Source organism: Fringilla coelebs (assembly GCF_963513975.1).
Source record: "Fringilla coelebs genome assembly, chromosome: 1".
In the NCBI taxonomy this organism is placed as follows: domain Eukaryota; kingdom Metazoa; phylum Chordata; class Aves; order Passeriformes; family Fringillidae; genus Fringilla; species Fringilla coelebs.
The window spans coordinates 49,852,564-49,914,716 of NC_140028.1; the positions used below are offsets into that span (position 1 = coordinate 49,852,564).

Sequence of the window (62,153 nt, forward strand, 5' to 3'; positions counted from 1 at the left end):
TATTACTTCATCTATCTGAGGGGTAGTGCATTAGTTTGTGTACACCATAATGTGGTGCTTGCTTTAGCACAACACCGTGACTCATGTTCATCTTGTGAACCTTTGTAACTAATAACCTCCTCTGCAGTGTTCCTGCATTGCTCTTACTCTACATTCTGCACCTGTATATGACTATCCTGACCTACATTTGCATTTCTCTTTGCTAAATTGCATTCTACTTCTTTCTAAATCATTGCTCTTTAAGGAAAAAAAAAAAAAAGAAAAAACTCTACTCCTATCCTTCAACAAGTTTGAAATCTTTAGGAACTCTAGCTTTAGTAACTTCTGTGATTAAGGACTTTTCCTCCAAAGATAAAGCTTTGCAATCCTTCCAGATCTTAGTCTCATATTCCAAAGAGTCCTCCTTCAAAAAATCTGAGAAGGAGGAAAAAATCCCAAACTGATGAAGTTGCATGTGTGTATCAGATGACATTCAAATCATATGAAGAACAAAATTAAATATTCAGGCATGCTAGAGCAATACTTTTTAATTCAGTCCTGAGAATGAAACTAAAAGCAGATTTTGTAGACAAAGCTGTATTTTGTTCCACCCACAAACTACATATAAAGTCTTTCCTGGCATTCTTCAATCAAATGATCCATCCCTTGAAGACAATCAGAAAATGGTTATTTTTAAGCAGTGAATATGCTAATGTAGTATTTGTTTGAATGCATAAGGAAAATAAAAATTCCAATTATAAAACTATGGAATGGACCTTTCCAATTCTTATGATGATTTGTCTTATTTTGTTAGAGCAATCTCATCCAATTTAAGAGTGATGTTTTTCTTAAGATGCGAAAAGGAATGTGAGCACTGAGTATAACCTCCCTTTCAAACAGGGGAGGGAGGCCAGAAAAGCTGATTATGAGCATTGAACAAAGCATGATCCACTTAGGGTAAAATTCTAGATAAAAATGGCTTTTTTCCTTTCATTAAAATTTATTCAAAGAACAGATGGGTATGGGGTTTTTTAGCATTTAAAAGGGTCTCTTAGGTGTTTAGAAGCAATGATACATGGAAGCTTGTCAACAAATGGCCTAGGGGGTAAAGAAGCTTGACAGTAACAGAGGACCAAATATTCTTTTAAATACTTTCAGAAACAAGCAAAACATTTTTTAGACACACAGGACACAAAAGCAAACTCTACATTGTATTTTTCAATAATTTAAATGTGTGTCTTCCTTAACAGTGAGGAAAAGTGGTTTCTTCTTGGATTCTACTACTGGTTTTCTCTACAGATAACTTCTATTTGTGCTATTCTTCCACAATTCCTTTTCAGATATTAGCAACATGAATAGAAAGAAGACCTAATGAGCTGAAATATTTGTTCTTCAGGCTGCAAGTAGAGGAGTCCTGCATTCAGTGCAGACCAAACACCTGTGCCCCTGTGTATGAATGGAATACACTCCAGAATAAAGTCTCACAAATTGACTCCAGAAGTATCCTAGCCATGGCTAGTTTATTTAAAGCTTCTCATGATTTCTCTTTAGTATAGTCTGTCCCATCCAAAGGAATAAAATTTTCCTGGTCAACAACAGCAGTGGGATGGGCTGTTTAAGTGGATAACTTGGATGTGTTGAGGGCAACCAGGTCTAAAAGAAGCCATAAGAGTGAAATCCTTAGATATTTCTGCTTCATACATGAGTGGTGACAAATGCGAGTTATGTGTGAATGCAATTCCTGTTGTCTCTCCACTAAAGACAAAAATATTTTTTCTTTCAGAAAAAAGTCTCTGCACTCCTGCAGTATCATCAGGACTTCTGCTGAGCAGTGGTCTTGAGCATGTGCCCATGCTGGCAGGCTGAAGTGAAGAATAAACCTCAAATCAAATCAAATCTTTCCAGCAGGGATATCTAGGAAAGTCAAAAGGATCACTGAAGTTCCATTTCTTCCTGAACTTCTCAGAAGACACCCAAAAAGCTATTACCTTCAACATTAGCAGCAAATTGCTGCAACACCAATATTAATTTTGGGAACACCTAGGAATCCTTCCAGCACTTTGGCTACACTTAAGATTGTCACACTGTGAGAAACATACCTGTTTAAAAAATAGTATAAAGTAATCACAGTGGGTGTGGGAAAAGCAATATTCTTGAGGCACAATGAAAGTCGTTATTCATTTGATGTATGCACCTTCTTAAAGATCCCTTTTTTTACATACTCAAGAAAAATATGCAGATGTTACTACAGAGCCATGAAAATATTTCACTATTTTAAGGGGTTAATGGAAGGTAAAACAAAGCAGCTGCAACTTTAAATCCTGATAATTTAAAAGATGTTGCTCTGTCATTATTACAACTCATAAAAAATGTATTGTTGCCATAACAACCGCCTCATCACATGTGAGACTGCCTGAAAAACTCAAGCTTTCTTTAATCAGACAGACACATGGGCCCAAACCTGAAAATATTTCACCGATACATTCATGACATTTACTCTCTTGTAAAATGAACTTTAATGCACACAATAATTTTTTAACAATCATTATTATTATAAGGAAAAAAAAAAAAACCCACACACTATTACCAGAAGACTCTAACAGATTCTGCTTCTCCTCCTAGGCACAAAATTTGTGTCAGGGAATGATTGCATTTCTTCGGATAGAATAGGGTCGATGGATGCATTCAGTGTACATTCTCCTCACTGCCATCATTTTCCTGGGGCTGCACCATGCATCATTTGAGTAACGCTGCACATAAATCCCAGATGGTGGCAGGACTTGCAAATGATCTAATGTGGCAGTCCCTGCCTACATGCAAGGATTCATTGAAGAGAATTGCATTTTAATGGCAGCAGAACGTGCACCACCTGGCTCCATCTGATAAAAAGCCTTCACAAAAGAGCAACAACATTTCCCATCCTATGGGCCTGAGACCGGTGGCTGAGTACAGGACCTGCTGCTAAGGTTGCATAGTTCAGGCAGAAACATGGGGCTGGCTGGAAGGATGGTCATTCAGAGGGATGGGCAGCATGTCCCCATGCCCTGTGGCAGGCCATTCCACAGCTGCTGCACGGCACAGGTGTCTGGTGAGACGGAGAGCAGTGCAGTCACACTGCTCTTGGCTGCCCAAAAGTCATCTCTGCAGCAGTGCTCACCTCATTCCTGTCCCAGACCTCCACAGGAGCAGATTCCTCAGATGCTCCCACACTTGGGCTGAAGCCCTCAGCCTGAATGAGCCAGCATCAGGGGACTTACACCTGAAGTCCCATTCCCAGGGGAGCCTAATCTCCAAATTAATAGGTATCTTGGGACATTGGCTGGGCTTAGAACAAAAATTTTGGCTTTGATGAAGCAGGGCTTAAGTTACACCCTCCAAATTTTAGTTTCCACAAACTGAAGTTTTCCAACAAAATCTTATTTTCTTGGATTTTTGTCAGTCAGTTCTCCTCTGCCACATAAGTGATGTTTGGTGTGCTACATTTGAAAAAATATTTAATGTCTCCTTTCTTTCCATATGGGCATTTTCTTCAAGCTTTGCTAATTTTCAATCTTGATTCTTCTTAAGTCTTGTTCAACAAGTAAATGCATTCCTTTCTAACATATCCTCTTGTTTAATCATGGTTTAATCTGATTTTCTGCTTTGGACTTTAGGGTCAAAGTGCTTGGCTCAAATCATAGAGCAAACTTGCTTTCTGTGCTTCCTTTGCTTTGTGTTTTCTGATTTTTTTTTTCCAGGATGTCCCAAAAAATGCTCAGTGTGCTCATACAGTCACTGGTGCTAAGTGCCCAAACTAGCTGTATAAGTGGAAAGAGTGTTGTGCACTTGTCATTGTAGCATTCAGGCTTCAGCAAATATCCCTCATGAAAAAGGAATGGCCCAGAAATATGTTTCTCCTTCAACTGAAATCCTATTGTATTCTGCTACTGCCTCTTTTTTTTCCCCCATACTTCCACAGACTACGCTAAATTTACCTCTAAAAAGGAGAAGGAAACAAAAACACAGCACAGAGAATTTATATGGTTCAGAGGAACATGTGTCTAATGTCAGAGAATGGTGGATTAGAGAAAGCAGAGGTCTGACTCACTCTGGCAGTTCCTGACTTTGCTCTGTTTTTCTAGAGAAATGCACAAACACTTGGTGAAACGCCAGTCCTTGGCATGCACCTGCCCCACTGATAGCTCCCACACACACAGGGGAGGCGGGGATTACTTTGGGAAAGATTTAAGGGAAAAGAGGAAGAGAAAAAATAGGATGATAGGACAAAACCATGAGTGAATTCAACCCACAGGTTCAGGGAATGGTTAAAGGCAGAGTAAGGAGGAAAGATGCAATCCTCAGCCACCAATAAACCATTTCTCTCACAAGTCACCGCTAGAAAACACACGCTGAGTCACAGGCTCTATAAGCAGTAATTTTAGGAGAGATGATTGGACAGTGGGAATGGTCCCTTAAAACACTAATCTGCTTTGGAAATATTTTAGGTCATTCAAGGAATACAAAAAAAAATCTTCCCTGAAACCCATCTGTCTGTCCAGACAGTTTTGGATCACAAAGAATTAGCTGTTTATTTTGCTCATATTTCTATTAAAAGGTTATATGTTAAACTTAGTACTAATGAGAGGAAAAATAATGGCACTCAGCCTCCATCCACAAATGAGTCCCTCCTAGAAGTGTTTCATGTTAAATGTCGAGATTGTTATGCGATTATATTTCAAATTCACACACAGACGTACTGTGCTTGCATATTTAACTATGTTTTCCTATACAAGACCTGCTTTCTCTCTTTCACACTGAATCACTGGCTGAAATGTCCCTTCCGGCCACATTTAAAATCTTGATTATAATCCTTGATGAAACAGGAAAGTGAACAATCCTTGTATTTAATCATAATAAATTAAAATAATGAGCTTTCCTGGCAGATTTATTACTTTTCCTATGGATGAAATTCCACTGGCTGATCATATGCAAGCCAAAGAAAGTCTTATATAAGGGGAGGGGGTGGGGGAAGGGGTGCATAATATTTTACTTGAAAACAGAACGTTCCCTATATGTTCCTAAGAACAACTAGTTTGTGATTTTTCCTTCACACTTGCATGAGAACCAGAGAGGAATAGTCAAAGGCAAAGTTCAGAGACTCAGCAATGGGGTGGAGAGGTGCAGGATAGTGCCAGGAATGGTTTTAGCCAATAGCAGTCCCATCTGACACAAGGAGATAGGTTTTAGTTCCTTGCCTTTGCATTCACACAGTACAATACTGTGACTCTTTCGGCAGCACTCTAAAATATATACTCCAAAACTGCATGTACTTATCTAAGACTATACATAAGAAAAAAGGTCATATTTTCCACTTAAATCCAAGAAGCCGTTGAAGCACTTTTCCTTTTTCATCAGGAAAAGCATCTTAGGATGGGGTCTTGTCTTTACCCTGCAGAGATTTTTCTCTGTAATATGAAGACAAAGTCTGGATCCTAAGCTGAAAGTAGAATCAGATAGGAGAGCTTTCCTCCTTGAGTTTCCTGGTCCCTTTCAAAAGTAGGCACAAGACAAGAAGTCTCCCTCTCTTCACATTTGTCCCAGGGCTGCACTAATGTTGGCTGATAGCAAAGCAGAAGGAGGCACACCCCAGACTGAGGAGACACACTGTCCAAGAGAGCTGTGACCACACATGAACTTCGATGGGTGAGCAACAGGATTGCTGATGGTGTAGCAATAAACAAAGTTCAGTGCATGAAAGAGCACAAAAATCTCCCTATCCAAGTAATAGTAATTTGCCCTTGCAATCCTTTCCCTTCTTTTTCTCCTGGCAATCAGATGAAGTGTGGGAGGCCATCTGTCTGCAAGAAGAAGACAATCACTGCTCTGCCGTCCCCAGCAGGGTGAACTTAGTCACTGCTTAAGGAGAATCACAGGTCTGAGTCAATTACTGCAGACTTTCTACACACAACATGCTTGCTTCTTTACTCCACTCAGACAGAAAACTATTTTTAAATGCAATCCTCTGACTTTGTTTTCAGACCTTTTGTAATAAAACAGGAAGTGCTTAATGTTTCTACTTCTGAAACTTTGGTCATTCGTACACCGTCACTTTAGACCACGCAGTGCTGGTCCAAGGACATGGCTAAAACTTGTTGACGTGCCTTTCAAAGACCAGTCAATTTGAAAGCACCTTGTTAAAAGAAATGAATAATGTTGTTTTTTGTTGCAGATAAAACTTGTTCCAGACACCAGCAGCAAACTTGGGCATCAAAGAATTTCTGGTCCAGTGGAGCCCTCACAAGCCTAATCGATACTTCAACTGGATACTGCCTGACAGGGCACTATCTCTGCAATAATTTTCTTTTGACTTTCTTCCTACCCCATGGAATATCAGGTGAGAAATATTTCCAATCCAGAAACAAACCAAGACACAGAGATATATAGCAAAAGCGATAGTGGGAGAGCTGGGCAGCTGCTTCATTGCGGGGTTACAGGCTACTGGCATTTGACTGACATTCCTACAGCAAAAGACAAACAAGCTCTGGCTACTAACATTCATTTTTCTCTCTCCTGCATACCTCTCTCAGACATGGCAAGCCTCTGATAATTGCTGCTGGATTCTCCCCTAAGAAATGGGTGAGATGGTGCTCCAAGCACACTGTGTAAATGCAAACACAACAGAAAGAGAAGAAATTATATTAAATTCCAGTGTTCTTACTTTCTTCTTGTCTAGGTTTGCTGCTTCTGGGTGAGTATGGATTCAGCATGGTATACATGGAGAATTTATTTAAGGAGGGCCAACGAAAGCAAACCTTTCCCTGCTCAGCACGCGTACTGTGATTTCAGTTTTAGAAGCTTGCGTGATTACTGCAGGAAGCAGTTATACAGAAAAGTAAATTTTGATTGTTCTTCATTCTTAAACTCTGTTTGATTACATCTGGTAAATATTGTGCCCTGAAGTCATTTAATTATTCAGCTTTTCTACTTTTAAATAATATTAGTGCTGTATGAAAGGTTACCTGGAGGGCCAATTTTAATGGCTGAATACATCCTGAATAAAAATATTCAAAATTATATCCAAATGTTTACCAACCCCAGCTTTAATAATATTCTTTCACAAGTGTAGTTAAATTTCAATGCGTCCATCAAACATCATTTTTCTTATTTAACTGCTGGGCTACTCCAGTTGTGGATTTCTGGATATTTTGGAAACAGGTGGCTGTTAAACTAAGTTCTGGTTGAGAGGATAGTATTAATCAGTATATTGCAATTTGCAAGACACTTAAGACTTGGATCCCCCATTAAATCCAAATCTACCCTCACAAGACACTAATTATGGAAATGCATTCAAATATTTCAGTGATATTAGTTACACATCGACATCTGTCTCAGACAGACAAATTAAAAATACTGCTGCAAGTTAAACATGGGGCCCTTAGACACATGAGAAGGGAGATGCAGCACCAGACTACCACCCATTGCAACAGAATTTAATTTCTATGCACTTATAATTGTTTCAAAGATGATAGATAATTTCAAAATACAATCACGGAATAAAAAACAGATGAAAATCAGAAGTTAGCTGAAACCTTTTAGTATAAAAACCTCATATTTTTACATTGATTAAAGTCCCAGACTGAGCAAATATTCATTTGGAGTCACTACACTACACTCTCCATCATTTTACATGCTGCTATGTTGTGCAATAAAAAGTATAGGAAGCACAGCAGTATCTGTCAAATGTATTGGCAAAAATAAGGCACTCAATTTCAACAATTTTGCTAGTTATAGTATAAAAAATGGTTCTATTACCCTGCCTATAATAAATAATAATCTTCACAAGGGTTTGAAAAAATGATATTACAGTCATGTGAATTCATAACTCTCAGGGTATATAAATGGGGGAATAATATCTAAGGTAAGCAAAGCCTTCTGGAGCTTTCCCTACAAACCACAGTCATACACTAAAGACAGTGCAAAGTTCAGCAAAGCCAGCTGGAAGGCTTCTGTGAGCCTCAAGAAGGATTGATCAAACCATGACAGAAGCATTTCAGTCAAACATAAATAGAACTCACATTCATTCAATAATGATATATCACTGGTTTAAAAGACAAAGAGCTTTTCTGTCTTCTAAAAAAAGAACATCTGAGTTGAGAGTGTGATGTAAAATCCCTTACAAGTAGATGAATCAAAATGGATTTTCACCATCTATTGGGTCACACATCTGTAACCCAAGCCCCTTGGTTCCTGATAGATTTAGTGTCTGTCCCAAATCATGAGGCACTTTCTTGTTTAAATTGATAAGGCTTTACTTTTAGCACTGCAACAATATGGGTGGTTTAGGCAGAGGTAAATTTCTTCACAGGAAAGAAGATCTGGTACAGCTTGAACCCATTGAAAAAGAAAAAAAGAAAAAGAAAAAGAAAAAGAAAAAGAAAAAGAAAAAGAAAAAGAAAAAGAAAAAGAAAAAGAAAAAGAAAAAGAAAAAGAAAAAGAAAAAGAAAAAGAAAAAGAAAAAGAAAAAGAAAAAGAAAAAGAAAAAGAAAAAGAAAAAGAAAAAGACTGACAACAGCCATGTAATTTTTCAAAGTGAAGGGCAAATACTTGACAAGGTTATAATAGACTCAGATAGACTTCTCCAAAGGAATAACACGTGCACCCTTACTGGCAGCAGGTCTCTGTGATGAATATATCTGTTTCTTCAGACCTCATGGGAATGTGGGCCTGGGGTTGGGGGTGCTGGTCTCAAGCCAAGATCTCACCTGGGCTGGAGATCTGGTTTACAACCACACAAAACCAATCAACCAAAACCCACCCAGACAAAAGGGACATGTCTATATTTTTTTGTCTCTGAATTCAAATTCTCTGAAGTGATTTGATGTTGTTGAGCTTCCTGGTCAAAGAATGGACTTCCCTTGAGGTATCCCTAGTGCCCCTTCTGAACACCACAAGAGATGCTAGAGTTCTCTAAGCAAATGTTTGCAGAAACCCCAAGTGATCAGAACACAATGTGAAATATTCACAGCCACTTCTTCCTCAGCACACCTTCTCATACCACCCTCTTCAAAGTAAGGGGGAGAGAAGGAGGAAAAACCTCAGCCACCAGAACTTTTGATGGAAAATGCATCTGGTTTTGCACCATGAGAGAAGGCAAAACCTGGATCTCCTGAGGCTAATCATGGTTTGGAAACTAGTCTTCACTGTGTTAACACTTCATTTCAGGAAATAAAAAATAATAGGGAATGAGGATGAATGCTGTACTTCACTAGATGAGCAGTCTTGGAAAAGATTCCAAGAACTCCTTCATATATTCGAGAGTGCTGCTGGCACCAAAATCATCTTGTTTTACTGTGATGTTGCTTTCACCTAGGTGGATAAATGTTCAGCTTCCAGTTTCCAAACAAATATCATCTCACTTGTGAGGTTCTTTGTCTTCCAAACAAAGCTTTAGTGTTTTGGGTTTTTCCTGAAGAATTTCAGCCTGATGGATATTGGCAGTGGAAGGCATGTTAAATAATGCATGAAGAAAAGGATGGACACAAGAAGTGTCAGTTTTCCATTTTATATCCTTTTCCCCTGCAGCCTTTGAAACATATTTTATGCAGTTTCTTTATAATTCATACAAATACATAAAGGCTAACCCTTCACATTAGGCTGTCATGAATATATCATACAAATTCATATGCAAATCAGATGTAACCCTCCGGCCATTGCCACATGCCCAGCTGTAAAAGAGGTACCACTGTGTCAGGCAGCATTTTGTTGTTTCTGGCAATCCCTCTGAATTAAAGTCAGTAATGAAACAAAATGGAACAGACAAAGGCAGTATATTTTACACTCCTTTACACTGGAAGTGCAAGTACAGATCAACACACTGTCTCTAACCTTGTGGGATTTTTAGCTGACTCCAGGGTAAATACTCAGCCTCTACTTTTGTTCCTTCTCTTAAAAATGCCCACAGTACTGCCACTGATTTGAAAGTAGTGGTGTAGTAAGATATTATCTCAAAAACTGATTCCATTTGTACAACAAACATCCTTTATTTCAAACACACACATATTTGCATTGCTTGCTCATAGCTAGACTGTGACAAAACAAATGGATGATCTTTTTCAAGAAAATCTTCTTTCTGATGATACATGTTGGCATCATATATTTTGATAAAGAAAATACCTTATCTTACTAAGAACCGCTCATTACATGAGTGTCAATATGGAACTGGAGAGAAGTACCTGAAAATGTTTGCTTCAGCATGATTCAAAACCAACTGAAACCACTGGAAAGACTTCCACAGTCTTTTCTGAACTTCGTCTTTATCTCTTCCAGGCATCACACGCTATCCTGCATTGATACTCCCACCTAAATAAAGATGAAATATTTGTGCATCAAAGAACAATTAGTCTGAGAAAAGCAAGAACAAAAAATACTTTCAAAGAACAGTTTCTACTAAAAATTTAATATCAGTATTTTACCACTAGGCTAAAACTGCATAATACAACCATGGATGTTGACATAAGACACCCATTAAAATCTTAATTAAAGTGCATTCTGCATAACAGCAAGTCTTGGCAGTGCAAGTCATCTACAAAACACTACGAATTGCATTTGAAATTTGAAAAGAGTATGTACAATTCTTTTTCAAAAATACATCATATATCTCAAGAGAGAAGGAAGTTTAATAGCATTCAAATTACCCAGCACTTCAGGTTTGCCTGAAATTACACATACATCATATAATTTGGTCCTTATAAATGTTATTATTTATCCTACCCAAATCTACCATGCTATCTAGGCTGAGGTCCCAGTAAACTGGTGTTTTTACAGAAGGGCTTAACACTAGTAGCTCTGATCCAATAAATTCTCTCACCATAATCTCTTTGGAATTAATAATTTATTATACTTAATGAGACTTCTAACATGCAGAAAATTAGACAAGTCATTATGTCTTCAAAGGATCACTTCCTGCCAGGCAAAAGTAAGAAAGCGGCAGACACTCAGTAGAGGGATGATCTCTCCAGCTCAGACAAACAGCTCACTTTTTTTTTTTTTTAAGATATGAATTAATCATCTCCTCTTATGAAGCCATTACTGCTTAGTTTTTGTATATAAGTGTACATCTCAAATCTTTATATTCAAGTGTTGCACATCTGTCATTGTATCACATTAGCATTAATGTGATACAAGGCTCTCTATTTTAGGTTTTATGAGAGCTTAAAGTAGTTAATTTCCTCTCAGGTTGCTCCTAAGCATTGAGCTTAACTTCAAAACAGTAAAATCTCACTTTCCTCTCTTCAAACATCCTTCCTTTGTCAGCAGAAATTCTATCTCTTTCAAACAAATACTCTTGTGTTGATGCCATGACAACCAATTTGCGCAGCAGTGAAAATATGATCCTTGTCCTCCACTGCTTTTTCCCTTCCTTTGGCTCTCACATGCACAAGGCTGGATCAAGACTTAAAAGGTATTCACCAAAAGAGATTACCCCAGACATCTTTCCTGGGGAAGGTCAGCTGGCTCAGATTAAAACCTCAGATTCAGACTGACACTAAGAAAACTGCTCTTGCTTGAGCCAAGTCAAGTCCGTAACACATGGTCAGAGGAGGAAGTGGCCCTTGCCATGTAAGAAGGGCTATTGCACCTGTGTGAGGAAACCACTGTGCTGTCTGTGTTTGGTTATGGTTTTATTTTAGAGTGAAGCACACTCAGTAAACCTGGTAAAAGGAAGCTATGAGAAAAATGGGAAGATGCTAAACTGGGGTTGAGGTCAGCAAAAGCAGATGCCAGTGTAAGAAGGTGGGCCATATTTAGGAATAATAGGATATGGGTTTATACTAGGGAATCCAAGTCTAGTAGGATTCAAATCACAGGTGGGGATAAAATTCTGGTATGAGAATCTTTGATTTTCAGTCCTTTTCTTTCTCCAGAAGAGATTAATTTTTAGGGTCTGATCTGATTTCCACTTTTCCATTCATATATGACAGATCTTGGTTTCACTTCCTTAGGCTGTGGGACCAATCAATGTGAAAGGAGAAAAGTGGGAGATGAAAATGCTATTTACCCACTGTAAACAACATTTACAACTAAATATTTGCTCAGAACTGCCCATTCTTTCCTTAGGGGACTTTGGAGGAAGAGACTGGAATTAAAATACAAGACTCACCTTGTGTGTTTCAGCCTCTTACACTGCTCCAAGACCAGAAAAGCATGTGCAGAATTAGGGAAGACCTATTGAGTCACCCACTCTCATGACCATCATGAAATCAGTGTTAGCTGTTTTTTTCTTTGGGGCTGAAGGATGGGATTTAGCATCTGGAATTATTTTTTTGTGCTATGGTTTCTTTAACTGCTGCCTTTGCAATGTACCAAAAAAACCCGCGAGTTCCAATGCCTCTTGAGGTTTCCTCTGCATTTACCTTTTCTCATTATTTTAATAATCACACATTACTCCAGAGCAGCAAAAACGTGCCCTTGTTTCTGTCAGAAATATTGCACTTGGTATGCAAAGTTGTTTTTAATCTTCGTATTGGTCTGCATACGTATAGATAGCGCCTTACAGCATTGTTTTTGCAGCCTTAATGGGGAAAATGTACGTACTGGGGCAAAGTAATTGGATTTCGGCTGAGAAGCAGCATTTGAATGAAATCAATAAAGATTCTGTCATCTAATATTTTAAGTTTGGTACAATGTGTATACTGCAGGTCAGTGTAAATTCATTAAAAAGATCAATGCGATGAAATTTGTCTTGGGTGCCTTGAAATATCCTAGGGTGACTTGAGAGGAAGTTGCCAAGGAAACAAGAGATGCAACTCAGAGAAACATTTAGGTGCTTTAACTTGATGTCTGAGTTCTACTGAGTTTCTGTGATAGTATAATATAGGAAGTTGTCATGGAAACAAAATTCAACAAATGGTTAATGAAGAGCCAGGCCAGGCAATTACTGCAGGTGGCTGTGTCAAACAGTTTGGACCAGAACACTCTTAAAAAATGAGAACTCTCCACAGGTCCTTGGTTGTTGTTTTTTACGCCAAATAAAATGAGGAAATTATGCTTAGGCACCAAAATGGTAGATGCATTCTCAAAACTGCTAACAGGTGGACATCTTTATAGCTGTGTTAATTTTTGATAAAATAAATCATAACTCCTTAACCAGCCTGTAGAAGCTCTCCTACAGGTAATCAACCTGCTTTGCAGTTCAGATATAATTCTCTTGTATTATTGTCCATACTAAATGAAACATTTTAATTAAAAATACTTTTTAAACTCAGTTTGTATCTTGATTGGTGTCTCTTCTCTTCCAAAGGCTTTTTGTTTGACATGACGTTTTGGTTTTGCTCTTCTACCCTGTGTTTAGTCCCATGTGTACTTTTCTTCAATAGTAAATCCTTGCCAAACTTATTTTAATTTCTGTAATAGAACATAACAGTCAATTTCCAGGATCATGCAAGCATAAATATTTTTCTTCCTTTATTATTCCTTTTCAGCTTCTCAATTTCCTGTCCCATTAGGTCTGAGGCATTTGTTAGCATGTGTACAATGCTTTAGAGTCTCAGCACTGATGTGAAAACCCATAACTTTCTATCAAATTCAAAGGAGAAATCTAAGAACACATACAATAGCATGCAATGTATATTCTTTTTTAATGCATTGAGGAAACCATGGCATTGGCAGTCTCAAGGAGATTAGCTGACACAGGCTCCATAACTGAATATGCAGAAGGCATTTCCTTCTGTTATATACAGAAATGAATATATATACATTCTGCTCTATGCAGACAGACCACACCTATTGAATAGATGGATAAGTAATCTAAATACTTCTGCATGGAAATTCCTCTCACAAAGCAACTTAAAATTCACAATAATTTTACCTCCCCAATGGAATACCCTCCAACAGTTGTTCCTGGGAAGTATTTCTTATCTAACACTCATACTAAGAACATAATACTATTTAATTTGCTAAAACGCTCATGGCCATTATGTTCTAGCTTCACCCTGTCACTTGTTAAAAATAAGGCTATTTGAGACATTTCACAAACATTTTTGTCTGCCTTAAATAGCAAGGGATTAAGATGCCAAGTACTGGATGACAATATTTGTAGCTACCTCACCATTTTCAGTTATAACTACAACTGTGAAAATTACATTACATCATTTCTGCCAGCTACACACACACACACACAAATGGGACATTTAGAAGCATATCTGTGCTTGCACAGGAATGAAGATAAAGAAAGCTTGTGTCATGTGCTTGAAATGCCATGTGCTTTTAATGTGGTTTAGCTTTTGCATGAACACAGAAAAACCTTCCCTTTGATCCCTTCACCTCCTCCTCACCACTGTACCACAAGGGTGACAGAGGCTGATGGAGTATCCACACACCTGTGGTCCTGTCTCCCTCTTCCTGCTGCCCCAGGTTGTTCCTCATTTAGAGCAGCTGCACTGATGGTGAAAAAATAAGAAATCCAACCGAAAAGTACAATATTTCTAGCTCAGCAAGACCCCTCCAATTTGTTGTGGGATTTTTGTGGGGTTTTGTGACTTAAAGAAAGGGAACGTAAGATGTAGTGTTACTTTCAAATCTGTCTTCATATGATCTTCACAAGGCCCAGACAGAAGAAAAAAGAGAATCAAACTTTCACAATCTCATTAAAATTCTGGAAATATCAGCACTTCCCCATTCCTCTGAATAAAAATTTCAAGGAAAATTTCAGCTTTTATGTAAGTTTCTGGACTTCATGGTCCAGATAGGACAGATAGGCTAAGCTCTGTATGGGATTCTTGTATGCCTTTTTTAACATCTGCACATTATTGAGAGGCTGAAAGCATGATACGTGAATGATTGGGACTGGTCAATTATCAAGACTCCAAATGTAAACCATATTTAACATGAATGCATGCCCTTGGAAACCATACACAATCTCTTTTACCTTCAGTTCTCCCAGCAGAAAATCTAAATAGAAGTAGGATTTTACCAAGCACAAGATGACATCCCTGAGCTGTGAAGGGTATAGTAAGATAAAGAGAGGAAAAATAATTCATTGTCATTCCCAACATAGTAGTTAAGCCTACCTTGCCCTTAAACGTATTTTGCAACCTGTATGATTCTGTAATTGCACAGCTTTGTGCTAAAGATAATACAATAACCTTGAATTGTGCTTCATAGCAACACAATCAATTAACTACTTACATATGGACAAACACTTGAATATATTGTATTGTGTCTGGATGCCACATTACACTTCTCTTGTAGGCTGCATTCAATTAACTCAAGGTTGCTGTGAGTTCCTGAGCATGCTGCAGAATAAAGTCCTTCAGTGAAAGGGGGTTTGTCTCTTGTGTGTCAAGATATTCAAACTTTAAACTTGAATGAGTCCTCTGAAAGTTTAATTGCAACACTATTAGTGCTAGAAAGTCTCTTTTTAAGGCCTGTTGCAGCTTAAGGCAGCTGAGGAAGCAAATCAGACTCTGGCTTGCTGCTCATGCCCAAAGATGGTGTAGTCAGCTGGATAAAGGCAAAAATGCACCTTTGTTTGCTATATAGTCAAATACCATATGTTGTCTGGATTTTTTTTAATAGCATTTATCAGAATTTAGCAACTTCTTGAAATCCTAAGGAAAGGGGTATGGGAATAAGAAACCTTAAAGTTAGGGTTTCTTTCTCTACTATTTGTATTAGCTAACAAGAAAAAAAGGTGCTCCACTGCAACAGCAGTATTTTCCCAGCAACACATTTTGCTTGGTGTTCTGAAAATACAAGCTGAAGATATATTGAAGCTATGGGAATCCTGGGATACAAAGTTATGCTATCTTATTAATCATCTGTCCTTCTTAAATGCTCACATAGGTTAGCATTTATGTAAGAATCATTGGCATCACTGGGTTTCTTGCATACTTTGAAATGACCAGCGGCTACTATGTTCAGTCAGGGGTAACAAATTATACTTTACCCAACAAATACAATTATCGTTTCACATTTTGACTACTCACAAAAAGCAATTTGCATCCCATACACAAATTTAATGCTTGTACCTGTGAAATTGGCAGCAGTTCTATAAAGAAAACTGATTCCTTATGAATGATTTTTCAAACTGTAAATGTGAAAACTCAACCTTAAAAAAATTCAACAGTCCTTTTTCCATTAATATAGCTTTCAAAACAAATAGGTCTGTGAGCTTTTTGTTCTTGAAAAACATAGTGGAGAGAGACCAGAACTGTCTTCCCGGGAGAAGTCTGTTAAATAATAAATATAAACCCCAATAACTTTCAGGCACTTCAAACCAGGCACAAAATACAGAAAACTCACAGCAGTTAGTCAGTAGATCAGAACCAGGGATTCAAGTAATTTTTATTCCCTTGCACAACTCAGGGCAGTTAGTCTCTCACTGAACTGCTGTTTACACGAAGCATCCACAGCAGAAGAACATTTTAAACATCTTGTGTATGGAACTTCCCACTAGGAAACAAAGCTGGTGATATGGCAATTTAGCAAAAAATAAATTAAATCTATACGTGACCCTCTCAAAGGCAGAGCAGTTTGCCAGTGTTTTGGGGAAAATTCTCCTGTTGCTTACATCCTCTTTCACAAATTGTCAGGTCTCTTCTGGTCTGCAGACCCTCCCTGCATCTTCACAGTATGGACTCATGGGTAAATTTAAGCCTATGGCCAAAAGAGCTAGCAGGGGTACTGAGCAAGAAAATCCACATCAAAGGGTACAGGCTGGGACAGGGAGTCCAGTCAGCCCCTTGTTCAGCATCAAGGCAACAGCTGTGCACTGTAGGATGTGAGTGCACACCCAGGAGCCAAGCCTCTTGCAAAGTTGGTGTGGTCTGCTCTTGGTGAACAGTCACAGGATGGGGCACAGACATAAGGCTGCTAAATGCCAGCTGTCCCTTGCTGGAGGGCTGCAGCAACTGGGGTGGACACCTCCAGCAGCGACACCTGCTTCTCCTCCATCTGAGAAACTAGACCCCCTGCTATCAAACACATCTGGTGCAGGGTCTGCCAACCCTGGCTGTGGCATCCTTCATTCCAGTTGGAGAAATCCTGACCTCTTTCTTTCTTTCTTTCTTTCTTGCCCAGCACTTTCCAGCCATTCCCTGCACTGGACAGGCTGCATTGCTGAGTTGGGCCACCCTTCAGCAGCGACCTTGACTTTAGACTGTGCCAGCAAAGACCTGTTCCAAGCTCATATAAGCACAGGTGAAAAGTTTACATGTGCTGCTGACAGATTTTTACTCAAATGTAGGTGGGAGCCTGAGTTAAGCCTGTGGGGAAGACATGGTCTCAGTCTAGATACTCCATCACAAGAATGACAGATCCAAAGTGAACCAATGCACTGTCCTAAATCACACTGTTGCTAGTGTCAGGAAAGGAAAGCCAATAAAGGAAAGGACAAAACATGATGAGTGAAAATATGTATATGTATCCATAAGTATGTGTGCCCACCCTACACACAAACACTGCATAATGTAATTGCATTTCCCATGAAAATACCTTCAGGAAGGCAGTTCAATTTCAGCCATGAAACATAGCTTCATTTTTTTGGGTATGTGATAGATTTCAACTGGCAGTTTACCAGTTGATAGTTTGAGGCTGAAGGAACCACTTTCATTCATTTCACTGAGGGTAATTGTGGTGTGCAAAGGCACTGATTAAAATGATAAACTGAAAGAGGGTCAGAAGTGAGAGAAAACCTCTCTGCTCCCTCCTGCCTCTACTCGCTTCCCACTCCTCAGCGCTGGATTCCTCAACCTTTGCCATAACTTGCTGGTAAATAGTCTGGGCTAAAATTAGGTATACAGCAAAGGGTAGGTGTTACCATCTGCTGCATGTTGTTAATTCTTGATGGCCTGATAACATCTATTTTTGATGTTCTTTATTAGCTTTCTGGGGAGGAGAACACAGGGATAGGGCTCTAGTGCCACCATCAGTGGTTTGCAGTATTTGCTGCTTTTATTCAGTTAACAGCCACCTCTGCCACACCAAAGGAGTTTAAGAAGAACATGCTCGGTAAGACAAGTGACCATGACAATATTTGAGATATTATCCTTCATTTCAGTGCTTTTTCTCATTCTGGTTCTGAACTCTCCATTTTCATTTTCCGCCTACAGTCATGCTCCCAAAGATGGAGTAAACAAGCCAGACAAGTGACTTAGCACACATGACTCTCAGCCTCTTACTAAGTAGTAAGCATGTAAATGACGGTTCTTTAAAGACAACAGCTGAAGGCCTGAGCTGCCTTTCTGATCTTATACATGGCTAAGTATTTTGCATCATGCTCAGCTAAGCATACTGCAAACAAAAACTGGAAAGAGAAAATAACTCAGAAATTAGCTCAGGCCTCTCAAACTAAAGAGAATCTTCATCATAGGTCAAATTTTCAAGTGAAAAGTTCATGAAATATTTTAAAGGTTAGTCTGGAGGCTACCTTTTTAATACAAGCTTGGCATGCATTACAAGTTTTCACTTGGAATCCTAAGCTTTGTACTGACCCGTTATTTTGGAATTCCGACTTTATGTAGACTTCTTACTCTTATCTTGCACATCCTCATAAAAGCTCCTTCATTGCATGCTACCGGTAACTCTTCTTAGAGCCCATGTTGGTCATACTCAATAATTCCTTCTTCTCCAAGGTGCCAGAGATTCACTAGGACACCAACTGGGACAATTAAGTGCTTCATCCTCTAATGAACCAGATGATGCAGCAGTCCAGCTCTCAATCCCATTGAGCTGCCATCCTGGCTGGGTGCCTCTGCCATCTTGACCTGTCTGCCCAAAGCCCTTCCTGAGAAAGCTTGGCTGTGTTCTTCCAACTGCATGAAAAAGCCAACAAGCCAAGCACCGCTTTCAGGACTGGCAAGTATATTTGTTTTCAGCATCTCTGCAGTGAGTCAGTGAGACAGATGTACTCTGGAGGGCTAGCAAAGTCACATTGCCTTTTTATGAATAGCTGAGATATTCAAAACTGCAAAACAACTTCCCAGAGGAGGCAAATGCGCCCCAGCCTGAGACGGCTTAGGCCCTCCTGGAAGGCTCAGTGTCTGGAAACATTAAGAGGTAAGAAATATCAACAGCAACTGTAAATGTCAGCAAAGAGAGTTACTACTCACAAGTGACACATTAAAGATCTCCATCCAGAGGGAAAACTGTATCTGATATTAAGCTCTCCCCAGACATAGTGCTCTGCTACAGAGAGATGGAATACTTGTAACTGAAATAGATAAATGCTCTGGCTGCTTTTAGAAAGCCCCCTGCATTATTTGCCTTTTTCAGTCTAAAGAGATTTATATCTCAACATGAGCAGGCTCTACTAGAAAGAAAGCAGAAAAAAAGGGAATGTCTGCAGGTGACAGTGTTACTGAACTCCAACACACCAAGTGACCTAGATGCAAGAGTTGTTAGATACTTAGCTTAATATTTCTAAAATTGTGGTCCATGATGTTTCTAAGGGTCAATAAAAGATACAAAAGAAGTTTAAAATGTTAGATATCAGGAGCAGCTTTAGTTCATTTCTAAAGGAAGTGGGTTTTGGATGTGGATTATAACACGAGGCTGCAACGTTCACAAGATGAGGAACTCAGGCACCCTCAGCTGCTACCAGCAGCTCAGTTCCTTCAAGGTAAAGCATTAATTAAAATCACATGTAGCTGGCAATTATAGTTTTGTTTGATACCCCTGTAAGACATGGAAGGAGCTATGTCTGATGCAGTGAGTAAAAATGTTGGGATTACATGGAAAAAATGAGTCAAAAAATAGTCACAGATGGTTTAGAAAATACTACGCCTGCCTTAGGGAGCTGTCTGTTGTTTTCTAGTCTGAATAAGCTGAGAAATTCACAGAAGGGATGATCAGTGACGAGAAAAGTGGACACCAGAAGCTATCAGGCAAAGGCTTTGTTTGTGTAATCTAGCAGCATTCCATCAGCTTTCAAGAAAATTCACAAGTTCATTCCAGTTGAGGACCATCACATGTGCTGCTGCTATGAAGAAATGGAAGAAAGAATAAAGGTCTTGCAAATATGAATTATCACCTATAGTACCCACTCAGAGAAAGAAAACTAAATAGTTGTATCCCAAAATCTTATTCACATACTCCCTTCTCTCACAAACACACAGACACGCAGAGGATGCAGAAGGATAAGGACTGCTTGCTAATCCCTGGCTGTTGCAAAGGAAGATCAGTAATCTTCTGTAATCAAATCTGTGTGAAGCCTTCGTTTCTTCATAATAAAGCATTCATGTTACAGATGCCCTGCCAGATTTTGCCATCTTGCCTTTATATTGATTCTTAAATAGGAAAGCTATCATACTTCTGACTGCTTCTCATGAGGAGACTAATTAGATTATTTCATCATCTGGTTCATCAAAGCAGGAAATACTTAAGTGTCACAGCTGGTCTCGAACTAAATATCTAGTACCAAGATTTTAAGTGAAAATTATTACATCTTCAGTGGGTAAGCATTTCATAAATGGCTAGACAGTAAAAAATTATGAAGATAACAGATATAATCTCACATCTTTGGGCTGCAAAGGGAGTCAACCCTCTCTTGCTTTTGCTAGTACTATCATCAAAGAGGTTTTGTATAATGAACAGATCTGGAAAACTGAGAGAGCTATTTAGATTTCTGGCAAAGATTTATGACTGAGAATTAAAAACTCTGAGGCAACATCTTCATTTTAAGTGAATCTCCTGTTATTGATGCCGGCTTTCCAATCAGAGTACTCACCACTGTGGAGAGATCAACCACAAGGAAGCACATCTCCCTTGCAAAGGAACTATCCCACTGCCCAGTCACTATTCACTATTCATTTGTAAAAGATCTTCCTCTTTTGCACACACTGAGTACATTCAGCAAATCTTCCTGTAAAGAAACATGTGTGACAAAGCCACAACTTTGTTGTGCTTCACCTTCTATATATACACAGAAGAAAAGAGAAACTACTCATGTGAAAGAAGAATTTGTTATCACAGTGATTTGGAGTGAAATGGCCACCTATCACCAGCAGACACTTAGGAAAATGCCTAGGCTTTGCAGGTCTACTTAAGACATCAAAAAGAGCAGTGTGATAGTAGGTAAATAATTTCCTTTAAAGAGTGTTCTCATGAAAATCATATGTAAAAGTAGAGTCTTCATATTATATCAAAACCTCAGTAACTTTGTTATGGGATAATGTAATCCTATTTCTCTTACAGACCTATAATGTCATTATGTAAATGGCTATACAAAGCCATGATTGTATCAACTAAATGAAATTGTTGTGTAAGACAGTTGCCAGCCTCTGCAAATGAGGCTTTTCAGCACTATAATACCAGAAAGTTTCCTCCTATAATGCTAGAGGTAACGTTAACATTGTTGATTCCTGTGGCATTTTTTACTTTGAGGTTTATCACAATTAACCCTGAAGAGCACAGGACCAAAAAAATAATACATATGTGGAAGTTGCATCATGCAGTGAAAATTGTAATGCTATTGAGACTCCTCTTCTGTTCCACACTTCCGTGACTTTATTAGAAATTTAGAAATCCTCATAAATTTGCTGGCCAGTTTACTCAGTCAAAAATAGCTCCTCGTAATCTAAACTCTCTTGGGTACTTTTAAACAATTAGACTGTACGCCTCATAAAAATTTTCAGCTGAAGTTTTGACTGGGTCACTTTGATATGGAAAAATGTAATTCTTATGTCATAACTATCTTTTTGAAGTTATATGAACCAGTAGATGAACCATGAACCTCAGAAAAGGACACATACTTTCTTTCTGAACTCAGCCTAATTTTTGGAGTGCAGAATAACAGAAGATGCAAATCCTTTAAAACACACATGCAATAGTTTGAGGGCAGTAACAATGCCATAAGAATATTTCCAATAAGCTGTCTCCTGAATTAAGAGCATAAAGCTGTTACAAGATAGTGCTATTAAATAAACTGGTAAAATTTTGCTACAAATTTCAGTTAATGATCGTGTAAAATCATGACCCATGATGCAGGTAATTTTAGCCTATTACTTCATTAGCTATTCTTAAATTTCTAACTTATCTCTGCCTTTGTGCTGGTTTTACCTCTAATGCATTTCATTTTCTACACAGTAGTCAATATGTAGCCATACTTCATGCTGAAAAAGGGCCAGAAATGAAATTCAGATTTTTGTACAATTCTGCAGCTGACCTGTAACCAGCAGTGTGCAATGTCTGCTGCACTAAAAATGCTGGCCAGGGGACTGCACGCACCCTCCTGTGTTGAAAAATGTCCCCATCTCCAAAAAGGCAAAGAGATGGACCTTTACAGATCTTTACAATAAAGTCTCAAACATGTGAATGAGCCTGTCCACAGTAATGGTTTAGAGAACCATGAGCACTGCAGTGGCACTAGCTGTGAAGTGTACAATCCTCATTATTCCACTGCTTTTTGGGCACTGTTTTCCACTTTGTTTTCTCCTCTTTACAGACCCTCATTTTCTCATACATAACTCATTTTCTGATCTCAAAACTGTATGTTACAGAAATACCCTTTAAGGAAGGACACGGAAGGGAAAAAAGAGCTCTAAGACATCCCAAAGTGAGTGTTCCACCAATCCCAAGCACTTAAAGGACTGTAGCTCCACAATCTGAGGCAAATGGAGGCAATATTACAGACAAAATGAGAATGTTTGACCTCCTTCTCCCTCAGCAGAAGTTATTGTTTGGGTTTTACACAAGAAAAGGAAAACTGAATACGGGTGTCCGACATTCCAACTAGTGATAAGCAAAACTGCTGTTTTACTTTAACACAATTTACTTACTGACATGGGAAAAAGGAAAACATGCCACTGCATATTAAACAATAGCGGGGAAAAATCTTACTCAAATATTTGCGTTCACAGCATTTAGCAGTATCATTTTGTGGTAATCACATATCCTCTGAACAGAGAGAGAGACGTAATTCTCTCCCAGGATTTTCCTGGGAAGCTGTGAGAAGGGTCAGAGAAAACAATTCTTATCGCTACTTGCTGCACCTGCTGTTGTGCACATGTGGAATGTGTTATGGAGATTGGTTACCAAAGGAAAAAAAAAAACTGGTAACATCAGGACACTGACAAGTAAAAATATGGTGATTTTAAATTTCTAGCAATGCACATATTGCTGTTATTCAAAGTACTGTATACCAGTGATTCACAATACTCCAACGGGTCAGCTTCGCCTGCACACACACATGCACGTACACAATTCTCTCCACAAGAAACTGGCAGACCCAGCCATGGAAACACTGAAGGTCAGGTAGGGGCTGGGTACAGGGCTCTTGGTAACCTGATCCAGACAAAGATATCCCTGCTCATTGCAGAGAAGTTGGACTAGATGACCTGTAAAGGTCCTTTCCAAATCAAACTCTTCTATGATTCTATGAAAAAACCTGACAGCTTGGACACCACAAGACTTCTTTCAGCAACTGGAACATACCTCATATCCCTTGGCTATTCTCCAGCCACCTTCCATTCTCTTCCTCTTATGTCCAATCCAAAATAAGCAGTAGGCAAGTCTTTATTGGTGCGTTGAGGCTAATGAATGCAATTATCAAGGCAGAGTAGCATTTATCTCCTGTAATTTATAGTTGTTTATGTAATTTGGAAATCTATTTTTAAAAGTCAACCCTTTGCTGCTGCTGACACCTATCCAAGCTGAATGCTATGAAGAGGTACAACCTCCTCACTTATCTCACTTCTTTAATAATGTTTAATCTTGTAAAAGAAGTTTTGCTGTTTCCACAGGAGTACATGCCTAGCAATCATTATTCCAAAAACATATCTTACTGGTATAATTCTTCTTACTTCACAGAAGTTTAAAAATACAAGTAAAGGTCATATGCTAATTTGACATTTCAAAATCACACTCAAACCTGAAGATTCATAAAAGTTTGATTATGACACTTGATGTACTCTTCGTATAGAAAAAGTTTAAAATTACTTCTTTTTGTAATGCAACTGAGGTTTTTTTGCAATAAGACTTTAAAGGCTTTAAATAGCAGAGAATACCTAGCCAAAGAAACTTTTACCATTGTCCTGCTAAAACAACAACAGATGTACCAAACAACATACTTTCTGAAAATTCTTGAGTAATCACAGTTGTCACTTCTCCAAGTTGCCACAAGAAGAATTTATAGCTTAAAAAACCCTTTTAATTTGTTAATGTTGTAAGTAAAATACACACTCCACCAACTTTCTATTTGAATGTGTGATCCAAGAATACAAAAGAAGAAAATTCTATTTAAAATAGGGGAAACAACCTTACAATTCCTTAGGAACACTGAAGATGTGCATAATACCTAGGCTGATACTTATTAAATCCACCTTTAACATCTCATTACCATCTTGTATTCCTCCATCCTTACCTTCTCCCTTTTTCTTTCATTTCTTACCAACTTTCAGAGCAAGTTTTCTTTTTTATACAAGGTTTGACATAACAGAGAGCATTTTTCCCTCTGAGCAATTGACATATATAACATGAAAGGAAACCAGATCTTAAATTGTCCTGTTATATTAGCTGGTTTCACTCCACTGATCTTTCAGTATGCTGCAGATTATGCCTCAGAAGAATCTTTTGACAAAAACTGAACAATCTGATGGCTGGTTAGGAACAGCTGGGTCTTGGAGAGCTGGAAAAGTGTAAGGGGTTATTTAAATTATGAATTCAGCATAACAGGCAAATAATTATGTTTAAAAGATGACCCTATCAACTCAAACTATCAACTGCTAATACCACCATGAGATTTCCAAGTTAGCAACAGACGTTCTCCCCCCGAGAAAATGCAATGGTTTCGGGTTGGCTGCAGATGTGGAACGCTGTCCTGACCTCCTGCTGGGCAGGTTTGCCCCAGAGCAGGCAGCACGGGCTGGATAGCTCAGTCCTTCGGGGACAGACTGCCCAAAACCCAAGCCACTCTCAGCCACTGGCCACCTTTAGCAAGCATAAGGATTATCAGCTCCTTTTGGAGATTATCAGCTCTTGTGAGTTCAGCTCTTCTGCTAGCTAAGGCACCGCTGCAGGCCGGCCGACAGGCAGGCGCGAGAGAGAAGACTCGTCCTGGTGTTCCACAGCGATGGTAGCGATGGTTTTATTGGGGGTCTGTGAAGGGTTCCAGCGGCAGCTCTTCTGGCCAGAATGGGCTAAAGTAGCCCCTTATATAGAGCAAGGGGGGATCAGAAATTGTCCAATAGCAGGGGTTGAGGAGAAGTGACCTATGGGGTCACAGAGAGATAAGCTGGGGTCCGAAAGGAGGAAGAGAGGGGCTTCTTTGTTATTTCACCGTGACTTGACATTTTCCTATCTTTAAGCCTCTGCCCTCCATGGAGCCCTAGCAAGCCCGGAGCTTGTTACAACTCCACTTTCTGTTTTTAGAAAAAAGGCATTCCCTATAGTTCTCTTGAAACAGTGAACAAGGCATGAGAACATAGCTAATACAAGCTAATAACAACTACAAGGAGAATGCACAACACTCCCTTAACCAAAGACACAACCCAGCCTGTTAATCCCCACTGACCAAAAAGGTCATTGACCCAGAACACCACTTCTGTCCTATTCTTCATGGCCAGAGCAGTGGAAAAGCAGCAAACAGCAAACAGGCGTCCAAGGCACAATTTTGTAACTATTTAGGAAAGAATCAGGTATGACACAAGTTCCAATCTTCAATTTGACTTAGCCTGAGAAGTTTAGAGCCTGCCTGCACAGTCCTCTACATACAAGCCATACTTTGGAGGCTGGATTCCCAGGTGCTGGAAGTAGCTGCTCAGCTGCTTTTGTTTAGTGGTGAACACTGAGAGTAGGTTAACAGCTGAGCTTGATCTTAGAGGTCTTTTCCAATCTTAATTATTCTAGGATTCTAGAAAGCCACTATTTGCAAAGGGATTCCACAGAAAAGACAAATTAATAAAGTCATCAGTTCTTAAACAGCCTAAAGAAGGTTATTCCCTTAGAAGGGCTCTGCTGCTTAGCTCAAAGGAGAAAGGTGGTTTCTTGATCTCTAATATTGTTCATCTTTCTTTTAGTTGGAATTAAAAAGATAATGTGGAGTTGTTCATAGCAGCGGATGTGGAACAGACAACATTGTCATTTCTTGAGCTGTTTTGTAGAGTACAAAGGGAAAACAAGATAAGTGCAGCAGTTATCATTTATTACCTGCTTGAGTCCCATACATCACTTAGTACTGTACGAGAGCATCTTGGGAGGGTAGGGGAATTCTGACTGGGAAAGCAGAAGCTCTAGGTAGGGAATGTCTTCTTAAACTAAAACCAAATAAAGAACTATCCCTTGTAGCTGTAGGTAAGACTGCTTATATACTGACAGTTTAAAATGCAGACTAAATAAAATCATGCAGCAAGAAACGTTTTCCTGGGTAACTACTTCCATTGTTACATTATTGACTTATTTTGAGGATATGTTTAACTGTTGGGGGAGGGAGAAAAAAGCATTTTCCTTGTTTTATTAACTCCACTGCTCCAATAGGCAAAACATGGAATTGAACAGTAATACAGAAACCAGGTCAACAAATAAGACACAAGTTTTCATTTTCATCTTTATTACAAAATTACCAAAAAATACTCTGCTAACATTTGAAGTTTAACTTAAAAAAAATCTTCACAGCTCACCAGGCTAACAAAATGGAAATGAAGGTAAAGTTAGGCAATGTATTTTGTTTGTCATTACAAACAGCCAGAACTCAGGAACCTGCCACCAGGATAATCAGTTTGTCCAGCACCTCTGCCTCTACTGCTATAAATAAGTAAGTGGCAGAGGCCTCATTACATCTTCTTTGTATTTTTCAAAGTAAATCTAAACACAACAAAGGATACACAAAGCCTACAATTCTTTAGTATTTTTTTTAAGGGATCATTTTTTTGTTAGCTGAAAAATACAGCTCACTAGCATGGCTTTATAATGTTCCAGAACACAAGGAAAGACTCTTTTAAAAAATACATATAATCTGTTAAAATTTCAGAATTTTTAAGATGTTGAGACTTATCATGTACAATGTAGTCAAAAAATTAACACCATATACAAAAAGACAGAATTATCAATTGTTTTAAAGTATAATTTTACATAGAACATGGTCAGTCAAGAATTCATGTGCCAGTACATATAAGCACCGCTCCTTTTATTTTCTCTGAGGCAGACAGACACATACAAGTATGTAGGAAGATACACTGCCTTCCTAACTATTTTAGTTCAAAATCAATTGTTTTGCAAAAAAAAACTTTAACAAAACATGCATCATTCAGAATTGTTTACTTCCACTGACTCTTGAAAAACAAGACAATATAATTCTTTATTATAATTCTTTAAAAATAGCAATAGCTATTTTTTTAGCTATTACAGCTAATACTGCAGCAAGAGCTACAGCACAGCAGTAGCAATGTGCTATCAGCTCAGATTTGAAAGCTGCAGATACTTTAAAATATCTTACTTTTTTTGAGGTTTGAAAAAGAATAGGGATGAACTTACACTTTAACACTGTTGTCAGATTAAAAATTGTTTTAACTCACCATATTAACCTGATGGGTTAATATGATTATTCCTCAAAAACCACAAGCTTATAGAACCACAAAATGCTTATTCTCTAGGGTCATGTTAAACATTGACCAAGAAGGAAAACTGCAGAGAAACCAGCTCAGTTATGCCAACTTTTCACCAGTTCACTGGATGGTCAAATATGATTTTGGGATGGCTGACCACCAGGAACCACCAAGGAAACCCCTGGTAAAGAAGAACACATGTGCGAAGGGGAGGTAACATATGTTAATGATTTTGGGGAAATTATTATAATCGATGTCAATGAATATGTACATAAAATACAGAATATAAACAGGAGCTTTCTCTGTTATCAGCATACACAATATTTCAGAGAAGATACTCCCTCATTCACCTGGCCAAATAAAGAATGCCTGCTTCTTAATGCTTCACTGCTGTTAAGGAGTTTTATCTTCACTGATTTTTGGTAACAACATCAGTATCTAAACATGTTCAGATCATCAAAATAAGGGACCACTTTGCACAGAGGGGAGATAGCATTAAACAGATATCTTGTCACTTAAAGAATTCTAACTAAAATGCAATTGGTTTTATTTCTGTTACCTTTAGGTGCACCATCAGTAAGAAAGCTAAGTTCAAGAGCCCCCTGGGAAGATGTGGAATTTCAGAAGATATAGATGTCTAAGACCCAGCTCAGTTTCCATTCTGGAGAAGAGTGAAATAATCAATGTGCTGAAACTTCAAGACCTCATTTCCCCAGCTGGTCCAACCAGGCTGTAGATTGCGAGCAAACAACTCCAAGCATTCCACATCTGGCTTGATAAACTCTGCCAGAACTGCTGTGCAAAAGAAAAAAAAAATACAACAACAATGACAATGGTACAAATAACAATAGCAAAAAAGTAAAACCTCCCCTGTGATGCTGGCAGATGAAAAAATGAAAGTTTCATTAAAAAAGGGAGAGACAGCAAATTAATTTCAGAGGTTTCATCAAACAGCTGGACTATTTATATAGTGAGAATGTAATCTTAAATTAATGCCCTTGAGATTCTGAAAAATACTGTCAAGGCCTTCAGTAGCCTTGATTTATTGGTTTTCATTTACAGAAGGGGAAGACGGATTTATTTCAGCCTCTACATAGATGAGTTCTGAATTTTTTTTTTACTAATATCAACCAAACACCTCCTAAAGCCTCACTTAACTCCAATAATATGGGGGCAATACTTATATATATAAATAAATAAATACATAAACCCTTTCCTTAATTAAGAGCACACTCTCTTTTCCTCTGTACCTTAAAGGTGATAAAAGTATTTTTGTAATAACTGTTAAAAGTAATACCAGTTAAATAAGTATAGCACTAAAAGGGCTATAAAAATGCAGGAACTATTTTTTTCCCTAGCATCAACTTGGCAGCTGAAGAGATATTTCTATAACTGTTACTGCTATTCAGTAACATAAATCTCAAATTTCTTTTACACTTAGGCATTTTTGCTGCCTAAATCCAAATATAAAGATGCCTGTCATTAACATCAACTGTGTAACTGATCATGACTGGTGTTCTTGGAGTGATAGAAAAAGATCTTGCATCTTGCTTGAAAAGTATTATTGCATAGAGTTTATTGTTAAATGTGTTATTTGTCATATAGAGCCACTTAGTCTGTGGCTGGTTTGAGCAACTCCTTAACTAGGTTTCATGAAATGGCTACAAAAACATTGTGTACAAAAACATGAGAAAAACAAAGGGTTAAGGAGCACCCAACACAGAGAAGGCAGAAAGACTGAAAAATTTATCTATACTAAAAATTGCATGTTAAGTTGTTTTGGTTTTTTTTGCTGCTGAAGATAAAAGAAGAAAAATTATGGAAACACGTCTCTTTCCAAAGGATACTTTGGTCATTTTCAGATCAGATCTGCCAGAGATTTCTGAATCTCTGTCACTTAAAAATACACCTCATAAGGCCAACATTTTGCTGCTTCATTCAGTCTCTTCGGATATGATCATTGCAAAAACATACCCAGTCAACATACACCAAAGTAAGAGAGGAAATGTTTTTGGGTTTTTTTTTTTTTTTTTGGTGCAATTCAAGTACTGAGTTTTTGCATCAAGTTTGCCAGTCACAGATGCCCTGTGTGAGACTCCAGCTGATCAGGTCATGGATTGCTCCTGCTGCAGAAGATGAGCACCCACTTCACTTTCTAGTGTTAGCCAACCCAAGATGCATTTCCTACCTATGTGATTACCTCTTCCAAAAGCTCCAATATATTAAAAACTTTTCTGTAAATATTTTTAATGGGTGTTTCCAGGCTTTATTGTATTTTGGCAGGGCATAAAAATCTATTCGCCTTCTCCCAATCTTTAACAAATGTTACATGAATGTCTCAGATGGGTTATCATCAAGGCAGCTTTTAATCTAAAAAATATTGCTACCAGAAGGAATCTTATTCCAAAAAGTGGCTTCTTTTAGAGGCAAGATAAATGTTTAAATAAATCTAGCATTTACAGAGAAGCGTCTGGGAAGTTTAATGGAAAATGTACGTTCTGACAGAAAACTCACACACTGCTTGGTGTCGTGGGTGTTCATCTAATTAGACACCACTTATGAGTTGTTGCTTAATATCAATTTGCAAACACATCAGAATAAAAAAAGTGGTAAAATTTATTGTTCTTTTCACAGCTCCATTAAGATAAGTATTCCTTGTGCATAATTTGCTGACAATTTGATCAGAGGGCCAAAGCACCTCTCCTAGGAGGGCAAGCTGACCGTTGGTGTTGTTCATCTTGAAGATGAAAAGGCTCCAGGGAGACCTTATTGTGGCTTTTCAATGCTTAAATGGGGCCTGTCAGAAAGAAGGCAACAAGCTTATTTTAGCAGAGTTTACAGCAATAGGACAGGGGATTAAGGTTTTAAACTAAAATAGGATCAATTCAGACTAGATATAAGGAAACAATTGTTTACAATGAGGGTGCTGAAACACTGAACAGATTGCCCAGAGAGGTGGTAGATCTTAAAATTCCTAAGTTAAAAAAAGTCATCATAGCATTAGGTTCAGTAATCCAAAGCAGGTTTTATAGCCACCAAAAACTTCCATGCCTAAAAGAAAAAATTTGAAAAGCCTACTTCAGAGATTCAACCAACCTCAAAGACTGGTTCACCAGAAAGCAAAAAAGGGGTAGCCAAGAAACCAATTGGTTCAGCAGAAGCACAAAACCTGTGCCAGTCTTTCAATTTGGCTCTAGAATTTAAAAAGGAAGTCACAGGAATCTCCCCCTCTCCTTCTGGCAGAGACAGCATCTTTTAAAACTTAGAGGGCTTTTTAAAAAAACAGCCATATTACATATAATTTGAGATCACATTATAGTATGATTGTTCATTGCTAGGTTGTAGGCATTTACATAATCACATCAGGCAGTAACTTGCACTGCAACAAAATTACCATATCAAAAGAGCTGAATTTTGTTGGCTTAAAATCTCATTACATTGGTTTCCTTCAAAAAAGAAAAATCAGTGTTCAAGTCACAATTATGTCTTCTTTGTTAGAGCTTTACATCACCAGTAGGCTATCTCAACACACATGGATCTGATCTGTAGCCCTCAAGCAAAACCCTTGGGGTTTTTTCCTCTGAAAACAGCTTAGAGGACTTCCATCAGTAGAAAAATTAAGTATTGAGTTTTTCTACCACAGGAATAGATTGAAAAACAAAACCCAGAACCCAATTACTTCTGTCCACTTACAGATACCACTGACAGGAAACAGGTTAAATAGATGATAAACAGCCTATTCTTTATCACTTACTAGTGTCACAAACACTATGACAGCAACTCTGCTACTTATACTTGAACCCCTAATGCCCTAGGACATGTGAAGCAAGCACAAAGCCAGCTGGCAGACACAACAGCTCCAGAAAACCCATTTCATTCTGAAGCACGATCCAGTGGCCAGGCAGGAGAGTTGACACACCTGCATACTCCTAATCCCAGACACGTATTTAAGATGCATGCACCTAAAAATGTTTCAATGAGCTATCTTTGAAACAAGCAACAGTTTCTCCTTATTTTTTGAACTTCCACTGCCTAAAAAGCAGTTTCTGCATTGACAAATTGGATACATAAGTGAAAATAACTGTCCGCTTTTTCACTGTCTGATCAGTGAGCCATGCAAAGCACAAAGCACAAGTTATCTCAGTTTAAAATACCCCTTCAAAGAGTTTGCAACTTAGAGGTCCTTATTGCCCAATTTGTCGAAACCCTGGACCAGAAAACGATCTGAAATCCAGCTCAAAGATGGCTTTACAGCACTGCATCTTTCCTGAACTTCAAGTTAAACCTAGATGCTGATGGAACAATCAGTCTTACAGCAAGGGCTCACAAGGCCCATAAGGAAACAAAAAGCATTTACTTTTCTTAGTTCCAAGCAAACCTTTATAACATGGCCTAATAAACCATCATTGCTACGGGAGGAGGGACCTCCCATGAGTCCTCATTGCACAGTTCTGCTGAATATATGCAAATTGGTTAGAACACAGCCAAGAATTAATTCCACTGCTTTTAGGCAAACTCCTACACAACAGCATTATTTTCTGACAATAAATGCATATACTTAAAAACTGGAAGAGCAATGGCTGTAACAAGAACAATCTATAATACAGGAAAAGGAGAAAAGGTGATGTGAAGTTATGTAGAACTTCATACATATCTGTAACGGAGTATCTTTTGTGCTCTCTAAGAGCACCATTGAATTGAATTAGGAAGAAAACCTGCTGTTATTTGAATCAAAACCTGGAGTAATAAAATTTGATTTTAACACATTTGCATAAAGCAGCTTAAGTACATTTACAATGACATATTAGAGCTCTAAGCATTGAACACAGCACATGCATCACCAAAAACCCCTACAGTTGCAATTTCATGGTTAAATGCACTGTAGGAACAAAAACATCTCTTTTTGATGGCTTACTTTAATTTACATCTTTCTCTTCCCCCAGAGAGATAAACTCTTATAATCAGTCATTAAATGGCTACATATGTACCAACATACAACCTTTATTGTTGTAATAAGAAACAAAGTGCCAGACAGCATCAGTAAATACTAATATTTTTGGCTTTGTTACTACTTAAACAAAGCATAAAGAATGTGTGTGACTCATCAAGTGTCCTTCTCCCCCCTTGCCAAATCTCTGCGTCTGTTCAAATTTCTTCTGAACTCCTCTAGGATGCAGCTCAGCTGCTCTCTAGTGGCTGCTTGAGAATATTGCCTGGTCATGAAAGCAACACCTTGTACAGCACAGCAGTCAAAGCATCAGCCATCAGCTTTTGCTTTATTGTCTACATTTTCATTACATAACCATATTCTGCACAGACCTGCCAAAAAACCTGTAGGAATTACATGGATTTTCACAAAAACTTTTTAAATCATTCATATTGCTCCAAGCAAGTTCATTTTTTCAAAGAGAAACACAAATGCTGCACAATGTTATCAAATCCCATTACTCAACTGAAGACTCAAGGAATACACACAAGAAATTAGGAAGGACAGTTTCTTTCAAAGTCCACTCAGGGCTGTAATTTATAAAGTATTCTCCAATATGGTTTCTAGATTCTGCCCTACAAAATAATTGTTCCAAGGAACCATTGTTGCACTAAAATTTTCCAGAATACATCCAAACTTCTGTTTTGCACCCTTGGATGCCTCACAAGTTTCCTGCTTGTGTCCAAGTTTGCTGATAAGTATTGGCTTGCTAAAGAGACCCTAGGTGACAGCCTCATAAATAACCACCCCACTGTTCATTAACTTAAATCAACACATATGCCCCCTGCTGTAGCCCTAATTCTTGAAGATGTGGCTTCAGGATGGCACAAAGATCCTCCTAGAACTGCCCTTCTTTTTCTCCTATTTTTAGCTAACCAAAGTATGTCCTTTCTACTAGTTTTTTAACAGGTGGGTATGTATACATATATATATATATATATATATATCTGTTAATTGAATAAATGCAAGCCCCCAAACACAGATTTTAGAGCATCCCTGGAGGTACAACAATTGTTCAGATCAAAATTAGTTCTACCCCTTGGGAATAGAAAAAGGAAAGCATATCAGTGAAGCAAAGCGTGACACCTCTCCTCTCCAAGAGCATTAAACATTTCTTCTACCTGCCTTTTCTGATGTGAATACAAAACACCTGGAATATTCAGACTCATCATATGCTTCCCCCCTTGGTGGACTATGAAATTGATTTTTTGGGAGATATTAAATATATTTCTTACCACAGCCTTCTAAAATTCTAAGGTGCTGTAATGATGAAAGAAGTACCACTTTCTATTGATGAAATTAATAGAAGTGCTCCAGAACAATTCTTTGGACTAGCTCTAAAAAGCTGAATTTATACTCACGCTAACTGGCTGGCTGGAATTACTGCATCAACTTCAGTGAGTGAAATACAACTTCAGTGAGTGAAATACAACTCCTCAGAAACAAGCAGGGCATGCCTTAATTTTTGCCTCTTGTTAGCAGTCTTAAAATAGTTACGTTTTTGGATTTAAAGGCATAATTGTACTGCAGGCATATAATCAATTCATGCAGATATGTAAACATTTCTTTCAGGATGACATTTTAAAGAACGGTTTCTGCTTTCCTATTTGATGCATTCCCAAAGTTCTCTCTCTCACAAGGTACTTTAGGTCATTTGTCACAACTTCATATATGAAGTATCTGTAAAACTGCTTTTGAAGCATTTAAAAGATAAATTTTGAAAAAGGCAACGTTTTTTCTATGTCTACCCAAAATGTTGACACAGTACTATTTGAAGTTCTAGTTTTCACATTAATTTTCTGAGACCAGGACTGAGGTGCTTCAAAACACTTTTAGAGGAACCACAAGTTCTGTTGAGTAAAATTGCTTGACAGATGGGAAATTAGGGCATTTCTAGGTACATCCCATAATGAGGCAGTCAAGTCCACCATGCTACAGAAACATTAGGCATAAAAACCAAAACATACCAGCAAGAGGAGGCTTATGTGAATGCAGACTGCAGGGTATGCTGACAATTAACTGATGCTCTGGAATTGGAAGAACACCTTCAGATTTCCTGTCATATAAATCAAAAAAGAAAAGAAATATGAGAATGAATGTTACCCAATGCGATGCTACAGCTCTTGCAGAGTTATTTCAGATGGGAGATAACACAAAGAATGCTCATTCACAAACTTCAGGGAAGTCCAAGTGAAGTTAAAGGCTCCTCAGACGTAATATATAAAATGACAGTTTATGAAATCATTGAGGCTTTGGCCAAAACACGGTTTACAACAGCCATGCAAAGCCACTGAGAACAAACAATGCAGTCCTGCACATTGCCATGTTGGAACAGCAGCACCCCCAAAATGGCATCAGCCTGTGCCAAGGACTCGTGGTCCAAGAGAACCTGTCAGCAAAGGAAGCCCTGTCCACAAGGCTTTTGTCCAAGACAGCTTCCCAAGAGAGCAGATGCAGGAACAGACAGGGGGTTCCATTCTTTAGTCTCACTAAGGCACTACCTTACTCCGAAGCTAATAAGGCTATCTTTAGGTCCACAATCAGCCAAGAGGTTGTGGGACATTATATCGCATTATGAGTAAGTGATACATAAAAAGGGAATCCTAGCAGCCACAAAAAAAAAAAGGCATTTACCATAAATATCCTGACATACCTTAAGGCTTCCTTTACATCTCCTTGAACTCTACCCAATATAAGAACTTCATATGGTTTTTTGTGCAAAGAATCCAAAGGCAACACAAATTCTCCAGCTGTAGTAATCTAACACAAGAGAGTTAAAAATATACAGTAGAAAATTTTAATATCTCATATTTTTCCAAGACCTTTTTCTTTATAAAAAGGATACTGATGATATGACAAAGCAAATGGTAGTAAACAGACAAATTAGAAGAACACAAAGTGTCATAGTGCAAGTCTTCTCAGTCTCCAAGAAAGCAACAAAATAAATTAAGAACTTACTTTTACCCAGTGCCACTCAGCAAGTGTTTTCACTGACCAGTGAGGATAAAGTTCATCCTTAACAAAACGTAAGTGCTTCTGTCTATTAGTCACCCACGTGACTACAAGACAATTGGGAGCAGCTAGCGCTGGTACAGGAATCTGCTTGATTTGCCATGAAGACAAGTAGCTGTACCTATGCCAATAAAGTGAGAAAGCAAATTAGCATATACCAACCATAAAACTTGCAAAGCAGAACAAATGGATAAAAAATTACACAGACCAGTCACTTCAAGAATTATCTCCTGACAATCTAAGTCATAAAAATAGTTCAAGACTGACACCCAGTGGACAATTCTGAGAGATTTGATATAAAATCATTAGCGCATGCACATAAGTTTTACTGAGCAGAACCTTGAACTATATATTTCCACTATCCCTCGAAATAAAGCACTATTAGTTGTGACTCTGAAGTTTAGAAGCCCATGTTTAATTTAAGATCTATCAGATGTAACTCAATATTCTCATCTTTGTGCCAGAACAAAGCTATTTAGTGAACAGCTTCTTAGGCAATGTAATACTATTCATTTCTCATAATAAACTCTCTTCTGAATGAAAATGACAAGTGAGTCACACTAATTTGAATGGCAAGAGAAGAGGTCATTAGAGATAATAACTTCTCCAATTATTTTCACAAGTTGTTATTTTTTTTAAATTATCAGCCATGGTAGAAGTTTTCTAGGTCATTCAAAACAATTCTGCACTTTTTTGAGCTAACTGAATGCTACACCAGTGACTCCAGGATGCTTTCCAGATCCTGTCCTGTTCTACCATTTTTTTTCCATGATGCAATTCTACACTATTCAATAAACTGAAGCTCATGGAACCTACACATTGCAGCACCAAAAATATTGCCACACTGCCTAATGAAAATTGGCAGCCTGGTGTGGGTAGCCAGGACCCCACACAATGCTACAGTGTGAAACAGTGAACAAGGATAAAATCCAAATACCTCCTGGACTGTCTAGAGGAGAAAATATTCACCTAGATGAGAAATGCTTCACAATGATTAGCTGTCAACAAGATAATTATGAGCAGTGATAGCTCCTTCACTCTTTGCCTTTATTTCATAAGGGAGAAAGGATCTTGGTGACTAACTTATGCTCGTAACAATAACTCTGAGTAACTTATACACTCAAGAAAGACATTTCTGAATGAGAAATGTCTCATTTGAATGAGAGTTTATAGAGGTTTCTGAAGGGCTTTCAAAGGAAATCCTACACATCAGTCTCTACATCTTCAAATTATGTCTTCATGACAATCATCAAAAGCCACAGCAAACTTTATTCAAGAGAGTTGTAAGACCGTATTTCCTGTCCACCCTTCTTTCAAAGAGATACAATTCTATGGTAATCAAGACGACTCCACTGGCATAAACATTATGTTACTCAGCAGTGAAGGAAGCCCATAAAAATTTAAGTTAATAACTTCATAAACTACAGTACTCAGAGCTCCTATTGCAATAGAGGATTTCACTACTGCATAATCATGTTCTTCTAAACATTAGACTGAAGCTTAAGTTACACCTCAAATTAAATAAAAATGCACTCAAACTTCTGAGCAAGATTTCAGTCCTGCAAATACTTATGTATTTATCTAGCTTTATGTCCACTGAAGTAACTCTATTAATTACAAACTAATATGTGCATGATCTGGGCCCTACAGAACAGCTGAATCCATACTTTCTTTGTAAAGGGCTAACATTCTCTGAGCAGCTAGATAATTTAAGATCTACTCCTGCAAATATCTTGTATGCCAAGTATCCAACACATTTCAGTGAAATACCTAAGACAGTCCATAGATTTGAAGGTAAGCATGTGTGAAAATATTTACAAGTTTGAGCTACAGTCTCACAGTTATACTGGTCCTGGACTGGATCAATATATTAAAATGTTGGTTACCCTTCGTAAGCTACAATGACAAACTTTGTTTGATTTTACTACAAAACATACCTGTTACTCCTTTTAACAGACTTGTTCTCCCATGGTGGATCAATCACAATTACATCGTATTTTTTCTTGTCTGGCAAGTGAAATTAAGAAAAAAAAAAAGAAAAGCCAGTAAAGTAGCTTTAAAAAATATCTATGAGTTAAAACAGATATATAGCAAAACTGCAAATTTCTTCTGTTCTTTCCGAATAAGAAGTTAAAAGACTTTTGACATGCTTGTTTTAATTCAGATAATCGTATCCTGAAAATTCTATATTTTTAGTCTGATTACCTAAGGAAAGGACTTTTATGTGGCCTGTGTCATATCCCTCTAAGAAATTTTGAGTATCTTTAGGACTTTCAAGAAAAAAAAGGATAGCTGAGCGCAAGTCTCAAAAATTTTTAAAAGTTTCCCAACAGAAGCTATGCAATAAGGCACCCAGCTGAGTGAAAAGCTACAGCCCTGAATGCAAGATTCCTGTGCTGTTTGATCTTTTATCAGACCAAGAGGGATATGCAGAGCTTCAAGCCAGCCCTAGAAAACTGTTTTGCACTACTGGAGGTAAAGAGAGACAGATAGCTAGACATAACGTATGAAATGGGAACCAATGAATAAAAGAACTGAAAGCATTTTCATGGGAGAAGCTGAGTTTACTTTAGCTGGAGGATAGAAGATACAGAACACATCCATGAAAAAACAGAATTCCCCAATTTTATTTCTCCAGAGAACATATTTGTTCTTTAATTGAGTCTGACAGTAAGAACAACACCTTAGTATTTGATGTTCATGAAATGTGATTACTACATATTATTCATTTAACATTGGAGGTGTTTTCCTTACAGTGGACTGACCAGCAAGAATTACTTCTTTTGGCAGGTGAAAAGGAAGAAGAAAAATAATAATTAAAATGGACAGCAGATTTACTCAGGAAAAAAGTCTACAGTCAGGTAAATGTTAACATTCATTGCTGTTTATTTCAAAAGCATTTGCTCAGATTCCTTGGACTGCTCTGTAACTCCTTGGAGAATCTTACACACTCAACTGTGCAGAGTGGTAGCACAGTCATAATAATCTTCTTTCTTTCCTACAGATAAAAACAGCTAACTAGCTAGATTTTGGACTTCAAATGCAAAATTATTATTTAGATAATAAGATTCTTCCCTCTGAATATCTTCTGAATAAAAAACAAAATTAAAAAATGACGACATCATAATTACATATGCTTCCTCTCTTCTCATGTGCAATTAAAAAAATCTAAAATTACTGATTAGAGGGAAGAGCAGTAATGCCCAGCTCTCGCTCACAGGCAACATCTTTCCTGTAAGACTGTCTGATAAATCCTAGCTGTGACTGATAGTGATAAAAATAATAGTAATAATAATAATGAAGGTCAATTTGAAAGCTAATGGAATGGCACTGAAGACTGATGCATGCTGTCAGCTTAGGGCTGGGGACAGTGCCTTGGATAGCTTTTGATGTACTTTTACAGAGAACTTGATTATTCTAAAACCCCCTCATTTCCCTGTCACTGCTTTTTGCATAAGCCAGTACTCTCAGCTGTGAAACACAGCAGCTGAAAAGTCAAGTCATGCTTGCTACTGGTGGTCTTGCTAAAGTGGTGTTGCCCTCCAGCTGGGTGCAACAGTCTCTAACTGTTCCCTTTCCTGGGGGATACTGGGTTTTGTTCCATGACCTGTTTATTCCAATCTAAAAAGACCCTGCCACTGAACAGGATGAGTCTGTAAATGAACATTTGCTTTATGGTGCATTATCTCATCCCTCCCCCATAGTTTAATCTAGCTAAAAATCAAGACAGCAGGACCCCCACTTCAGCAGCAGCACAGACCCACCTATGCCAAAGGCTCATCCTGTGGGACAGGAATCCAGCTGCACAGCTGGTCCCAATTCAATGTGTTTATGTGACTTCTATGCTGACAGCAGCTCAGAACACACTCACAAACTCCTGTATTTTGGCTGAGACTTTTAAAGGAGCATCCTGGAGACAAATAATCCCCTCATGACATTACTTCCTAACCACTCAACATTCCTTTGAAAGTCCTTACCTATTTGCACAAAATTAGAAAATCACCTTGAAAGCCTGCAGCAGCATTTGCTATCAGCGTGATGCTATAAGTTAAAATCTGTTCATTAAGTCATCTTGACATTAACTGCCCTTCTTGGGCAGGAGAAAACACCTAAAGATACTTACAGTTCAACAGGGGCTGTAAACATGAAATATCAGATAAGAGGAAACTGCTTTTTGGTGGCACCAAGTATTTCTGCCCCATTAACACAATTATCTTTGCACAGTCTGAGCTGTTTTCCAAAACAGACGAAAGCAGGTCCCGCTCTGCACTGGAGGTTTCCTCCTCTAGCACACGTACAGCTTGATGGTCACTTTCATTAACAGCTGGAAACTGCTTTGCCATTTCACATAATTCAGCCAACCCACAGACAATGTGCTGAGGAACATTATTCTTCCTGCAACTGAGTTTTGCAGTCGTCCGGTGAAGAAAACCACTTTTGAGTCCCTCTTGGACTAAATGCAAAGTCCCTTCCCAAATGAGCTTCCTGACCTGTATGGTGACAAAAAAAAAAAAAAAAAAAATTTCAATCTGCAGGCAGGGAAAAGGATCCTCGCCAATTACTGAGATCATTGGCTCAAAAGCTACAAAGGCATTATAATAAGGTGTGTGTCTTGGTAAAACCCCAGCTGGCAACCAAGTACCACACAACCATTTGTTCACACCACATGCCTCACAATCCCTAGTGGGGAGAAGAATCCAAGGAAAAAAAGCAAACCTCATGGGCTACTATAAGATCAGTTTAAAAACTGAAACTAAAAAATTATTATTTTTAATACTGAAAAGTGGGAGAGAGAGAAAAATACAGCCCAAGAGAAACAACTAACGCACAGTTAGAACACCCACCACCTACCAACTGAGGTCCAGCCCCCCCTGAGTAGCAAATCCATGGCTCCTGGCCAGCTCTCATTGTTTATATAGTGAGCATGATATCCTATATATCCCTCTGGCCAAGTCAGGTCACCTGTCCTGGCTGTGTTCCCTCCCAGCTTCTTCTGTGCACCTGCTCGCTGGCAGGGCATGGGAAACTGGGAACTCTTTGACTTAGGGTAAGCACAGCTTAACACACTGATGTTTGAATTGTTGCTGTCAACATTATCCTCATGCTAAACCCAAAATGAGAATCTTTGATGTTTTCTGATCTATCCTGACCAGACTGGAAAGGACAAAGCAGCTGCAGATGGGTGCAGACATTTGGGCAACACATCTACCTTTAGTATCCAATATGCTGACTCTGGGGCTTTTTAAAAGTCTTAGGTTTATGTTTCATTTTCAGCACTTCCACTCCATCAACTCTGCATTAGCTGTCCAGCTAGCAAGCAGAAAACTAACTCTATCCCAGCTAAAACCAGGACACCAGGCTAATTTCTGTTGTTGGTTTTCATTTTTTGGTAAAGTTACAATAATTAGAAGGCTGGAGAAAGAAAGAGCGAGACACTACTGAATAAAACATTTCAGACAACAGATGTGGAATATCATTGTTTCAACCAAACACAAATTTCAAAGCAATTATCTGAAGTTTAATTTAAAATTCTAATTTAATTTCAAGTTACTGTGCCCATGAACATCTTTTTAATTAAAATGTATACTGGGATCTAAAAATCAGTCATTTTCCACATTTCAATTCACTTCATAAAACAACAGTTTATGCATTTTACAGTAATACAGAAGTACAAGCAGTAAATCAAATTAAAGTATCATAATTCGATTTCTGCAACTTTCCTAAGTGGCAAACATCTCAAATAGCCTGTTAGTCAGTCCAGGATGACATGGTTCTTGGATGTATATACACTGTCAGCACCTCCCCTTCAGAAAATTTAGAGACCCTTTTTATTTCCAAATCATGGAGCGTTTATGAGTTTAGATTGTCAGTGAGGTGGGTTTATCCATTTGTCCATTGTCAGTTACAGGGACTTTATTAAAGCCCTTGTAAAAAGCCATTATACGGTGGTTTCAAAAGCTTCTGATTACAGAATCTTCAAGATTACAAGAAGGCTTTACAAAATACACTTTATTACAATTCCCAGTGGCATGGGAAGAAAAAGATTTTTTTTATAATTTAATAGTGCCACCTCTAAATACCAGAGAATACAGAATCATAAATTTTTAGTACCTAGGTTTGTGATAAGAAAAGTTCATACTTCTTCAACAGATTTAATAAACATATCTTTAGAAATTATACCTTTTTACATGCATGTGTTAACTCACAGGTGGACAAATTGGACAAAGTCTCTTGACTATGAAGCAATCAAAGCAGGAGTTTTAACAAATGGCTGCTGAAGGAATTTAGCATATTTTGTACTGTTCCCTGTGTTGACACTGACTGAAATTCATAGATTCACTTGCAAAAACAAAAAATTGTGGCTGTTTGGGTTTATTTTTGATTAGTTTACAAATATAAATAAGTGACAAAATAATCTGGGTTAACTTGCAGAGCTACAACCTTTAATAACACAAATATGGTTAAAACCCAATACTTTCTAATCTGTGAATGATATATGAGGCTAACTGGAGTCACAGATTTTTCCAAACTCTGTCTTTTCCACATATTCACCAAATATCACCAAAGTTACCCAAGCCTCTGAGGCATCAAACTTCTTATCTTCATTTCTTTCCTTATTGTTAAATCATTTTATTTTAGCCTTAGCATTTTCATACTCATGCTGATGCTGAACTTCAAAGTTTTCTCCTTTAAGGTGATTCTGCAAGTGCCAGCTTATTCACAAAAATAATCGCAGGCCTTCTACACTGTATCAGCAAGTTTATACATGCACGTTTACTACAAGATTGTTGCCATATAAAAGAAAAAAGCATAGTCTTCTAAATGTAGTTCAAGCAGAACAGATTTAAGCAAAAAGCGCAATATGACTCAACCTTTGTCAAAGGAAAGAAACCAAGTGTAGCTCCTAGTTCAGGTTCACATTACTATTTGGGAAAGCAGTAATACATCAAACTTTACCTACAGATTGTATTTCTACAACTCACTACTATGTTTCAGTGTAATTCAGTTGTATATTCACCAGTACACAACTGACATAAGCATACAGACTTGAATTCCAATTAATTCAAAATGTTTTAGTAGGACAATATAAAACGCTAGGGAAAGATTGATTTTTTTTTTCCAGTTGCAGAATAAGATATTTTGAAGCACATTTGGTAACAAAAGTGTTGAGTAACTCCACCACAGTGTCCTGAAACACTGAGGAGCTGATATTCAGAACAGGTTATACTGCCAATTTCAAATCAGCCAATTCCTAATAGTCAACTCATCACAACACAATGTTGAGTTGTCTATAACAGTCCAAGGTGCTTTGTGAATGCAGCTTCCAGCTCTTTGTAATGTCTCAGATGCAATTTCACATGTATCTACACAGAAGATCTATGCTGTAAGCATGAATTCACATGAGGACTGGACAGACTGACCTTCCTTTCCCTTTCCTTCTTTTCACCAGTGGAACAAGCTCCAAACCAGAATCTGTTTGCAACCATGCCCTCCACTCGGCACACGCCCAAAGTCAAGTAGCGGGTACTTGCAAAATATACATTTTTTCCAACTTACCTTTGAATGGTATTCCAAAGCATCCAGTTCACCTTGGTTGAATACACATTTCCTTTTACGTTTCTGCAGAATTAGCAAAAACCAACAACAACAAAATCTATATCACTCCACAATGAAATAAAAGGGGATAAGAAGTCAAACATACCTGAATTACAACTGAACTCTTTAAAAGCAGAAGAAAGTTTCCATCTGTTTTTCTACCACAAGTACAAGTCAAATAAGCAAAAAGATCTGAAAATACCTAACCTGTTGCAGGCTTTCACAAGGTACGTAAGCTTAAAGCTGTTTTAAATTATTCATGGCACTAGGATCTGAAGGTACCTAATGCACAGTTTTGCTCATGCCTCCTTTGGTCCCATACTAAAAGTTTCAGCTGCCAAGTGCAGTTTACCAATAAAAAAAAAAACCAACTATGTCTTCATGTACATTTATGGGTTTAGACCAGTGACTCTTATTTTTTTTTTTTTGTCCATATGGAACAGCACTGAACAACACTGAAAGTAAACACTGAAAGTAAATTCATACTGTCCTTCCCAATTTGCTAATCTGCACAATCTCAGCACCTACCACAGCTTCAGACTGTGTACCTGGCCACAACCAGTATCAGGAGATTTCAGGAACAATCCACTGCTTATGAGACATAGAATGCACATTACTGACATGAGGGACACAGGAATATTCTCAAAAGTTCCCACTCTTCTACACTACCTAAAAAGACTCAGGTATGCAAAACAATATTAGTATTATATTATTTATCAAGGGATTACTGTAATTTACTGTGTTACAAACAACATACCTTCCTAGCAGTGGCAAGAGAATCTCCAGTGTCACTCTTTGCTCCTTCTTGGTATTCCTCTCTGTTGCTGTTGGCCTTTATTTCTGTCAGACTCATCTCAGGGCATCCCTGACACAGCTGCTCCTCAGGAGCTACGGCTATGTGGGGCTTAGAAACATCAAAGAACTCCTCCCGAAACACGTATCTCATTTTTGCTCTTTTACCTTCTGTTCCTATGGCACTTCCAGGACAGTAAGAAGGACCGTCGCTTGATGAGGGGGTGGCAGCAAAAGCAGAAATACTGTGACGGTCTTCAGTAGATGTGACAGAAGTATTGTGAGTGACACCACCAGGGTGTGCAAAGGAGTCACAGATCTCATAGCCACACTGGTTGATGAAAGAGAGATGATCCACAAGCCATCCCGCTGCCAGACGATGTACCACAGACATCGTAAGTCCCCTTTGCAGGACGAAAAATCAGCTCCCTGAAACCACAGCCTTCGCCAACCATTTGCCCTTCCTTGAGCAACCTCCTCCTGTGGGAATTTTTGTAAGAATTCACTTTACAAAATTATCACTGTTTAATAAATTAGCACCTACCTTCTGACAGACATTTCAACAGGACACACTGTTGAAACTTCTGACTTCAGTTGGTTTCCCCATTATACACCACTATACTTCCCCATCCCTATACCACTGCTATTTTTATAGCAACTAAATTTTACATTACTTTTTATACTTTTATATGGTATGCACTTACTCTTTTTAACAAGTCAGAAAACAGCCCTATGACACACCAATTATGTCTAACATTATATGGTAGGTGTGTACATCTACACACTGTATATACACCACATATACATGCATTTACACTATATGTCTTTACTACACGTTACACACATGCTACATAGATGACACATATACTATTTATATGCACACGCTATATATACACGCATACGCTATATATATTCACACATAAACGCAAACATATATGCATATATATATGTGCATACACTGTATCTACATACACACACAAATATATATATATACATATATATAGAGAGAGAGAGAGACATAGATCACTATGACAGCACCCAGGAGCAGTAATACAGGCACAAGGGCAGCTGCAGCCCCAGCGCTGCTGAGGCCAGGGGCTGACTCCCATCCCCGCGGGCACAGAGGACCGAGAGCTCGGGCTTCTCCCTAGGAAAACTCTCAGCGGCTGGAGAAAAGCCCAGCGCTCGCCGTGACCCGGCAGCGCTTGGAAACACTCACCGCGGGCGCACCCGCGCTGTACGGCCATGGCCCTTCCCCGAGCCTTTCCGGGGGTTGGGAGCCTCCTCCCGTCTCTTTCCACCGCTCCTCCTCCCGTCTCTTTCCACCGCTCCTCCTCCCCTCTCTTTCCGCCGCCCTGGTCCCCGCCCGCCGCTCTGCCCGGCCCGCGGCCCCGCCGTGACGCAGTTCCGTGTGACGCTCTGGGCCACGTCCGGGCGGGCGGATTTGAAATTGCGAGGAGGAGGCGGCGGCGGCGCTGGTGGTAACGGCAGGGCGAGGAGCGGCAGGGCAGCAGTAACAGCACCAACACCCTCATCCCTTTACCCCCTCACCCCTCACAAGTGTGCGTGCGGCGGTGGTGAGTGCCGGGCTGCGGACTCGCTGCTGAGCCCCCCCGGTCGCCTTCGGTACGGTTTGGACGCGCTCTCTGGGCGAGCGGGTGGAGCTGCGCCCAGCTCTGCCGCGCTCTACGCTTTCTTGGCTTTGTTTTGTTATGGTTTTTTTTCCTGCTGGAGCGTTGGCTCTGGCAAATTGCTCTTAAATCTCTGCTCAAACTCTGCTCTTACAGCGTGTTGGCTTATGTCAGCAGCAGTGTGGCCAGCACGACCAGGGCAGTGACAGAGCCCTGTACGCGGCAATGGTGAGGCCGCACCTCCAGTGCTTTGGCCAGTTCTGGGCCCCGCAATTCATTGAGGCGCTGGAGCGTGTTCAGAGAAGGGCAGCGGAGCTGGGGAAGGGTCTGGAGCACAAGTCCTCTAAGGAGCGGCTGTGGGAGCTGGGGGTGTTTAGCCTGGAGAAAAGGAGGCTCTGGGGAGCCTTATCACTCTGGAACCACCTGAAAGCAGGCTGTAGCCAGCTGGGGGTCAGCCTCTTCTCCTAGGCATTAAGCAAGAGGACACAATCTCAAACCGCACCAGGCTTTGGTGGGACAGTTGGAGGAATTCCTCCACAGAAAAGGCGATTATACACTGGAATGGATTACTGTCATGAATGAGTGTGTTAAGCTTGCTCAAACAACCACCACGCCTGCCCAACATGGTGGTGGAGTCAGTGTCCCTGGAGGTGTTTAAGGAAAGGCTGGATGTAGCACTTAGTGCCATGGTCTAGCTTACAAGGTGGTGTTTGGTCATAAGCTGGACTCGAAGATCTTGCAGGTTTTTTCCAACCTAATTGATTCTGTTAGTCTAGAAGCTAATTGCTTGCTATGATTGTGAAAATTCATTCTCTCTGTGGTTGGTCCCAGTTAAAGTAATGGAATAATGCAGATTCTTCCCCAGACACAGTGAGAAATGCTGCCCTATGAATTGAGCTTGAGCTAAACTTCCGTTGTGGTGTGTGAGCAGTGGAACTGGAAGCAAAATGAAGCAACAGTTTATATTAATAATGTGCTTTGGTATCGTCTGTAATAGAGGGGGTTTTTATTAGTTATAATTGAGTCATTTAAGCCCATCCCACAAATAAAGTAGAACCTCTGTAGGGGGCAGAAGCTGGCATTTTTTTGGTGACTTAATGTTTTCTGAGTTCTGTTTACTTCAAATTCCCACTTTATGCCACAGTGGGGACAATGGTATTAATATTCCAGTTTGATTTATATTCTGCATGCATATTCTGAAGAGAGCCATAGTATTACCTCAGAATAGGTTTTTCAGTTATTGTGCTATAATACTGGGAGACCAGTTGCAGAGGAATGGGTAGGCTCAGAACGAGCAGCTCAGGCTGTACGGCTGAAGTGCTGTAAGCAGTACTTGTGTACTCGTGGTAGTGTGGCCTTTTTCCCAGTGGACTGAACAGAAAAATTTCTCATGCTCTTTTGCTGTTGGAACCTGTAGGTTTGAAGTGACCAAATATAAAGAAAGGCAAAACAGTAGGTTTAGAACAAGCACTGACACTTTTATCAATAAAATGGTTGATTTAAAAGGCTGTGGCTGCTCTTGTATATTTCTGGAGTCTAACATAATCTTTTTTGGTTTCTTTTGTTTTTTATTTTGGTCCAACTTACAGGTCTACTGGTTTATTCTGAGCCTTTGGAAAATTATTGTGGCATTTAGAAAAGAAAATACCCTTAGGTCCTGGATTTTCTGATACTGCTGGAATACTGAGGGATTGAGGTTTACAGCAGTCACAATGAGGCGAAGCTCAAGTATTGCTGGAAACAGCAGTCGACAATCTATGATGGCACTGAGAGTGCAGGACAACAACAAGATGGGTCTTCAGACACCTCAGATGTAAGTCTGGCTGGTCATGTTGCTAAAAATAAGTATATAAAACTAATTCTGAAGAGATTTATCATCGTGTCTTTGAGTGTGTGAGTAGCAACTGAGGAAAGAAATGTAAACAGTGAGAAGAAGGCTCCTTACAACCAAGGATGTTTGCACGTGTGCTCCAGTTTTGCAAAAATACTTGCCTTAACCTTTTTGTGTACTTGTGTCATGTTTCAAATTGTAATACTTCATTACATGTTTCTGAGGAGATAGCTGGATGCATCAGTTAACCTTTCTAAGATGTTGCTGGGATGAAGGATGAAGGTGCTAAGGAATATATGAGTGTTTGTATAGCTCTTGTATGAGCTATGTATGGTTTATGCTGGGGTCTATTCCTAGATCTATTCCTTTTAAATATTCCTTAAATATTTTAGATTTTTTTTACAGTCATTATAGCTCTTGTAGGAATTGGTAGAAGTAGTCACTTGAATCCTCTCTGCTCCTCAGGAAGGACAGAAGCACCTTTGGGAAGCTGAGCATGAGCAAACCTACATCTGGAGCTTCAGAAAGAAAAGTTAGCTGTTTTGGTAACAGGTATGGATAGCTTTCATTCTCTGCACTGTAAATTAAAACAAAGGTGGTCCTCTAATTTTGGCATTTTTCTTTCTTGACGGATTTTCACTATAGGGAATAATGGAACTGAGGCAAACTGACCTTCAGGTCTGCCTTCCTCCAGTTCCTGATCACTAAAACATAAGGCTGTGGAGCAGGAATTGTTTTGGGAGCTGGTTTTTTTTTTCTTTTGGGAATGATGTGCACTGCAGACCTTAAGAGTATCTCAATACATTTTCTTGTTTAAGGAAGAATGACATCTGAAGTATACTCTGCATTAGTTTCCTCTCCCTAAGATACAAACCTTCCAAAACTCTATAATCTTTCTGCTTAGCTCATGACTTTCTGTGTTGTGGATATCTTCTTGATAGCACCCCAATGCTGCAAGGGTCTATTCCTTTTAAATAGTTCTCAAATTTTTTAGAGTTTATTTATAGTCACCAACATTATTTTTTCTTCATCTTTGGGGTATTTTTCTGCTCTCTAAAAGTTTATTTATTTCAATAAAATGAAGAAAGTATTCATCTAGGATGAAGTAATCTCTTTGTTGTACTTATGGCATTGTGGCTTCCAGGCTGATGAAGGTTTTCCAATGACCTTAAATGAAGAGAAAACTTAAAGTATCACTTTCTATAACAAATGCAAAGAAAACATAAAGTTAGCAGTTGTTGTGACTTAAACATGAAGAGAGTTCTTCTTTCTATGTATTGACACAAGACCTGTATTTATTGTCTGTCCCTAGAGCGAGTGGGGCTGGAGGGTCACGCAGCAGCCAGTATGGTGTGTTTGGGACAGAAAAGATAAAGGATCCCCGGCCCCTTCATGACAAGGCATTCATCCAACAATGTATCAAAAAGCTTTGTGAGGTAACATGTTAACTTATTCTGCATGTATGCTATGAGATGTAAAATGTGCTAATCAAAATGCTATTTCTCTTGGTTTCAACATAAATTTTATTTAGTGACTGGTATTCTGTTTTTCTTTTGCACAGTTTCTTGTTGAGAACGCTTATGCCCACAATGTTTCCATGAAATCACTACAATCTCCATCAGTTAAGGACTTTTTAAAGATCTTCACCTTTATCTATAAATTCCTCTGCCCTTCTTATGAACTGCCTGACTCAAAATTTGAAGAGGAAATTCCCAAAGTTTTTAAAGACCTTGGGTAAGATGATTATTGTTAATCTCCTGGGCTGAATAGATTTGCTATGGCCAAAACTGTAAAAGCTAAGAATTCTGCATTGATAGTTGGGGAGTATGGATAGGTTTCTTTATTCAGATGAGACTCTAAAAGTGCAATGTTGTGATTGTTTTGTTTAGCTCTAGGTTTACTCTCTTATTTTCAGCGTCTGCTATACATTTCATATTTGATCTTGCAGAACTATAAGCTCTTGGAATCTTGCTTTTTAATGTAAAATTTAATTGATTATTTGTATAGAATTTTGAAAGACAAGACACAATTTTCTTTTACAGACCTTTCTGTTCATTGTGTCAGAATCTAAGAACTAAAATTTCCAGAATTTTGGATCAAGTACATTAAATTTAATTTAGTTTAAACAAATTTAATTTAGTTCAAAATATGTTTTCCTACAATTTTTCTCATTCTACTTTCAAAGCAGAATGTGGAGATAACAGGAATTACTGTTGAGGTGAAAAAAACCATGAAGTAGCTGAGTGGTTTTTTGCTGAATTTGTTCAGTGTTTGAAATCATTAATGCCCCAATGCTTTCCAAGAAAGAAAATCCTCTGCCTGTTGATAACTGTGAATTTTTGGTCTTATTTGAAAAAAAAAAAAAAAGGGAGTGTATTTTACACCTGTAGATTTGAACCCATGATGGTGGGAAAGTGCCAGGGCTCCTGGTATAAATCTGTTTTGTTCACTTCTCAGCATTTTAATAAAATTTTGTTTTAATCTGTAACATTTGAAACTGCTGATGTAGCTTGAAATGTTGAAAAGAAATACACTCTGCTGCACCAAGAGTATAATTCTGGATAAAATGACTAATTTTGACAAGTTACTTAAAGTTTTGGGAGTTCAAGGAGCATCTGGATGACACTCTTGATCATATGGTTTAGTTGTAGGCAGTCCTATGAGGAGCAGGGAGTTGGATTTGTTGATCCTTAGGAGTCCCTGTCAAACCAAGATATTCTGTAAATCACAAAATGAGAAAGCCATGATAATTGGATAAAATAGTGCTGTAAGAACTCAACTTATTTCCTTTGAAGTACAGTACAATTGAGTTTGCTCTTCCTTCTGTGCTTTCATGTACATATAAATATGTTCTGTTTTATTTTCAAAATGTGCTGGTTTGTTTTCTTCACTGTCTGCCACTGCTATTAAAAATGTATCATCTTTGGCCATACAGGTACCCCTTTGCTCTGTCAAAAAGCTCCATGTACACTGTGGGAGCGCCACACACCTGGCCTCAGATTGTGGCAGCTTTGGTTTGGTTAATTGATTGTGTCAAGGTAATGTTTGTCTTAAGATAAATATTTTCACTTTCCAGGCTGGAATGTTAGTTTCAATACAGATCTAGTAAATATTTTCTACAAATCTCTTTGTTTAACATATATGTAAACATATGTTCTTAGCTGTCATCTCGGAGCTGACTTTTTTAGCCATATGTTTTAGTAACTTTTAAAGTGAGCTTTTCATGTTATATTGGGATAGTTTTTTTCTTTAAATGTATGCACTGGATAAATTAATGTATAAAAAAAGGTGGTGAAATGCTGATCTGTCCTTACATTAAATGTAAGAAGTTAGTTAGTATAATCACTGAATAGAATGTCTATCTTCTGTGCAAATGTTGTGACATCTGCCATTCTCTCCTAAATTTGAAATCTAAGGATGGAATTTTCAATTGAAATTATTCAAATGTCCTGTGTTTCTGATACAGAGTGGCAAGTTTTCAGTTTGGGTGGGGTGTTTTTATTTAATTTTGGTTTTGTTTGGTTTGTTTGGGTTTGAAAATCCTGTCCTTTTTTGCTCAAGACACAAGACGATTTAGCAGTGTTGACTGTCCAGTTCACGCCTCTTTACCTGTGTGTTTAGTCAGCTCAACACAGGTTCATTCCAACCTACTTGCTGAAATCCTAATCCAGTATTACTCTGCTTCTTTTCCTGAAACCAATATGGAAACTAATGGATGTCTTCCCATTTGCTCTTTGTGTGTGCACCTCTGTTTTTCAGCTGTACAATGCGATCAGGGAAAATGCGCCATCGTTTGATGACAGACAGAGCTGGGGAGGAGAGACAGATGATGGAATTGTACATAATAAGGTACCATAAAAAGGAAATCAGAATCAGAATTGCTTAACTGAATTTTGCCATGTGCTGTAACAACATGATTTAATTACAGTTTAGATTGTTGTGTCATGTATTTATAGATTCTGTTCCCTTTTATATTCACAATGCTTTCTAGGAAGCAGAGTAGAATTATATAAAAACCTGATCAGCTATTTCCTGAGCAGGTATCATGATCAGTCTATTGGTGAAGACTGGGTATTAAACAAAATATTCTCCTTATTTTATATTCACCTTATTCCACAAGTATATACTGTTCTCCTTTGTGGAGAAAGGGAATCATTATGCTGCTTATTGTTTTAGTAGAGTTTCTGATATATTTTCCTTTAGCACTCAAGACTTTTGAGGTTAACTGCAGTGAAGTGTAAAGACATTGACTTAATTCTAAATATAGTGACTTGTGCCAATATCTACTGAGTTTACTATGTAAAAATTGGTTGTAAAGTTTTATTTCTGAGGCACAAAATAGGCTGGCAGTGTAATTCAGGCTCTTAAAAATCCAACAGCTTGCTTTCTTTTTAATTTATCATGGATTATTAGTACTACTCAGATTTAACTCAGTGTTTACTCACAGAAGGTGTTTGGAGAGGGTTGCATTATAAGCTAAAACATTTACTTAGAAATTGCAAAAATCAAATAAAATCATAATTTTGGATTAAGGTTACAACTTGATGGTTGGCATATAAAAATGCTTTTAAACTAAATATTATTCTTCTACATTGACACTTATGCATATACATATATATTGATACAAAATTCACAATAATAATTGTGTAATAGCTTCTGAAACATCTGTGATTTAGTGTCTAGCAAATTCTTTTTGGGTAACCTTTCTTTAATTCTAGATTCTTTAACATCTGCAGATCTGTATTTTAATGGTCATAATTATAGAAGAGGTCTGTTGAACAGATCACCACTTTCCATAAACTAGCCTGAGAGAATCATATGCGTCAAGATGAAAAATTCTTAAATATTCTACCTACAATCTTTGTTAAATACCCCAGAAAAATACAGTATTTCCAGACCTTCTCTACTGTGAACTATAGGTGTCTCCTTCTGCCTGAATATATAATCTGTTGACATTCTATGTTCAAAGGGAGGAAAAAAGTTAAATTTTACAAAAGTTTAATTGTTTAATTCCATTGATTGAGTAACTTTAGACTATGTAGATATTTTACAGGCCTTGGAATTGTTTAAATGAAAGATTTTTTAATTGTTTTCAGCTTTTTATGGACTACTGTGTGAAATGCTATGATCTTTTCATGAAAGGAAGAGATACCTTTGAAGAGTTGGATGCTGAAGTGCAGTCAAAATTAAGTAAGTTTTCAAGTTTTAATTAAGTTTTCAATTGTGGTCGCGGTTTCTTTTCTCCTAGCATCCGTTTTTTTCAGTTTACAAGTGAAAGTGGTCTAAGGGAATCTGAAATACCTAAGCACATTTTAGTTACTTCAACTTAATGCTCTCTTTTTTATATATATATTTAGCAGTACAGATGGATAGGTCATAATCTACTTTCAGCTGTAGCTGTGTCACCTGGTTTTTTAGTGACTTTGTCACAGAAAACCAGTATACAATTCTTCAGATGTGAACACCATCTATGCAGATGACTCTTGCTTCTGTCTGGCAAAGTTAACAATTAAAAAAAAAAGAAAAATATTTTCAGAGGATGCACACCTAATAAGAAAGTTCAGCTTTTGAAAGATCTGAAAACAGCCTGCAAGAGTTCCAAACTATTGTGAGGGTTCCTATATGTGATTCAGCATGCACCTGTGTTTGTCTTCAGGGAGGTAGAAAATTATTAGGTTTTTTTGACTCACTCGTTTCGCCACCTACAGAAATACAAACACAATGTGAGAACAAGGGAGAAAAACATTTCTTACTTTCTTTGCTCCCCTATGAAAAGCCAGACTAAGGGCCCTTTGTTTGCAAACTGGAGCCACCAGCTGGAGAGGAAACAAGCTACTATACTGTTACTGGATGTTAGGAAAAAATAATCATCCCATTTTTTGGCAAAGGCCAAATTAAGTTAGGGAAAAGATGTCTCAAGAAGCAAGGAAGTATATGGGTAAGAAAGAGGTTGTTAAATAAGTTTGATTTGTTCTAGCTTCACAAGGTAGTCCTGACTTGTATAGTCTCCTGTGGTGCAGACTGTATGAGAGTTTGGAAACCCTTACCTCTTGGGAGTGACTTTGACATGAGGACTCTTTCTGACATGAGGACTGAGAAACCTGTTTCTCTTCTTGTTTGTTTTGGGGTTTTTGCCTGGTTGCATTTTAATGAAAGGTTTTTCTGATAAGTTTCTTGGTTGTTTTTAGTTATTTCTTTAGTGGGAAATAATTATCCAGATAATGGGTATTTGCTGTGCTGAAGCTAAAGTTCAGATACTCAAAATAGGTGGTGATATTGAGATGAATTTGTAACTCCACTCTCTCTTCTGCTCTCCCACAGAGGATTTATTTAACATAGATCCATTCCAGATGGAAAGTTTAGCAGCTGAAAACAAAAGACTTCAAGAAGAGATTGCAAGACTAGAAAAAGAAAAGGAAAGTGAGCCGGTTAGTAAATTGTGTCTGGTTTTATGGTAGAGTTGTGTTTTATAATATTGACCATTTCTGAATGAAGATACTTATGATACATAACAAATGGAAAATTTTCAATGCTTTGAGATTTTAATTAGGCCAGGTTTTTACAGACTTTACCATTACAGAACAAGGCATTTTCTGTGGAGTCTTCAGTAACTATTTGTTTGATAATGTGCAGATATTAATGTGCAGATATAAGGTCTTATATTGACTGAAATAATAAAACACTTGAACCACTTTTTGTTAATATAAATTTCAACATTATTTTTTCAAATGTGTTAGTATTCAAATATGAGGCATGGGATTCAGTGGTAACAAATATGTTTTATGGAAAATACTTTGCTTGAAAAGCTGGATTCTTCTTTTAATACATCCTGAGTTTAAAAATGGGTTAGTGGCTGTGCAGGTGGCAAATTGAGATTCCTGCCAACTGTGCAAAATGTGCCGAGTTTATTCCCGGCTTTCCATGCCCTTGTTTTATCTGGCCTCCATATATTATTAGAGTTAAGTTGTGAACTACCTGTAGTAAGAATTGTCTAAAGCAGTTCTTTAGTTTTATATTTGTGCTATTGATCTACTGTCTTGTCTAGAAAGTGAAGTCATTATTTTATATGTATCTAAGAGTGGTTGTTCTTTTTACTCATTTCCTAGGATCGTAGAGTAACACTACGAAATGTGAAATCATCTCTTCAAGCAGATGTCCAGAAATACCAGGCTTATTTGGCTAATCTGGAATCTCATATAGCCATCCTTGATCAAAAACTGGAAAGTGTTAATGATGAAGTTGAGACATCAGGTAAGGAGGCCTTGATCACAGTCAGGACAGTGAAGCTAGAAAAGGTCTTCTGATAATTGTAGCTCTTAGCTTGAGGTCAGAGCGAGGTACTTGGAGTAGAATGATGCTACAAATAAACTTTCCAGAAGGGATTGCTGATAAAGATTTTTTTGGTACACTGGAGTAATGAAACAGTAATGATATGTAATAATTACGTTATTTACTCAAAAATACAGAGGTGAGGTTTATGTATATAGGCTGGTATTTTATGTCCATTTCACAAATATTTTATGAACTTAGAAATGGAAGTAGAAGCAATGAAGCAGGAGAATGCCCGTCTCCGGCACATCTTAGATAACCAAAAGTACTCAGCTGCGGACATTGAGAGAATAAATCACGAGAGAAATGAGCTGCAGCAAACCATTAACAAGCTGACTAAGGAACTGGAAGCAGAAGAACATCAGCTGTGGAATGAAGAGCTAAAATATGCTAGGAATAAAGAGGCGGTATGTGAAAACCCCACTACACTCAGAGGTGGCTGTCAGTTTTCATCATGCAAGCTTAAGATTGGAGTCTTGATAATTTCTTTCCTAAATAATCTAACACCAGCATACATGTATCTACCAGGCAAAACTGACAAAAATGGCCTCTGTTTACAATATCTCTGAAAACTGTTGCTTTTTTTCCCCCTTTTTCTGTTTTGTGTTTAATGGAAATGTACTTTTTTCTGCATTGTAAGTGATGTATCTAGAATATGAAGCCTGGTAAGCATTAAGAGCTTTAATAACATTAGCATGCCATTGCTTTGATAACACAAGAAATTACAGGCTCATGTTAATATTTCAGAGCAAGGAAGTAAGGCAAAACTAAAGAATTTGGATCAGTAGCTTTGCATGCGTTTAGGGCCTGATTAGTTCTTTGTGTAGAAGTTGTAACATCTTTCAAGGGCCAAGTTCAATCCCTTTAAACTGAATGAAAATATATAGGCCTGTAAGTGATGGGATTTAAAAGCTTCTGCTTTGCCAATTGGAGAACTAAAGAAAAAGTTTCAAATATATTTGGTAGGGTTACCCTTTATCAAGCACTTTTATTAACTTAAATCCTCATGTACAAGTATGAAGCACATAAAACTGGAAAAAAAAAACCCTGGGTTCTTTAATGCTTGCATTTAATAGCACTCATTAATTAGAAATTAGAGCATTTAATAAGCTTTGTTTAGAGGCATGCTCAAGTTTGTTGTTAGGATGTGTGGCTGTGTGGCATTTCTTGTCAAAACTAATGTGAGAAGGCATATTGACCTGATGACTGATCATTGGTTTAGTATTGTTTTCCAGCATATTTTTAGTTCCCTATCAGCTAATTCTCAAAAACTTGAGGCAGGAAAAATTATGGCAGATGAATATTGAAAACTACAGGTGAAACCATTCAGTGTTCTCAGCCGTATACACTAAGAGACCTTAGTGTGCAAACTCTGAAAGAATCATAAAACAGTACCTAATGCAGCAAACTGCTGGACTGGCATTACATACAGCTCTTGAATACTGTGGGGTACCAAGAAATTATGGCTATAGAGAGTAACTCAGGAATTTGTTTAAAGTACTGTATGAATACTTCTTGCAAAGCTTTTCACTTGTATCTCTTCTATAATTTGTGCCCTTTTCTTCTCTGAGCAGATCGAAATGCAACTGGCAGAGTATCATAAACTTGCTCGAAAGCTGAAATTAATTCCAGTAAGTGCTGAGAATTCCAAAGGCCACGACTTTGAGATTCAGTTTAATCCTGAGGCAGGACCAAATTGCCTAGTCAAATACAGAACTCAGATCAAGGTAAGCAGAGTCAACACTGAAGGCTTTAGATACCACTCACAAAAAAGTAGTGTTTCTTTGGAAATGCTGGGAATGTCTCTCAGTCTCACAATGAGGTGTCATTGAAAAGCTTGTGTGATGAATCACCATAATGACATTGTAGAATGTGAAAGAAATTTGGTATTGGAGAATACAATACCCTAAAAAAAATAAAAAGAAAATATGTACTGGAGTGCATCTTGGTTCAAATAAGCAAATTGCATTTGTTGGATCTTCTTGTATGCGTATTACAGGCTCCCCTCATGGAGATCATCAATGAGACTGAGGAAGAAATTAGTAAAGCCACTCAACGGAAGATGACTTTGGAAGATACTTTGGAACAGGTGCGTTGGTTAATTAAGATTAACACCAAGATACCAACCCTAAAACCTTATCTGCTGCTTTCATCCAACCTTTTGCATGGGTAAAGTCTTGTGTGGTAGGTTGGTTTTTTGGACTGGTTGGGGTTTTTCTGAGGACAAGTAAAAGGGGAGAAGCTGTGAGAAAACTGCTTTAATTGTGATGGAACCTAGAAGTTTTTCTAAGAATTGGGGTCTTTGTTGGTCGAAATATTGTGTATTCCCTGAATTAAAGTTTATGTAGCTTACATGTATTTGACCATAAACATTGGAAGTATTTGTTTTTAATAATTGCCCATTCCAGTTGATTGTGTGGCTTACCATCACTGACAAATTGTCATCAGGAAGATTTTTAGTAATATTGGATTTGGGACGGATTGAAAGAAGGAGAATTTTATTTCCTCGTTCTCCTACCTTTACCTCAGTTTTTATTGCTGAGCATGACATTATGTTATGAATGTCCTCTTGGCCAGCTGGCCTGGCTATGCACCTTCCAAGTCTCTTGCCTATCCCTACCCTACTCAGTGAGGGGCCCTGGGAAGGATAGAAAGCCTTGGAATGCTGTGCTAGCACTATTCAGCAGTGGCCAAAACTCTGGTGTGTTACCAACACTGTTTTAGCCCCTTATCCAAAATGAAGCATAATACTGCTATGAAGAAAGGTAAGGCCATCCCAGCCTAGCCTAGTTTAATTGGTTTTTTGGAGCTACCAGGTGTAGTTTGTGATGGCATGGATTTTTATGTTGGAATTCTTTTTGAACCATATTTCCTTGGTTATGTTTTCATCCTAGGTGAATGTAATGCTAGAGGACAAGAAACGCAGTGTGAAAATGCTGACAGAAGAAGCTGAAAAGCTGGATGATCTTTACCAGCAGAAGCTTAAGGTAGAACTTCTTACAGTTTGATGACAACTTCTCCTTAATGATACCCTTATCCTTAATTTTTGTATTAATAGATAAATTTTTGGATTGCATTTTTGTTTGGGCTTCTGCCTTTGCCTTCTTCCCTTCCTCTTACAGGATTTTTTCATTCTTTTCAGAAAAGTAATTTGACTGCTACCTTAACTGAATCAGTTTTCACTTTCTTGTACAAGAATCTGGCATCATACTGTAGCAGATCCTGTAAATCATAAATTACTGCATCCAGTAATAAAAGCAGCAACAATCATCTGACCTCAGGATGTCTCTAGGCATGTGCTCAAAGGAAATTTTAGGATTAATAGAATCTGCCTTGTCTAATCAATTTGTATATAATAAATGCATTTACAGTTTTTAGTAAACATGTTTAATCAGCTTCTGTAAAAACTAAGGAAAACATTGATTGACCAAAAGCGTGTTAAATTGTTTTAATGATTTCAAACTGTTGCTTCTTTTAGCTTCCTTTCCCAGCACAGGAGCAGTCCCTATCCTTTTCCCCACTTGCAGTTCAGCAACAGAACATAGCCCTCTGTTAACAACTGAGTAGCTATTTTAGTACCTCCCAACTTCTCTGACAACACTGCTTTAGTGGGGTGCCCTGCAGAAAAATGTTCTTTGAACTAAGGCAGTATTTACCATATATGCTCCTGTAGATCCAAACTCCTGTGCTATAGCCATGAAACAGAGCTATTTCACTGCTAATACCTGCTGAGGCAGGTATACATAGGTATATAAAGGCAATTAATTTAGTTTATATTTTTTAAAACATGACATTTCGCTTTTGATCTGTGTTCTTGCATATACTTTTCTCTAAACTTAAGCTCATAAAATACTCACTTGCCACCAGATGTTTATAAGACATAGCCATGTAATTCCCCTACTAATTTTTAAAATGCTGTTTGTAAGTCTTAAGTATTAAAATTATTTTTGAAGGATAATGTTTCAGTAATCTACCAGAATTGCACCTTGAGTTGATAGCAGAATTTTGTTTGGTTTTGTGGATTGTATAGCATCAACAGTGGCATTTTCTTTGAAGAGATGATTATTTGGAATGGTACTCTTTCAGACAAAAAGGAAAAGCTGTTTTCTTACTCAAATATGGTTGTGGTTTTTTTTTACCTAGAAACAGTTGTTCATGATGTGCCATTTCTAAGCTATTTAGACTATCTAAACAACACTTTTTGAGTTTAACTCTGAAGGGAAAGTAGCTGCAACACAGGCCTTTAAATATGGTTAAAGGAATAAAGAGATGGTTAGGTTTATTCTGGGATGAGGATGATACAGAAAACAGGTGAAATTTTAGGTTTGGGAGGGATGTCCTTGGGGTTTTTTTTTCAGTTCTGAATTTGAAGCTATTTGTGTGAATTTTGAATTCAAGCACTAGGATATAATCAGGTAGTAGAAAGAAGAAAAAAAAATCCAAATTATACCTGAGAAAGGCCATTTTTTTCTTCCTCTTTCCTTATGACTATAGGAGATAGAAGAAGAAGAGCAGAAATGTGCAAATGAACTGGAATCGTTAAAGAAGCATAAAGAGTTACTTGAGAGTGGTGTCTATGAAGGGCTCAGTGAAGCCACAAATGAATTGCATGAACTCCAAAGACAGTAAGACTCGTAACTTCCCTGTTTGCCTTGTTTATTTTGGTTTTTAAGGATATTTTCTTGAATGTAACATAAAGTTGTTTCAGCATGTATCCATCTCAGTGCATTAATTTCACAAGTTAACAACTGAAAGATGTTTCTCCTCAACAGTATTTTGCTAAAATATTTGTCTGCTGTATCAGAACTCCAGTTTTCCATGTAATTTTTTGATATATATGGTTGTAGCTAAGAAAATAGTTTGTTTCCAAAATTACATGACAACTGCATTTTATACCTCAAAGTCTGGAAAGAGTATTTGGACTCAAAGGTACATTGTTTCTTATCAGTTGGCACAGTACAGCCCTTTGGTTTTTTTTAAATTGAGTATTAATACATTGTAACTTGGTTCAAATTAATACTAATGGAAAAAAAAGTATGGCTAAACTTGATGAAAAATCAGACTTGAAGTGATTGTTTTAAATTCAGGAATTCTCTAATTATGGACATGACCTTCTGAATATCTTTACATTTTAGATATCAAGTCGTTTTGCAAACAACAACAGAAGAGAAGAGAAAAATTGGTGCTAACTTGAGTCGTCTTATAGAAACAGTTGCTACTCATATAGCATCTATAGTGGTAAGCTAAAATTTGATATTCAGAATTAGAGCTCTCTAGAGACATTTTCAGTTAAACACTTGGAAATTACAGCTTACTCTTTCTAAGGAAGTATCAGTTATTTAGCTGCTGCACTGAGTCCATGGATTCTAGTTAAATTTTCTGACAAAACCTTTGGAGGAAATAGTCAGAATTTATTAAGTTTCAGCAGTAACATCCTGTCAGGTTAAACCTGCTTCTGATAGATGTCTTTCAGGAAAGTGTTTAACTGAAATCACAGTTAACCTGTGCAATGACTGCTTACAATACTTTAGCAGAATCAGTAAAATACAGACCATGATAGAGCTAATAAAGCTTTCTGTACCTCTTTTCTAGAAGTACCTTGATGAACAGAATGCGAGAATTTACAGAGATGATGAAGAATTCATGCCTGAAGATCTATTGTCAGACTTGACCAGCATCCTAGACAGTTATAAAAAGAAGGCTGAAAGTGTCTAATCACTAGAAAGATGAAGATAAAAATGTTGCATTTCTGAAGCTCTATTATGGGACCTTCTAAAGGGATGGGTACTTACCTATGTTTAGCACTGAAACTGGTTTTAAGTGGAAGGAAGCAGTTATGAACATTCTTTGTTTTGTTGACACAAATACATTTAAGAATTAAACAATATATTTGCATTTTCTTAAGAAGTGCTCTGCTCAGACTTTGTAACGTTCAATAGCATATGTATGCGTTTAGGGCACATGCATCACAGACAGTTCACTTCCTTCCCCAAGCCTTGTTTTACTAGCAAGACTAAATGTAAATGTTGGTCTCCTGCTTGTTCAGTTACCTATGAAACCGCACAGAGACACCTCTTACAAGAGTAAAAAACAAAACCTCTTTTGAAAAGATTAGTCCTTGTATAGTAGTCTTGTAAATAATCTAGAAAAAGAAACAGTAGTTTGAAAACCAAGCTTTGTCTTTAGCTGCTCATACTCCCAGATGAAACTTCACTGAAGTTCTTGAATATATGTACCAGAGAATGCTCTAAATAGGACATCATATGAATTCTGGCTGTATATCTAATCACTTGTAGGTTAGTGCATGTTAGATACATCAATATGGTCTAAAATGTCTGTATTCTTCTTGTTAAGCCAGTTGGACAGACTGATGTTTCCTCAGGAAAGTAACAGTAAAATTAGTGTATGGGCAGCTCTGGTCCAAATACTTTAAAGAAAGTGGATCAATGCTATGTGAAAGTAGTATGTTTTTATCTATTCTGTGTATAATTTTGTGTTAAAAAAGAATTAAATAAAACCCAGCATTCATATCTTGGATTATGATGGTATTTCCTATTAAAAGCATTGAAGTATTTTGAGCGTTGTTTTTATAGGTCAAACATTAAAATATACAAAGATAAAAATTTTGCAGTTGTTTAAAGGCATTTAGCAGCTGATAGATAAAGAAAGCTGCTCCTTAATTCTACAATATTTGAATGGAACACGGATCCCTAGGATATACAAAAAAACTTGAGTTAGACCATCTAAACACAGACTGAATTGATTAATTCTAGACTATTTTTGCAGAATGAGTTTAAAATTCAGTTGTTCTTAACATAGTGCGTGAATCTTCTGGCCCTGGTATGAGTATTTTGTTTCAAATATGATAAGGATGACATTATTTAGGCTTCTAATTTTCTGTTGCTTTTTTATACTCCAGAATTTTAATTTGACAGCTAGAAAAGTCTTCTGACAGGTGGGAAGTTTTTATGCTTTCTTTTGTCGTCCTCTTTTCTCTTATCTTTACAGATTTATTTTTTGTTTTCTGTAACAAACTAGTGTTTGCTACATCCAAGTTATTTCTCTTTAGAAGTTTTTTTCCTTTTGTGATCTCTAACATTTTTGTTATCTGAAGCAAGGTAGCAATCTAATGGAGCAAAACTATGAGCTGTAGATGACCGCCACATTCCTTTAAACTGTGCTTATTTAGGGGCTATTCTCTCTCTTGACTCCCCTATACCTGTTTATCTCTGCTTCTATAACTGACCTGGTGTTTTTAGCATCTGTAGGTTCCCTGCCATATGCAGAAGTCAATTGATTAAATGAGAGCAAAATAAATGGTATTTCCAAGGGCTTTATATTAACCCTAATGAACGTGGGTCAAAGAATCAAAATCACGATGCCTTTGCTTAATGCACTGGCCAATGTAATATTCTGAAATTAAAGTAGTCCAAATAATTTTTAAAAATCCATGTAAGTAACATTGGCAATGTGTCTTTGTT

General features: G+C 37.9%; 2 protein-coding genes across 3 annotated transcripts; one reads left to right on the plus strand and one right to left on the minus strand.

The window, feature by feature from the left end:
• Positions 1-27,405: 27,405 nt before the first annotated feature.
• On the minus strand, positions 27,406-45,216 carry METTL4 (methyltransferase 4, N6-adenosine). Of its 2 annotated transcripts, none has more exons than XM_084220698.1 (9): positions 45,101-45,216; positions 43,847-44,361; positions 43,051-43,113; positions 39,617-39,983; positions 37,431-37,500; positions 35,440-35,614; positions 35,135-35,241; positions 34,449-34,537; positions 27,406-28,286 (listed from the first exon to the last, which is right to left on the minus strand). In XM_084220698.1, exons 2-9 carry the CDS (start codon positions 44,273-44,275, stop codon positions 28,144-28,146), a joined length of 1,443 nt encoding a protein of 480 aa, XP_084076824.1. In that variant the 5' UTR covers positions 44,276-44,361; positions 45,101-45,216; the 3' UTR covers positions 27,406-28,143. The 2 variants fall into 2 exon arrangements, with proteins under 2 accessions (XP_084076824.1, XP_084076823.1); XM_084220697.1 differs by having other exon boundaries at positions 27,406-28,289.
• Positions 45,217-47,020: 1,804 nt separating this feature from the next.
• NDC80 (NDC80 kinetochore complex component) lies at positions 47,021-60,387 on the plus strand (the record flags this gene model as incomplete). Its single annotated transcript, XM_084206146.1, has 16 exons — positions 47,021-47,325; positions 47,809-47,895; positions 48,656-48,779; positions 48,905-49,077; positions 50,279-50,381; positions 51,103-51,192; positions 52,440-52,533; positions 53,665-53,771; positions 54,450-54,594; positions 54,874-55,079; positions 56,247-56,399; positions 56,672-56,761; positions 57,567-57,659; positions 59,167-59,297; positions 59,808-59,910; positions 60,265-60,387. Exons 1-16 carry the CDS (start codon positions 47,225-47,227, stop codon positions 60,385-60,387), a joined length of 1,923 nt encoding a protein of 640 aa, XP_084062272.1. The 5' UTR covers positions 47,021-47,224.
• Between the last annotated feature and the right edge of the window lie 1,766 nt (positions 60,388-62,153).

Excerpts from the sequence above, each read along its gene's own strand:
- METTL4 (XM_084220697.1), bottom strand. The coding sequence starts at position 44,275 with ATGTCTGTGGTACATCGTCTGGCAGCGGGATGGCTTGTGGATCATCTC. Across the intron at positions 37,501-39,616 it reads TTTACAGCCCCTGTTGAACT|ACAAGAAAAAATACGATGTA; the intron begins GTAAGTATCTTT and ends TTCACTTGCCAG. Across the intron at positions 34,538-35,134 it reads GATGTAAAGGAAGCCTTAAG|GAAATCTGAAGGTGTTCTTC; the intron begins GTATGTCAGGAT and ends TTTATATGACAG.